The 72089-nt window shown below is 42.7% G+C and overlaps 1 protein-coding gene across 2 annotated transcripts; it reads left to right on the plus strand.

The window, feature by feature from the left end:
• The first annotated feature begins 2480 nt into the window (after positions 1 to 2480).
• Positions 2481 to 36104, plus strand: mettl14 (methyltransferase 14, N6-adenosine-methyltransferase subunit). 2 transcript variants are annotated; one of them, XM_061830441.1, is made up of 11 exons: positions 2481 to 2685; positions 3003 to 3091; positions 8129 to 8216; positions 15894 to 15971; positions 20377 to 20464; positions 20540 to 20630; positions 23742 to 23883; positions 29008 to 29100; positions 32916 to 33032; positions 35006 to 35216; positions 35312 to 36101. In XM_061830441.1, exons 1-11 carry the CDS (start codon positions 2620 to 2622, stop codon positions 35617 to 35619), a joined length of 1371 nt encoding a protein of 456 aa, XP_061686425.1. In that variant the 5' UTR covers positions 2481 to 2619; the 3' UTR covers positions 35620 to 36101. The 2 variants fall into 2 exon arrangements, with proteins under 2 accessions (XP_061686425.1, XP_061686426.1); XM_061830442.1 differs by lacking the exon at positions 29008 to 29100 and having other exon boundaries at positions 35312 to 36104.
• Positions 36105 to 72089: the final 35985 nt, after the last annotated feature.

Raw genomic sequence — 72089 nt, forward strand, 5'->3', positions numbered from 1 at the left:
AGGTAGTTCTCAAGCTTCTACCACAAGTGGTGGAGAATTCTTACCTCTGCATCCTCAAACAGTTGTCTCTCAATTTCCAGTTCAAATGAGGTAGGGAACCTCCACTCACACTTTTAGACATGCACATGTTTCACGGAGCTCACGTACAGGACACACCTTGCCCTTTTCTCAGTTTTATAGACTAATTAGTCTACTCGATAGTGACTAGTATTCTCGAGGTTTGGTTCTGCCGCAGTCACCCAGACGCGCATTCACTCATTCCTCATGATGATGTATGAACGTTGTCCTGCGCTTAACGTCACCTGAAGCAGGGACCACGTTGGGCTGTCCGCAGTGTAATTCAGACTCACCGTCGTGGATACCTTGAGTGTGGGTCATACGGGTTTGACTGGGCAGCGAGGCATGAGGTGGCCCAGCTGCCCAGAATAATAACACCAACCCTCTCGGCGGCGTCGTTGTCATTCCTCCGTGGAGCCGTGAACCCCCTCAACTTGCATGAGCTCCGTCTCAAAAGCCTGAACCGGTTAACGCATGGTCTGTTATACGAAGCTCCGTTGGACGTCCCCCCGTAGAGCGCCAACCCTCCCCTGTAATGCAAGCCTCTGGTCGAGGAAAAAGGCGATGAGCGAGTCCAGGTCTGTGGGCAGTTCCACTGCGATGAGGTAATCTTGAATCCCGGGCGAGACCCCCTGAAAGAACACGTCGAGGTGCGCTCCCTCGTTCCACCAGCTCTCCGTCACTCGGATGAAGAACTTAATGGCGTAATCCGCAATGCTGCGGTGCCCTGCCAGAGTGAAATCAAAGTAGCCGCTGCCTCCCGTTCCACGGACGCGTATTGAAACACCTGCATCAATGGACACACAAAGGAGGTCCAGGTGCAGCAAGTATCGGAACCGTGGCTCCATTCGGCTGTGGCCCAAGCCTCTGCTCTCCCCGTCAGGTGGGATATCACGGCTATCCGGGAGCAGTCAGTGGGGAAGGTGGAGGGCTGCAATTCAAAATGGAGATCACATTGGATGAGGAAGCGTTTAATATTACCCGTGTCTCCGGAAAACCGCTCGGGTCGGGACCGTGGCGGGCACATGGTCCGCTGGGCGTCCGTGACCGGCAGGGGAACGGGGGCAGACAGACTTGGGCTTGGAGCGGTGGTGGCTGTCAGTGGGCTGGCGTTGGCAACACTGGACATGGACGTGAACCAAGAGTCCAGCTGAGCACACATTTCCTGTAACCGGTGATAAGTTACCTGGAGAGCGGCTTCCTGCTCGGCGATAGGTCTGCCCTGGATCTGTAAGGACTGGCAGATCGCAGCTGAGTCGGCTGGGTCCATGTTATGGCCAGATCATTCTGTCATGAGCAGAACACAAGGTTGGACCCAAATACATAACTCGGGAGACGTACAGGCAGTTTGGGAAATGTATTTATTCAGTCCAGTGTCGGGGATCAGGCCGGCAGTCAACGGGAGCAGCAGTAACAAGAACGTCAGGTGTAGGAGGCAGGTCAGTGGTCGGTACACGGGAGATCAAGAACGGGATTACGAGAGTGCGGGAACGAGGCATGAAGCAACTATATGGCAAAGGCCAGACCGTATGTGTGGTTCTATATAACTGGGACGTAATTACTAGAGAGGAGGCGCAGGTGTGTACCTCCGCCAGCAGGTACGTGCGCATCGGGGACCGGTACGGGTAGGACAGGGACCGGCAGGGCCATGACACGCAGGTACGGGGAAAACATGCAAATTCCCCACAGGCGGTCCGGGATTGGACCTCAGAACTGTGAGGCCAACGCTTCCCAGCTGATCCACCTTGCCGCTCATTTACTTAAAATACTAATATATATATATATATATATATATATATATATATATATATTTGACAATATTATTGTTATTACATTCATGTTAAATGTTCATCACAAACTATTTGAGCGCTGGTTTCCTTGAAAAAAAAATTGGTGAAATTGTTCTGTTCTCTGTTGGATCTAAATAATATGTGTAGAACATGTTTAAATTCGCTCAAGTATTTACTTCACAGTGTGCGTCGGCAGGATCATGACAGTGTTTGGTATTATATTGTTTCTATGGACACTTATTGAGGCGCAGTGAAAATCGCCATACCACTTTCAGTCCATGGGCTATCAAACTAATAGAAGATCTCTGCACGTGCCGGCTGCGTCACAGTGGGGTATTTCCTCATTGGAGGAGAAAAGCGGGCAGCGAACTATGACAGCCAGATCCGTAAAAGGTTTGCTTATTTTAATGTACGCAAATGCTGAAACGCATTCGGTTGGGCGGTGCCATCAATTGAGACTTTGATGCCAATTCGGCTTCATTGGCACAAATGCGACATGTATTACATTATGAAATTCATAATAATATTTTTAAAATATCACTAAAATACCCCACCCCCACTCAATACTGAATTAAAAAAACAAACCACCGCCCCTCTATTCCTCATCAAACGTCCTGGTGAATACAACGAGCGCTCCCCCAGTTTAACTCAAGCCTGAAGCAAACGTTAGCTAGTTGTTTGCCCAATAGGTAGCAAAACTCATATCCTAAAACATTCCGATGAATTAATTGTTACTTGACTTGTCGTAGGAGAAAAGAACGAAATTGATGAAATGAACAGTAGACTGCAGGAAATCCGCGAGCGTCAAAAACTCAGGCGGCAGCTTTTAGCCCAACAGGCGAGTATTTAAGCACCATTGTTAGCACAGTACCCAACCCAACAATATAACAATAAGTGCTCATATAATTTACAGTATTCTGACAGTACATTGTTACGTGGGGAAATCGTAATATATTGGCGTGCATGGCAGTATGGGAGCTAGAATGGCTATAAATACCAGCGAGTGCAATCCGTGTCATTTTAAATACTAAATTTTAGCTAGAGAAGTTTGACACATTTCCGCTAGTGTTTTAATACGCATAGAGGGATTAGGCGTTATCATGAAGTTATTGAAATTGAGCAGAATTATTCTTAACCCTTTTATTTTGTTGACAGTTGGGAGCTGAAAGTGCAGAGAGCATTGGGGCTGTGCTTAACAGTAAAGATGAACTAAAAGAAATAGAAGAGACAAGAGAAACATGCAGGTAAGAAATCTCCATGGGTGAGGCATGTTTGGAATCCCTCCTCATGATTTGTAAAGCATCTGTTTATGTAACATGTCTTTTGGGTCAATTAAAAAAATGCTGTCTCAAAAGGCAGTGGTTGTACTGTACTATTCTGATAACTTGCTCACTTCTATGCAGTGCCCCACTTATGATGCAAAGTTTTCATTTTATATAATATAGTCCTTATTTACTCAGGTAAGACAATGAACCTGTGTTCTTTGGCAATGCTTACCTGGTTGCTGACACCAAAATAGAACTAGTAAAAAGTAATTATAAATAAAAATACAGTCTATACATGAAACTATAATGTACACAAACAGTCTTCAACCAAACATACAGAACTCATAAATAACCAGATAAAATTTTCTCCAATAAAATACACCATTATTTCCTTCACCCAAACCTTAACTGTTAGTAGGTGAGAGACAGGTGAGAGTGTTCTTTGACAAGAATAAAGGTCATGTGCTGACCCGTTACAGAAACTGGAATGCCATGCAAAAGTTTATTTTCACGATTCCATTAAAAAGGTTTATGTCCCTTCACAGATGAGATAGGATATTCTTAGGGTAGTTCGTGGGGGGGTTTGCTCCTGGGTTATAGTGAAGAGAAATACTTCAGAATACCAAAAGGTTTTGAACTTCCATGCGTCTTTTAACTTTGTGGCAATCTTTGTGCAGCAACGTACAACGCAAGGTAAAGATATGGATGGGAGTGGATAAAGGTGACTGGCTTGCACTCTATAGAATACCTTTGGGATGAATTTAAGCAAAGACAGGAAGCCAGACTGTAATCAGTACAGTGAAGAAAATAAGTATTTGAACACCCTGCTGTATTACAAGTTCTCCCACTTAGAAGTCATGGAGGGGTCTGGAATTTTCATCGTAGGTGCATGTCCACTTTAAGAGAGATAATCTAAAAAGAAAACTCCAGAAATCACAATATATGATTTTTTTAACAATTTATTTGTTTGATACCGCTGCAAATAAGTATTTGAACACCTGAAAAAAAAAACAATGTTAATATTTGGTCCGGTAGCCTTTGTTTGCAAGTACAGAGGTCAAATGTTTCCTGTAGTTGTTTACCAAGTTTGCACATATTGCAGGAGGGATTTTGGCCCACTCCTCCACACAGATCTTCTCTTGATCAGACAGGTTTCTGGGTTGTAGCTGAGAAACAGGGAGTTTCAGCTCCCTCCAAAGATTTTCTATTGTGTTTAGGTCTGGAGACTGGCTAGGGCACGCCAGAACCTTGATATGCTTCTTACGGAGCCACTCCTTGGTTTTCCTGGCTATGTGCTTCGGCACATTGTCATGTTGAAAAACCCAGCCATGACCCATCTTCAATGCTCTGACTGAGGGAAAGAGGTTGTTCCCCAAAATCTCACAATACATACCCGCGGTCATCCTATCCTTAATACAGTGCAGTCGTCCTGTCCCATGTGCAAAAAAACACCCCCAAAGCACGATGCTACCACCTCCATGCTTCAAAGTAGGGATGGTGTTCTTGGGATGGAACTCATCATCCATGTTCCTCCAAACACGGTAGTGGAATTATGACCAAAAAGTTCAATTTTGGTCACATCTGACCACAAAACATTCTCCCACAACTCCTCTGTATCATAAATGGTCATTGACAAACTTAAGACGCGCCTTGACGTGCTGATTTAAGCAGGGGAAACTTCCGTGCCATGCATGATTTCAAACCATGACGTCTTAGTGTGTTACCAACAGTCACCATGGAAACGGTGGTCCCAGCTCTGATCAATTCATTGACCAAGTCCTGTTGCGTAGTCCTGGGCTGATTCCTCACCTTTCTAAGGATCATTGAGACCAAACGAGGTGATATCTTGCATGGGGCTCCACTCCGATTAAGATTGACCGTCATGTTTAGCTTCTTCCATTTTCTAATGATTGCTCCAACAGTGGAACTTTTTTCACCAAGCTGCTTGGCAATTTCTTCGTAGCACTTTCCAGCCGTGTGGAGCTTTACAATTTCCTCTGTGGTATCTTTGGAGAGCTCTTTGGTCTTGGCCATGTTACAAGTTTGAGTCATACTGATTGTATGGGGTGGACAGGTGTCTTTATTCAGCTAACAACCTCACAAAGGTGCATCTGATTCAGGATAATACATGGAGTTGAGGTGGACCTTTAAAGGTGGACTAACAGGTCTTTGAGGATCAGAATTCTAGCTGATAAACGGGTGTTCAAATACGTATTTGCAGCTGTATCACATATTGTTAAAAAAATCATACATTGTGATTTCTGGATTTTTCTCTTTAGATTATCTCTCTCACAGTGGACATGCACCTACGATGAAAATTTCAGACCATTCCATGATTTCTAAGTGGAAAAACTTGCAATATAGCTGGATGTTCAAATACCTGTTTTCTTCACTGTAAATGATCTCATCAATGCACTTCTGAAAGAATGGCTACAATGGTCACACGCTCCCAAACCTTGTGGACAACCTTTTCAGAAGAGTTTGAGCTGTTCTAGCTGTACAGAGTGCACCAACTTGATATTCCCAACTTCCTAACCATATGGAATCGGAATGGGACGTTACTTAAGTTCACATGTAAGTCAAGGCAGGTGAGGAATTACCGTATGTTTTTTTTAACCGCGTGGCTGAGAAAGTAAGAATGCTGTGCGGCCTCCCGCGAAGTGGTGAGACCGGCTCTCGATGGACAGGAGGAGCTCCTGGAAAACAGGACTACTACAGCCAAGGTGATCAGAGACTCAGGCAGGAGAGTACTTGGTGTGTTGTCTGGTAAGAAAAGGAGACCTGGTGGTGGAACCCCAAATTACTGGATGTCATACAAGGAAAGAGGTTAGCGAAGAAGTGGGACAGTGAGAGGACTGAGGAGAGGCGAAAGGAATACATTGAAATGCGGTGTGGGGCAAAGGTAGAGGTGGCGAAGGCTAAACAAGAGGCATGACAACATGTACACCAGGTTGGACACGAAAGAAGGAGAAAAGGATCTCTACAGGTGGGCCAAACTGAGGGATAGAAATGGGGAGGATGTGCAGCAGGTAAGGGTGATTAAGGATAGAGATGGAAATGTGTTGACTGGTGCCAGGAGTGTGCTGAATAGATGGAAAGAATTCTTTGAGAATTTGATGAATGAAGAAAATGAGAGAGAAGGAAGAGTAGAAGAGGCAAGTGTGAAGGACCAGGAAGTGACAATGATTAGCAAGGGGGAAGTTCGAAAGGCACTACAAAAGATGAAAAATAGAAAGGCAGTTGCTGCTGATGACATACCGGTGGAGGTATGGAAGCAATTTGAATAGGTGGCTGTTGAGTTTTTGACCAATTTATTCAACAGAATACTAGCGGGCGAGAAGATGGCTGAAGAATGGAGGAGAAGTGTGCTAGTTCCCATTTTTAAGAACAAAGAGGATTTGCATAGCTGTGGCAACTATAGAGGAATAAAGTAAATGAGCCACACAATGAAGTTATGGGAAAGAGTTGTGGAAGGTAGACTCAGATCAGAAGTCATTATCTGCGAGCAACAGTCAGGTTTCATGCCTAGAAAGAGTACCACAGATGTATTATTTGCCTTGCGGATCCTCATTGAAAAGTACAGAGAAGGTCAGAAGGAGCTACATTGTGTCTTTGTGGATCTCCAGAAAGCCCATGACAGAGTACCAAGAGAGGCACTGTGGTACTGCATGCGTAAGTCTGGTGTGGCTGAGAAATATGTTAGAATAGTACAGGACATGTATGAGGGCAGCAAAACAGTAGTGACGTGTGCCGTAGGTATGACAGAAGAATTTAAGGTGGAGGTGGGACTGCATCAGGCCTCAGCTCTGAGCCCCTTCCTGTTTGCAGTGGTAAGGGATAGGCTGACAGATGAGGTTAGACTGGAATCCCCTGGGACCATGATGTTTGCAGATGATATTGTGATATGCAGTGAAAGCAGGGAGCTGGTGAAGGAACAATTAGAAAGATGGAGGCATGCACTGGAAATGGGAGGAATGAAGATTTGGTGAAGTAAAACAGAATATATGTGTGTGAATGAGAGGGCTGGAGGAGGAAGTGTGAGGCTACAGGGAGAAGAGATAGCGTGGGTGGATGATTTCAAATACTTGGGGTCAACAATCCAGAGTAAGTGGTGAGTGTTGTAAAGAAGTGAAGAAACGGGTCCAAGCAGGTTGGAACAGCTGGCGGAAGGTCTCTGGTGTGTTATATGAAAGAAGAGTCTCTGCTCGGATGAAGGGCAAAGTTTATAAAACAGTGGTGAGGCCGGCCATGTTGTACGGATTAGAGACTGTGGCACTGAAGAAACAACAGGAAGCAGAACTGGAGGTGGCAGAAATGAAGATGTTGAGGTTCTCCCCTGGAGTGAGCAGGTTGGATAGGATTAGAAATGAGCTAATTTGAGGGACAGCCAAAGTTGGATGTTTTGGAGACAAAGTTCGAGAGAGCAGACTTCAATGGTTTGGACATGTACAGAGGCGAGAGAGTGAGTATATTAGTAGAAAGGTGCTGAGGATGGAGCTTCAAGGGAAAAGAGTGAGAGGAAGACCAAAGAATAAGTTAATGGATGCTGTGAGGGAGGACCTAAGGACAGTGGGTGTTAGAGAGGAAGATGCATAAGATTGGCTTAGATGGAGAAAGAGGACACGCTGTGGCAACCCCTAACGGGACAAGCCGAAAGGAAAAGAAGAAAAAGATTGGTAAATGTAAAAATACAATAACTCTCTTAAATAAAAACAAATAATTATTCATTCTCATTATTTGGGTCTCTTCTTCGATGATTTTACAAATGATTTGCATCTTTCTTGTACCGCGTCACAATAACAGTGGAAAGTTATGCCCAACTACGTCAAGGCTGATCAGATAATTTTCCTGATCTAAGCAGTGACAAAAGAGAGCCAGTGGTGGCCCAGATTAAGAACAGGCGACCACATACAAAAATCAGAAACAGACAACGACGGAACAAACAACAGAAAAAACAGGATTCTGACATTTGAGCCAGGTTTTTGTTAGTCAATTAATGTTGTTTGTGTGTTGCAGGGCGTCGTTGGATAATTCTGCTCCTCCCTCCAAGAGAAAGACTCTGACAGAAAGCGATGACACTGAGGAAGATGTGGAGGAACAAAAAGTGAGTGTTTGTGATAGTATTTCCTTGAAATATTTGATCATTAGGATTACAAGTAATATACTGTTTTTTCACGACTATAAGGAGGAGCACTTAAAATTCCAGCATGCTTTGTGTCGCTAAACGTATATAAATAGCTTTGAAGTGCATCTATTGTTAATTATTTATTTGCTAATCGTTATGGTTTTATTGTTTGCTGGTTGTGCTGTTTTGTTTGCTGTGGCGTAATGATTTTGGTTTGGTACGACACAGTGGGTGAGGATGGCCTGTTGACTAGTGACTTGCTTGCACCAGTCAGAGTGGTGAAAAAAGTATAAGCTTGTTCTTCTGCTTATAAAAATAAAGGTACAATTGTGCCTCTCTCGCATGTAAGTGCCACCATGCCTGCGCCCAATAATACAGTCCATCTAAATACGTGTGTTAAATGCTAAAATTGCACCCGCAACTGAGACTGTGCCCTTTAATACGATGCTTATGTTCACAAAAATACGGTAGAATTATTCAACTGAAGTATGCAATTGTAACCAGCAGACAAAGGAAAAGACTTAAGCAGGGATGTCAAGACTTCCCTTTCCCCAGTCACTTCCTCCAGCACTTCCGGGGGGATTCCGAGGTGTTCCCAGGTCAGCCGAGAGACGAAGTCTCTCAGGCGTATCCTGGGTTGTCCCCGGGGGGTGCCCGGAACACCTCATCAGGGAGGCATCTGGCACCTCATCTGGCTCTTGTCAATGCAGAAAAGGTAGCGGCTTGACACTGAGCCCCTTCCAGATGACCAAGCTTCTCACCCTATCTCTAAGGGAGAGCCTGGACACCCAGCAGAGGAAACTCATTTAGGCCGCTTGTATCCGGGATCTTGACCTGACCCATAACTTGTGACTATAGGAGAGAGTAGGAACGTAGATCGACTGGTAAATTGAGAGCACCTCCTTTTGACTTAGTTCTCTCTTTTTCCACAATGGACCGATACAAAGTCTGCATCACTGCAGATGCTGCACCGATCCTCCTGTCACTCTCCCCTTTCATTCTTCCCTCTCTTGTGAACAAGACTCCAAGATACTTGAACTCCTCCACTTGGGGCAGTATCTCATTCTCGACCTGGAAAGGGCAAGCCACACGTTTCCGACTGAGGACCGTGGTCTCAGCTTTGGAGGTGGTGATTCTTATATCAGCCTCGAACCGCGCCAGTGAGCATTAGAGATCACAGCTTGATGTAGCCAACAGAACCACATCATCTGCATATAGTGTAGCTGCAATACTGAGACCTTCAAACCAGACCCCCCTCCACAACACGGCTGAGCCTGGAGATTCTGTCCATAAAAGTTATGAACAAAATTTGTGACGAAGGGGAGCCATGGCGGAATCCAACTCCTACTGGAAACGAGTATGACTTACTTCGTAACGTGTGTGTGACGACCAAACTCTGACTCCGCTCATACGGGGACCTAACAGCCCGTATCAGGTGGTTCGGTACCCCATATTTCTGAAGGACTACCCGCTATGGGAGCGCTTGTGGGAAGGTGGAATTAAAGAGGTCTTCAAAGTATTGTCCCTACCGACTCACAACGTCCCGAGTCAAGGTCAGCAGCGCCCCATCCTCACTATACACAGTGTTGTTGGTGGACCGCTTCCCCCACCTGAGACGCCGGACAGTGAACCATATTTTCTTTAAAGCCGTCTTAAAGTTGTTCTCCATGGTCTCACCGAACCCCTTACAGGCCCGGGTTTTTGCCTCAGCGACCACCAAAGCTGTATTATGCCTGCCCAGCCGGTACCTATCAGCTGTCTCGGGAGTCCCACAGGCCAAAAAGGCGCGATAGAATGCCTTCTTCAGCCTGATGGCATCCCTCACTGTTGGTGTCCACCAACGTGTTGGCGGGTTGCTGCCACTACGGGCACCGACCACATAATGGCCACATTTCGTGTCGGCTGCCTCAGCAATGGATGCTCGGAACATTATCCATTCCTCAAAACATGGGCAAAGTTCTTTCGGAGGTGGGACTTGAAACTCTTTCTGACACAGGAATCTGCCAGCCATTCCCAGCAGACCTTCACAATATGTTTAAGCATGCCACGTCAGACCGGGATCTTCCCCCACCATCGCTGTCAACTCACCACCAGGTGGACATCAGTTGAGAGCTCCACACCAATCTTCACCCAAGTGTGGCTGCAAGTCCCATCACACAACTACAAAAGTTGATCAACGAACTGCGACCTAGGGTGTCTTAGTGCCAAGTACACATGTGGACACCCATGGTGTTCTTTATGGACAATCCCTGTAGAGCACATAAGCCCAGTAACAGAACACCACTCTGGTTCTGATTGAGGGGGATCCTCCATATCACACCCTTTCAGGTCTCCCTGTCATTGCTCACATATGTGAGCATTGAAGTCCGCCAGAAGAACATTGGAGTCCCGCAGAGGGAGTGGTCTTTAGCACTTCCTCTGAGGCACAGGTGATAAAGTCAAAGCCCGGGGGCCAGATCCTGCACGCCACATGACTTTATGTGGGCCACAAATGCAAATAGTGTTTATCAACTTCCATGATTTTTGTTCAAATCTTTACCAAAATTTCAAATTTTCACTTCAAAAATAACATTGATGTATTGCAAGTAGCAATAACCCTAACCCTAAGCAAGTTACCAAATGACAACAATAGTTGAAAATGTCATTACTCTTGATTTCTGATTCCAAAACTAGTTCATAAATTTCATGTGTCACTATAATGAGGCGATTAAAAATTTCTATGGTTTCACGATCATAACGGCCCTCTGGGGGAAAGCAAAAGTACAATGTGGCCCACGACGACAATTAGTTTGTCACCCCCTGCTGTAAGGACTCCAAAAAAGGTGTGTACTATTAACTGATATCTAGTGCATAGCACAAACAACATTCAGGACCCGTCTACCCTGGAGGGAGGCTACCCACTTATCTACTGATGCCTTTCACCGTGGGTAAGTTCAACCTGTCTTAAGAGGACTGGCACCAGAACCCATGCAGTGTGTTGAGGCAAATCCGTCTATGTCTAGTTGAAACTTCTCAACCTCACACACCAGCTCGTTCTCCTTACCTGCCAGATAGGTGACAATCCATGTCCCTAGAGCCACTTTCCGTACTGGAGATCAGATCGCCAGGGTCCCCGCCTTCGGCTATCGCCCCGCTTAAATTCCACCCAACCCCTATGGCCCCTCTCACAGGTGGTGTGCCCATGGGAAATAGGACCCATGTTCCCCTTTTGGGCTGTGCATGGCCGAGCCCCATTGGTGCAGACCCGGTCACCAGGCACTCTTCTTCGAGCCCCACCTCCAGGCCTGCCTCCAGAGGGAAGCCTCAGTGACCCACATCCAGGCAAGGGAAACCTGAATCCATTTTTGTTTACCATCATGGGGGTCTTTTGGCCATGCTGTGTCTGGTCCCTCACCAAGAACCTGTTTGCCATGGGTGACCCTAGCAGGGGCGTGAAGACTCAGAGAACTTAGCTCTTAAGCTCATCTGGACACACAAACCCCTCCACCACGGTATGGTGATGCTCAAGTAGGGGAATAGAAAGACCCCTCATATATAGCCAAGCTTAACTAACGTTTGACCTCATTTAATGCTATAGAATTTCAATTACTCAGTGAAGAAAGTTCTCTGGATTTTCCCGGAATTCCGGATTTTTTAATTTTCATGAAAATAGCTCTGGAAAATTGAGGAAAAATTACCTAAAATTAATCCGGATATTAGTTGACAACAATGGACGAACATGCGTTTGAGTTCATTGTTTAGCTTTCACGAGCGTAGCCATGTTGAGGCACTAACACTAGTAAGAGTAACGCCCTTCCCCTCACATTCTCTCAAGACGTTGCTTATTTTGTATGGTCTTGACATTAATTAACGTGTTTATTTCATAAACGTTGTTAACCATACAAGCCTGCTCCAACCGGTATTCATCTGGAAACAGGAAATGCAAGTTAACCGTATTGAGCATATACGAAGCATGTACAAAAGCGCATGTTCAGAACTGCTTCACCTAATCCGAGCGCATTTACGTCGAAAGTCATCAACATCATGAGCCATGTAAAAGGAAATTCAGTTACACCAGGGGTGCTCATTGCGTCGATCGCGAGGCAGTCTGATGGCGTAAAAAAACAAAACAAACAAACAGACTATCATCCACCTCGTCGCTTGATTCAGGTGTGGCCAATACCTCGAGCCGGCCTCCTATTTATGGCAGTCCTCTGGTGCGTGCCCCCCCCCCCTCCCCACAACAATACATCACGATTGCCGACAGGAATGTTTGTTGACAATGTATCGCTCGCTTGTTGCCACGAACGCCGATTATGTTGAACTAAACTTTCAGCATTTTCGAAACATTGTGGGGATAGACAGTTCATGTTTATTCCTTGACAGGCCAATGCATTTAACTTTTCTTCAGATAAAGTTTGTCAGATCAAGAATTTTTATTGATGGAAAATTTTAAATAGCGTTTTATATCATGTTCTACTAATATCAGTTGAAATTGTAAATTATCATTTCTGCGTTTGAAGTTTTTGTTTTCTATTTTAGTTATATATTTGCTTATTTTATTTTTAATTTACAGTTATATTAATCTAGCAAGTTATTTTAAGGCCATCCCTAATCACACACGCAACTTTATCTGCGAGCTTGACTGACCACACCTGTACATTTTTCAAATGTGAGTGACTGTGTGTAATATATATAATGTATGTATATATTAAAGGGAACTGATTATACTATTAGTATTACTAGATCTTTTTACTGAATAGTTCACTTAATTAATTTGTCTTGTGATAAGATGGCATATTTTAAGCATATTTTAATGACAAATGTGATTTTGTGCTATCCAGTGATAGGGGGTAAAAAAATTTGGGCTTGGCACTTGGGGAACTACTGCCCAATTTTTTTTTTTTTTGGTCAGGACTTAGAAATTTTACTTTCAATTTTTGTCAGAATTTTTTTCACAGATATCGCCAGAATGCACCACAGCCATCCATTTTTTTTCAAAAATTTCCTGGGGGGGCATGCCCCCATACCATCCTAGTACTCACATTTGTATTTTCAGGAATTTTCACGAAAGTCCACTTTCATCTCTAATTACTGTAATTTCTCTTGTATAAAGCACACCCATGTAACACCCACCCAAAAAGTTGACTTCCAAATTCTGGAAAACCCAACAGTGTGTGTATAATGTATTTTTACAATGAATGATTTTGCTTCTACCCATTTAATCAAAACATGAAGGATTAAATGTATTTTATATTTTTTCAAAGAATTATTCTGAAGTTAAGCACTTTATTTAAGCACAACACTTAATTTACTTGCTTTTATTCTGAAATTCACAGTCCTACTTTTATTGAGTAAATCAGAAAACACAGTCCAGGTCAAATATTTAATTGCCCATGCAGAATTTGGAAGATGTGTACAATTCTTTCAAGAAAACATGAAGGACCAGGTGAAACATTTTATTTTAATGGGATTCAAATTAAACTGTCAAGCATTTTGGAAAGTAATTTATCTTTAAACAAAACATAACTGTAAAGATATTAATGATGGCTGTTGTTCAGTCATCAGTTGTATTTAAAAAAAGCAAAACTATTTCTAGTTCACAAAATAACTAGTTTCTGTAGGTCAGGCCTCAATGTTATAATAAATTAAGACTAACAAATGTATTTTACTGTTTAATTGTAAAACTATAATTACATTGCAATATTGACAATTTAACATGACAACCAACCATCCACCGTAGTGGAATGCAGAAAAGTCACACCGGCTGGCGACGCTGTAAGTAAGGGGATGGGGAAGGATAGTCTGTGGCTGAGCTCGCTGCACGCATGTTCACAGCACACAACCGAACCCGGTGTCTTGAGGGTTTTCTGTGCGGGTAGAGGTAGATGATGATTTAGCCAAATTATTATTATTTTTTTTAATCTCCCCACCTTTCCTAGTTCACAGGACACGACAACAACAACACATACAGTTGAAGCCAGACGTGCAAAAACACATTTCATTTTTTGTGTCACTGTCTGAAGTCAAATCAGACTAAACCTCTCCTGTTTCAGGTCAGTCTTTATCACGCCGGCACTATATACAATGAAGAAAATAATTATTTGAACACCCCTCTATGATTTCAAGTTCTCCAACTTAGAAATCATAGAGGGGTCTGAAATTTTCATCAAAGGTTCATGTCCACTGTGAGAAAGATGATCTAAAAAGAAAAATCCAGAAATCACAATGTGTGATTTATTTTTTTTTTTTATTTTTTTTTTTACGATTTGTGATACGGCTGCAAATAAGTATTTGAACACCTATCAGCTAGAATTCTGACCCTCAAAGACGTGTTACTCCGCCTTTAAAAGTCCACCTCCACTCCATGTATTATCCTGAATCAGAAGCACCTGTGTGAGTTTGTTAGCTGTATAAAGACACTTGTCCACCTCATACAATCAGCAAGACTCAAACTTGTAACAGCCAAGACCAAAGAGCTGTCCAAAGACACCAGACACAATATTGCACAACTCTACACAGCCCGTATCAGGTGGTTCTGGAGCTGGAAAGTGCTACGGAGAAATTGCCAAGCAGCTTGGTGACAAAAGTGCCACTATTGGAGCAATCATTGGAAAATGAAAGACGAATGATGAGGTCTATCCCAAGAACATATCCCTACTGTGAAGCATGTGGGTGGTAGCATCATGCTCTGGGGGTGTTTTTCTGCACATGGGACTGGACGACTGTACTGTATTAAGGAGAGGATGACCGCGACCATGTATTGTGAGATTTTGGGGAACAACCTCTTTCCCTCAGTCAGAGCATTGAAGATGGGTCGTGGCTGGTTCTTTCAACATGACAATGACCCGAAGCACACAGCCAGGAAAACCAAGGAGTGGCTCCGTAAGAAGCATATCAAGGTTCTGGCGTGGCCTAGCCAGTCTCCAGACCTAAACCCAATCGAAAATCTTGGGAGTGCGCCGAAACTCCGTGTTTCTCAGCGACAGCCCAGAAACCTGTCTGATCTACAGAAGATCTGTGTGGAAGAGTGGGCCAAAATCCCTCCTCAGTGTGTGCAGACCTGGTGAACAGCTACAGGAAACGTTTGACCTCTCTAATTGCAAACAAAGGCATCTGTACCAAATATTAACATTGTTTTTTTCTCAGGTGTTCAAATATTGTATGCAGCTAATGACCTCACACAGGTGCATCTGATTCAGGAAAATACATGGAGTGGAGGTGGACTTTTAAAGCCAGACTAACGGGTCCTTGAGGGTCAGATTGCTTGCTGATAGACAGGTGTTCAAATACTTCTTTGCAGCTGTATCACACAAATAAATCGTGAAAAAAATCATACATTGTGATTTCTGGATTTTTCTTTTTAGATTATCTCTCTCACAGTGGACATGGACCTACGATGAAAATTTCAGACCCCTCCATGATTTCTAAGTGGGAGAACTTGAAATATACCAAGGTGTTCAAATACTTATTTTCTTCACTGTACCTATTGCGGGGCATGACTTTAGCGTCCTCTTTGACGTACACACTAAAAACCTTTGTGTTTAACGTTTCCTCAGTCACGCACGCCTTTCCTCTTTATAAGCAGCGGTCCACATTTTCTATATGAATTGTTGCACTGTTGTTCTATTACATATAACTGAATACCAATACATCTTTCTGTCGTTATTGTATCAGGAGGAGGTGGAAGTCCTGCCAACTGAGGAGAGCAACCCTTATGAGGAAGTTTACAAGGACTCAAGTACTTTCCTTAAGGTTGGAACATAATTCTCTTGGCCATAAACTTCAAGTAGTACTTTGGCTTTAATTATTTTCTTGTTGAATGTGTTTCCCGTTTGATGTGTCGCTTAAAGTGGGACTGTCATCCCTATAAACATTCTAAAATAGAAATTGTAATGAAAAATACATATAACAGTATTCACTTCAATGTTTATATGGGGAAAAAAAGTGAGCGGAGAACGCGTCATCCATGCACAAAGTTGCGCAATTGAGTGTCCCTCGACATCCAAGTGGTCGCCATATTAGTCACGTCCTCTGTCCTTGACATCGTCATCACTTCCACCATTGAAAACGCGCAGTGCCTGCTACTATGGAAGCCGAACAACAGAGCTATTCGGATTTTTCCGACACCCCTTCTGACACCGAAGCTCTTTTCGAAAAGGACAACACCACACAACCGAGTGAAGTTACCGGGGCAATATTACACGATTGTTTCGAGCCCTCAGGGCAATATTACTGTCAGATTTAAACAGCCTAGGACATTTAAAGTAAAATTATCAAGGAAGGAAGACAAGAGGAACTTCTGGCTCGCGAGGAGAACGTGGGATGTGTCTCTTTCACAATCTCCAACCTGTTCTAATCACATCTCCACGTCTCCACTTTTTTATTCCTTAGCGTGGTCTGCATCACACAAAGCAAATTGTGACAAAGCAACTGTGACAAAAATAGTCCATGTGAGTCTTTGCGATGTCTTCACCATCCTCTGGATATCGTCAGTCTTTCTTGTCTTCTGCATCACTGTCTGATGTTTCCACGGCACCCAATGAAAATTGATTGCATCACAATGTTAAAGCACATCATAGCAAAGTTTCCATGGCACCCAAACGGCCTCTCGATTGCACCACATTACACAAGCAATGAAGCAGTAAAAAACCAAGAAAGCAAATATGAGATAACTTTATATCCAATTAATCCAACAATTATACTATAGTTTCGAGCCATATTCAGATGATATCCGATCATGGCCAAACCGCATCCCGTCCGATCCACTTCCGCGGCGGAGATGAGCCATCGTGGCTCATCGCAGCCAGCCGGTGTGGCTTATGACAGAGCCGAGCGGTGCTGCTTTAGGGGGGTGTTCACAGTCGAGCCGGGGGTTTTATGCACGCATGCGACTGAGTAACGCATTCTCTGCTGGGTTCTTCAGAGCCGCCCCCGTCGCAAAGCCCAACACGCAGCCTTCGCAGAGGCTGTGACCGCCAATCGCGGCACCTCAGCGGCGAGAGAGTGTGTATGTTGGTAGAAGGGTGCTGAGGAGGGAGCTGCCAGGCAAAAGAGCGACAGGATGACTAAAGAAAAGGTTGATGGATATTGTAGGGGAGGACATGAGGATAGTGGGTGTTAGAGAGGAGGATGCACAAGATAGGCTTAAATGGAAAAATATGACACGCTGTGGCGACCCCTAACGGGACAAGCTGACAGAAAAAGAAGAAGCCTTTGTTTGCAATTACAGAGGTCAGACGTTTCCCGTCGGTGTTCACCAGGTTTGCACACACTGCAGGAGGGATTTTGGCCCTCTCCTCCACACAGATCTTCTCTTGATCAGACACGTTTCTGGGCTGTCGGTGAGAAACACGGAGTTTCAGCTCCCTCCAAAGATTTTCTATTGAGTTTAGGTCTGGAGACTGGCTCGGCCCCGCCAGAACCTTGATGTGCTTCTTACGGAGCCACTCCTTGGTTTTCCTGGCTGTGTGCTTCGGGTCATTGTCATGTTGAAGACGCAGCCACGACCCATCTTAAACGCTTGACTGAGGGAAACGGGTTGTTCCCCAAAATCTCACAATACATAACCACGGTCATCCTCCACTTAATCCAGTGCAGTCGTCCTGTCCGATGTGCAGAAAAACACCCCCAAAGCATGATGCGACCACCCCCATGATTCACAGTAGGGATGGTGTTCTTGGGATGGAACTCATCATTCATCTTCCTCCAAACACGTTTAGTGGAATTATGGCCAAAAAGTTCCATTTTGGTATCATCTGACCTTTCTCCCATGATTCTTCTGTATCATCCAGTTGGTCATTGGGAAACTTAAGACAGGCCTTGACATGTGCTGGTTTAAGTAGGGAAACCTTCTGTGCCATGCATGATTTCAAACCATAACGTCTTAGTGTATTACCAACAGTCACCATGGAAACGGTGGTCCAAGCGCTTTTCAGGTCATTGATGAAGTCCTGTCGTGTAGTCCTGGGCTGATTCCTCATCCTTTCTAAGGATGTTTGAGACCCCACGAGGTGATATCTTTCATGGGGCTCCTCTCCGATTGTCATTGACCGTCATGATTAGCTTCTTCTTCCATTTTCTAATGATTGCTCCAACAGTGGACCTTTTTTCACCAAGCTCTTTGGCAATTTCTCCATAGCCCTTTCCAGCTGTGTGGAGTTGTACAAACGAGCTCACACAGTTGCATCTGATTCAGGATAGGCAGATGGTCAAGAACTTATTTGCAGCTGTATCACACAAATTGTTGAAAAAAATCATACATTGTGATTTCTGGATTTTTCTTTTTAGATCGTCTCTCACAGTGGACATGCACCTACGATGAAAATCTCAGACCCCTTCATGATTTCTAAGTGGCAGAACTTGCAATATAGCAGGGTGATCAAATACGTATTTTCTTCACTGTATATGATGACATCATATTACACATACGCTACAAATTGATGGAAAACTTGCTTTGAAATCAGGAGCCAGAAAAAGCCGTTTTTTTTTTTTTTAATATTTTAAAACGGGAATTGGTAACAAAAAGTGTATACAATATTGTAATGTTACTAAAAATCAATTTCCAGTTTTGGTGTTTTAGCAAGAAACATGAAGTTGACACACGTGATTTGCTTTTGCTTCTTCATTTTTCTATCGGCTTGTCCCGTTAGGGGTCGCCACAGCGTATCATCTTTTTCCATCTAGCCCTATCTCGTGCTTCTTCCTCTCTAACACCCACTGCCCTCTTGTCTCCCCTCACAACATCCATCCACCTTCTCTTTGGTCTTCCTCTAGCTCTTTTGCCTGGCAGCTCCATCCTCAGCACCCTACCACCAATATACTCACTCTCTCGCCTCTGAACATGTCCAAACCATCGAAGTCTGCTCTCTCGAACCTTGTCAGCAAAACATCCAACTATGGCTGTCCCTCTAATGAGCTCATTTCTAATGCTATCCAACCTGTTCACACCAAGCGAGAACCTCAGTATCTTAATTTCTGCTACCTGAAGTTCTGCTTCCTGTTGTTTCTTCAGGCCACCGTCTCTGAACTGTTAACTGTACTGTTTTATAAATTTTGCCCTTCATCCTTGCGATACTCTTCTGTCACATAGAACACCAGATACCTTCTGCCAACTTTTCTACCTCGCTTTGACCCTTTTCTTAACTTCCTTACCACTGTATTTTTGACCCCAAGTATTTGAAGTAGTCCACCTTCGCTATCTCTTCTCCCTGGAGCTTCAATCTTCCTCCTCCGCCCCTCTCATTCACGCACATATATATTGTTTTACTATGGCTAATCTTCATTCCTCTCCTTTCCAGTGCATACCTCCATCTTTCCAACTGTTCCTTCGCCTGTTCCCTGCACACTGTGGATGACAATATCATCTGCGAACATCATGGTCCAAGGGAAATCCAGTCTAACCTGTCAGCCTATTCATTACTACCGCAAACAGGCAGGGGCTCAGCGCGGAACCCTGATGCAGTCCCACCTCTCCCCTAAATTCTTCTGGCACACCAATGGCACGTCACTGCTGTTCTGCTCCACCCATACATGTCCTGTACTATTCTAACATATTTCTCCGCCACACCAGACTTGTGCATGCAGTACCATAGTTCCTCTCTTGGTACTCTGTCATAGGCTTTCTCTAGGTCTACATAGATACAATGTGGCTCCTTCTGACCTTCTCTGTACTGTTCCACGAGCATCCACAAGGCAAATAGTGCATCTGTGGTACTCTTTCTAGGCATGAAACCATGATTTGCTTTTGGAGGCAACATTAAATGATAAGGAGGACAACATGTTGCCACAGGGCCTTGAGTTTGACACCAGTGCTCTAAGGTTTGTGTGTGTGATGTAATTTGATTATAGTAATTATAGTACCCATTTTCTCTGCCATGTTGTACTGTTGGTTTGACCTGACTGATTAGAATACATGACCTGAATAGAAAATACTTTGAAGACTACTCCATATCCAGTAAATGAACATGTCATTTATATATTGCGCCATCTTTTGATCGGATCGCTTATCCTTTTTTAAACCCACTGATTGGTCATCAGCCTAAAAAATCTAGGTCGTGTAAGCCCAGATATTTATCACAGTACTTCTGGTATACAGTATATTAAACAGAATGTATACATAATGTTCCGGACATTGTTTCCTCCATTTATTTTCTTTCAGGGTACACAGAGTTTGAACCCTCACAATGATTACTGTCAGCACTTTGTTGATACAGGCCATAGGCCGCAGAACTTCATTCGAGATGTTGGTGAGTGCGTTTGTGCGGGTGAGTGTTGGTGCATACACATGTCACATTTGTCTTTTTTTACGGGGTGGGTGTCAGGCTTGGCTGATCGATTTGAAGAGTACCCCAAACTGCGAGAGCTGATCCGACTGAAGGACGAACTCATCTCTACGACTAACACCCCTCCCATGTACGTTCAGCAAACAACTAAATTTACCTTTTTTTTTGTAACTCCAAAAGTCAAATCCCGCAAAAGTCGTCCAATTTGAAGTTCAAGCAAAATCTGGAAAAATTATGCCTCAAAAGTAAATTAAAACTTGAGCTATCAGCAAAATTGGTTTTTAAATCCCACCTCAATGTGCATCTGGGGTAGGATTTTTACTTCATGTCCACATATTTTACATCATTAACTATCTCCAACTGCTATTTCCACATATGTTCCAAGGGGCACATATTCGATATGAATGTTTGCATTCACACAACACATCACAGCCCCGTGTCTAAATGCCCAGAATGCTTGCAAGTAATGCCACAACTTCAAAACTGGACAGTGACAACACAAATGTAAACTGGAATATATATATAATGCAAATATTAAATGATACGTAGTCTTTAGGTAACCTTCGCTGACTGAGCAAAAACATTCCCCCCAAATGAAGTGAAATTGGATATTTTCCTAGGGTTTGGGAAAAACTTTGATGCTTTCACTGTAGTTTACTTTTAAAGCTGGTGTTTTTAAACATACATGTGTTGTATGGTTTTTGTATACTATATTACCAAAACTACACATTCATCTCCCTTCATTCACATATGATTTTAAATGACATCCCATTCTAAATCCATATGATTTGATATGATGTTGATCTACCGTTTTCCGGTGCAACATCTTCAACTCTTGTGGGAAGGCTTTCAACAAGGTGTGTGTTAATGGGAGGTTTTTGCACAATCTTTCCCTAGCATATTTGAAAGGTCACACACTGATGTGTGTGATGAGAAGGCCTGGCTCACTGTCCTCTCGAAATCAACCCAAAGGTGTTCTATCAGGTTTAGGACAGGGAGTGAAGTTCATCCAAACCAAATACTCTTATCCATATCTTTATGGATATTACTTTGTACACTGGTGTACAGATGTGTCGGAACAGGGGGGGGGGTAATCCCCAAACTGTTTGGCTGCCCAAAGTCTCTTTGTATGTAAAAGCATCCAGAGTTCCTTTCACTGGTGCTCAGAGAGCAAATGTTTTGGACCTTTCCAACTTTGTAGGAAAGTATGGAGCTGCCTCCTCCCTGTTCCAAGATGACTGTGCATGGGTGCACAAATCAAGGTTCATAAAGACACAGATGAGCAAGTTTGATGTGGATGAACTTGACTGGCCTCTACAATTCTGTCCTCAAATCTGTATAACACTTTTGATACTTTTGAAATAATTAGAATGGAGATTGAGAGTCAGGGCTTCTCATCCAATGTCATTGTGTAACCTGACAAATAAGCTTCTATAAAAATGGCCATCACTTCCCATAAACACACTTAAAAATGTTGCAGAAAGCCTTTCCAGAAAATTCAAGATGTTATAATTGGGGTGGACTCCTGTCATATTAAACCCTATGGATAAAAAATGTTATCTTACTTCAGTTCATATCTGAGTCAAGGCAGGTGAGAAAATACTATTGGCATTCTAGTGTATGTCACCAATTGTCAGGTAACATGTTTGAATTAGGTGGTGAATGTAAACCTTAACATAAGGTGGAACAAATAAGTAATTAGTCAGCAATCAATTGTGCAAGTTTTCCCACTTAAACGGGTATGTAAACCTCACCAATAAGGGACAAAACGAGAAAAACAAATCCAGAAAAGCACATTGTCTTTTTTTTTTTTTTAAAGAATTTTTCAGCTAATTATGGTATAAAATACCACCAAAAAACAGACAAGATTTGCAGCTCTCACAATGTGGATCTTCGTCTTTGAGAGGCTCCTCTGTCCTCCAATCGTTACCAGTATAAATGGAGCCTGTTTCAACTCATAAGTATAAAAGACACCTCTCCAGAACGTGAAACGGTCACACTCCTAACTCCACTATGGCTAAGACCAAAGAGTTATTAAAGGTCACCAGAAAAAAAAATATTGACCCACACCAGGCTGGGAAGACTGAATATGCAATAGTTAAGCATCTTGGTGTGAAATCAACTCTTGGGGGCATTTATTAGAAAATGAAAGACATACAAGACCACTGATAATCTCCCTTGATCTTCGACGCCACGCAAGGTCTCACCCCTTGGGTCAAAATGTTCATAAGAACAGTGAGCAAAAATCCAAGAACAGTGAGCAAAAATCCAAGAACCACACAGGGCGATCTTATGAATGACCTACTGAGCTTGGACGAAAGTAACAAAGGCTACCATCAGTCCCATACTACGCTGGCAGGGACTTAAATTCTGCGGTCCCAGATGTGTACTCCTGCTTCAGTCAGTACATGTCCAGGCCCATCTGAAGTTTGCTTGAGAGCATTTTATTGATCCATAAGAGGAAGGGAGAATGTCATATGGTCAAATGAAACCAAAATACAACTTTTTGGTTAAAACTCAACCTGTTGTGTTTGTCGGAGAAAGAATGCTAATTTGCATCCCAAGAACACCATACCTACTGTGAAGCATGGGGGTGGAAACATGATTCGGGGCTTTCTTTTCGGCAAAGGACCAGGTCAACTAATCTGCGGAAAGAAAAGAATTAATGGGGCCATGTATCTTGAGATTTTGTGTGGAAAACCTCCTTCTATCAGTAACTGCATAGAAGATAAAACATGGCTGGGTTTTTCATCATGACAATGATTCTTAACACAGTGTCCAGGTAATGAAGGAGTGGCTTCATAAAAAGCATGTCAAGGTCCTGGTGTGGAGTAGCACCCATGCACAGTCATCTCAAACCTATAGAAAATCTTGGGAGGGAGTTGAAAGTCTGTACTGCCTTCAAACATCACTGCTCTAGAGAAGATCTGCATGGAGGTATGGGCAAAAATACCAGCATCTGTTAAAACCTTATGAAAACTTACAGAAAACGTTTGACCTCGGTCATTGCCTAAAAGGGGTAAAAACAAAAGTATTGACATTAAATATTATTGAGCAATTATTTATTTTCTACCATAACTTGATTTTCTGGATTTGTTTTTTCACATTTTCTCTCTCATATACCTATGATGAAAATTACAGGCCTTTTTCATGATTTTAAGTGAGAGATCTTGCGCAGTTGGTGGCTGTCTAAATATTTTTTTTGCCCCAATGTACAAGTGCAATTGTGTGTCATCATTAGGTACCTCCAGGCCGACCCAGAGCACTTTGACCTGCAGGATTTAAAAAGTGAGTTTGATGTCATTCTACTTGAGCCTCCTTTAGAGGAATATTACAGAGAGTCAGGCATCAGCCACACAGAGCGCTTCTGGACCTGGGATGATGTAAGTTTGCATGCTAACTTGTTCTTAATTTCTCTTCTTTTTATTCTTAGGCATAATTGTAAGAATGTATACATTCATACATTTTTTGCACCATTAATGAAAAGCCTGGAAAAATTATGCACAGTGAAAGTGTATTTTCCAGTTTTGGAAAAGTCATCAAAATATTGCATGGGTAATGTTGGGAATGCATGACTAATTTAAATGGTGTCACAATCGATTAAAATTTGACTTGACATACAAATGAGATGTCACATTTGAACTTAGATGCCTACTCCAAATGTTTGTATGTGCACACATATGAGCAAGCAGAAGTGTAGCTTAACTTAAAAAAACATTGATTCCGTGCAACACCTCCAATAATATTGTATCATGCAAAGGACGTTGTGCCACGAGCATACTTAAACTCCTATGGACACATCGTATAGGAGTAACGGAATTCCGTTTCCCCCCTACTTGCCTCTAAATTAATTTTTTTTTTCTTTTGTGGGGCAGGTCGCAGATTTTGTCACAATGACCGCTCTGCAGCTTTGACCCTCAGCCAAACATCACACCTGAGTCAGAATTGTAGTTAAAGCAATAAAATACATATTTTTCCAACATTGTCGCAGTTAATAAATTAAACTAGAACAAAAACGCCGGGGCAACTCGAATAATACGAATTACCATCTCTAACATTAGCACGTATTTTACACTGCAGGTGACTTCCTCTGTCAAGAACTCTCAAGTACACTGCATTAAAAGCAGATATGTCAACTATGGGCCTGTGAAGCCCTTTGAGACTTCTGATTAAGGGTAAATTAACTTGAGTTGAGGTGATCATTTTCCTTTAATACTGTCAACGCAATGTTGCCACGTTTTTTTTTTTTTTTTAAATAAACTACACACCACGTTTGCCGTCAATGGAAGCTCAGTAACATGTCCCTTTGGAACTGTAAACTTCCCTGTGTGAAATAAAATATTCACAACTTTTAAATTGAGTTTCAGAAAATTATTAATACTGGGTAAAAATGAGCCCTGTGAGACTGTAAAAAGGGGACACCAAACTTCACAGTGACTTCTTTCTTATAGCCTTCGGAATGATGTATGATTACTTGAAAACAAGCATGTCAGAATTAACAACAAACTTCTATTATAATTCTTTTCCACCCAGTTTAGAAAGTAAGTACACTAGTACAAAGCAGCGAAACAACAAGGTTTCTTCAGATCTTTATTTTGGCCGGTGCCGCGGGCTATTAAAAAAATGGACTGTAGTATGGATAGCCATGATTTAAACCATGAAAACTTTTTCACCTGGCCCGCCCCATTAAAAAAATCAGGAATTGTTTCAATTCAGAATGGAAAGTAAGAACCACAGTCAGTTAAAGTCCAAGAAGGCCCAACTAGACTCTCTTGCGTTTCCTCTTAATATGGATTCTGAAATATTTGCAAACAAAATGGCATGAACACTTAATTATTTCAGTCTTGAAAATAAAATGAAAAGTTTCGGAAAAGCAACAGAAAAGTAATTGAAAACTATTGCTAAGAAAGTGAATGAGCCCAGAGATAAGTACATGTGAGCAGCTAAACCGGACTGTAATATTCAAAAATACTGTAGAGAGTATGTATGCCCTTCCCAACTGCTGTCTTTATCCAGCAGATGCAACGTGCACGTATCTGAACATTCATTTGGCTTAACTGTCCAGTCCACTTATGTAACATGTCTTTGATTCAACTTCCGGACTACTTATCATCGCTAGGGTCACGGGTGTGCTGGAGCCAACCTATTGCAGGGCACATCTAAACAACCATTCACGCTGACAGTCACCCTTAAGGACAATTTAGAATCTTTAATTAACCTACCTTGCATGTTTTTGGGATGTGGGAGGAAACCGGAGTACCCAGAGAAAACCCAGGCTGGTACGAGGAGAAGATACAAACTCCACACATGCAAGGCTGGATTTGAACCCGCATCTTCAGAACTGTGAAACAGATGTGGGAAACAGTCGTCCAATGTGCCTTTTTATATAACATTTATTTGAGTTAATTATATGACAGGTAAAGCTCAGGAGTTGGTTGACATGATGATTAGGAGAAAGGTTGATATTCTGTGCATCCAAGAGAGCAGGTGCCAAGGTAGTAAGTCTAGAAGTTTAGGAGCAGGGTTTAAATTATTCTACCACGGAGTATATGGGAAGAGAAATGGAGTAGGGGTTATTTTAAAGGAAGAGCTGTTTAAGAATGTCTTGGAGGTGAAAAGAGTATCAGATCGAGTGATGAGACGATGTTATGTATAATGTGGTTAGCGGCTATGCCCCACAGGTAGGATGTGACCTAGAGTTGAAAGAGAAATTCTGGAAGGAACTAGATGAAGTAGTTCTGACCATCCCAGACAGCGAGAGAGTTGTGATAGGTGCAGATTGTAATGGACATATTGGTAAAGGAAACAGGGGCGATAAAGAAGTGATGGGTAAGTACAGCATCCAGGAAAGGAACTTTGAGGGACAGATGGTGGTGGACTTTGCAAAAAGGATGGAGATGGCTGTAATGAACACTTATTTCCAGAAGAGGGAGAAACATATAGTGACCTACAAGAACGGTGGTAGAAGCACGCAGGTGGATTATATTTTGTGCAGACGATGTAATCTGAAGGAGATTACTGACTGTAAAGTAGTGGTAGGGGAGAATGTAGCTCAACAGCATAGGATGGTGGTGTGTAGGATGACTCTGTGGTGGCTAGGAAGGTTAAGAAGACAAAGGTAAAGCAAAGAACCATGTGGTGGAAGCTGAGAAAGGAAGAATGTTGTGCGGCCTTTCGGAAAGAGGTGAGACAGGCTCTTGATGGACAGCAGAAGCTCTTGGAAGACTGGACTATGACAGCCAAGGTAATCGGAGAGACAGGCAAGAGAGTACTTGGTGTGTCTGTTGGTAGGAAAGGGGAGAAGGAGAGTTGGTGGTGGAACCCCAAAATACAGGGAGTCATACAAGGAAAGAGATTAGCGAAGAAGAAGTGGGACACTGAGAGGACTGAGGAGAGGTAAAAGGAGGACATCGAGATGCGACGTAGGGCAAAGGTAGAGGTGGCAAAGGCTAAACAAGAGGCTTATGAAGACATGTACACCAGGTTGGACACGAAAGAAGGAGAAAAGGATCTCTACAGGTTGGCCAGACAGAGGGATAGAGATGGGAAGGATGTGTAGCAGGTAAGGGTGATTAAGGATATAGATGGAAATGTGTTGACTGGTGCCAGTAGTGTGCTAAATAGATGGAAAGAATCATTTGAGAAGTTGAAGAAGGAAGAAAATGAGTGAGAAAAAAAGAGTTGAAGAGGCAAGTGTGAAGGACCAGGAATTGGCAATGATTAGTAAGGCAGAAAGGCACTACAAAGGATGAAAAATGGAAAGGCATTTGGCGTTTTTGACCAACTTATTCAACAGAATACTTGCGGGCGAAAAGATGCCTGAAGAATGAAGGAAAAGTGTTCTAGTTCCCATTTTTAAGAACAAAGGCGATGTTCAGAGCTGTGGGAATTATAGAGGAATAAAGTTGATGAGCCACACAATGAAGTTATGGGAAAGAGTAGTGGAGGCTAGACTCAGGACAGAAGTAAGTACCTGCAAGCAACAGTATGGTTTCATGCCCAGAAAGAGTACCACAGATGCATTGTTTGCCTTGAGGATGCTCGTGGAAAAGTACAGAGAAGGTCAGAAGAGCTACATTGTGTCTTTGTGGATCTAGATTTAGGCCTATGACAGAGTACCAAGAGAGGAACTATGGTACTGCATGCGTAAGTCTGGTGAGGCAGAGAAGTATGTTAAAATAGTACAGGACATGTATAATGGCAGCAGAAGAATGGTGAGGTGTGCCTTAGGTGTGACAGAAGAATTTAAGGTGGAGGTGGGACTGCATCAGGGATCAGCTCTGAGCCCCTTCTTGTTTGCAGTGGTAATAGATATGCTGACAGATAAGGTTAGACTGGTATGCCCTTGGACCATGATGTTCGCAGATGATATTGTGATATGCAGTGAAAGCAGGATAGACAGAGGAACAATTAGAAAGATGGAGACATGCACTGGAAAGGAGAGGAATGAAGATTAGCCAAAGTAAAACAGAATATATGTGCGTGAATAAGAAAGGTGAAGGGGGAAGAGTGAGGCTACAGGGAGAAGAGATAGCGAGGTTGGAGGACTTCATATATTTATAGTCAACAATCCAGAGCAACGGTGAGTGTGGTATGGAAGTGAAGAAACGGGTCCAAGCAGGTTGGAACAGCTGGCGGAAGGTGTCTGGTGTGTTATGTGACAGAAGAGTCTCTGCTAGGATGAAGGGTAAAGTTTACAAAACAGTGGTGAGGCCGGCCATGATGTAGGGATTAGAGACGGTGGCGCTGAAGAAACAACAGGAAGCAGAACTGGAGGTGGCAGAAATGAAGATGTTGAGGTTCTCGCTCGGAGTGAGCAGGTTGGATAGGATTAGAAATGAATGTTTTGGAGACAAGATTCGAGAGAGCAGACTTCGATGGTTTGGACATGTTCAGAGGCGAGAGAGTGAGTATATTAGTAGAAAGGTGCTGAGGATGGAGCTTCAAGGCAAAAGAGCGAGAGGAAGACCAAAGAAAAGGTTTATAGATGGGGTGAGGGAAGACATGAGGCCAGTTGGGGTTAGAGAGGAAGATGCAGAAGATAGGCTAAGATGGAAAAAGATGACACGCTGTGGCGAACCCTAATGGGACAAGCCGAAAGGAAAAAGAAGAATAAGATTTGACTTAATTATATTTTCGGACTCTTAACCTTGGTGGCAGTTTTTTCATGTCTGCGTCACACGGCTCAGCCCTCCGATGTGGCGTGGGCATCTTCGTCGGTGTTTGTGTGGGTTTACCTCAATTTCCTCCCACATCCCAAAAAACGTGCGTTTATTGGAGACTCCAATTTACCCCTAGGTATGATTGTGTGTCTGTTTTCTGTCTCTATGTGCGCTTCAATTGGCTGGCAACGAAGTCTTCTCTGCCTCCTGCCCGAAGACAGCTGGGATTGGCTCCAGCACTACCGCGGCGCTCATGAGGATTAGGGGCTCAGAAAATGGAATGATGGACAATGGGAAATGGATTGAAGGAAGGACTATTCATGTTTCCTCTGCTGCGGTTGGTAGATCATGAAGCTGGAGATTGAAGAGATATCCGCCCTGCGGTCATTCGTCTTTCTCTGGTGCGGCTCAGGTGAAGGCCTGGACTTGGGAAGAATGGTAACTCCTTCCCTCACTCTCACATCTACATTGGTCTCATGAGTTCACAGCGTCCTTGGGGCTCGAGGAATTCTTAGTCTATTTTTTTTCTTTCCATTTCTTTTATTTTTTTTACTTTTTCAGATAACATGAGAGCATTGTTGTGAGTCAGATGGACACAATTGTATGTTGAAAAATTACGTCTGGTGGGGCAAAAAAAGAAAGTATTTAATCAGCAAACACCTATTGTGCAAGTTCACCCACTTAAAAAGACAAAAACTGTCATGTTCGTCATAGGTCATTTCATCATAGGTGTAGGGCTCGTGCGCGTGACATCACCATTGTCACAGCGCCATATTGCCGGTCGAAAAGAGCTGCTCGACATTGATATTGGGGGACATTGAACCAGAGCAGAATATTCACAATGCCGAAGACTTGTTGTGCTGTTGGTTTTTACAACAGACAAGACAGATATTCAAAGAGGTCATTCCATGGAATACCAGCTGAAAAGATGAGAAAACATCGATGGATTTCGGCAATTAAACGTGTTAGATAATGCCTGACAAAATTTCAAATAGGAATTATTCTTCTCAACCTCAAATTCCAAACTCTTATTTATAATGCCAAGTTGGCTCATTTGAGAACAATACATTTAAAAAAAAAAAAAAAAAGACGGAGTCGTCTCCAATGTATACAGATGAGTGTTGCGGCCACACATTAAACTTCGGTAAATCTCTCCCCGACAGACTTATTTTTTTTTTTTGTAAATATGCATAGTTCTCAAATTAGTCCAGTGCGTATTTAAAAAAAGAAAAGTGAACTGTCGGTCACACAGAGGTTTACCGAAGTTCGTCTGGCCGCAACGCACTTCCATGTATGGGGCCTGAAGCTATCCCAACGGTTTATTTTCTTTTTTTAAATACGCATTGGACTCATTTGAGAACAATGCATATGTGACAAAAATGTAATGTAACGGAGAAATTTACTGAAGTTTGTGTGGCCGCAACACGCTTCGTGTACGGAGGAGCCAACTCGCTGTCTTTTTTTTTTTTCCAGTCAATGAATTCGAGTTTGTGTAAAAGCAAAGGTAATTTATTTAAATATTGGTATTTGTATTGAAAAAATCTGAGTGACTCCATCACAACGTGGGATTTATTCTTGATTGAGAACAGATCGAGCAACGAAGTATTTGTATGCATCCAGACTTTTCTACGCTTTCAAACACTTCCGTGTAAATCTCGACACCTTACTCACCAGATACATGTGTAGATCCAGTTGTCCAAGACAAGCAAAAGCGGATTAACAGTACAATTTCTTATCGGAGAAAACATTGACTTTGGCATTAAGTATGGGTCCTCTATGCCGAGTGTCTGTCATTTTTACACGTGCCTTCGTTTATTATGACCTTCTAAATGCTTAACGTTATCGTACAAAACTCTGAGCGTCGTGCTATAAGACATATTTTCGTGTCGTCTCCAACCGACTTAGAATTGAGCAGTGCTTTGCTTGACTGGCAGTATGGCCCGTCACGTGACTTCGGTGACGTAGGTGTACAAGCTCTCTACTTATGAGAGACAAAATGAGGGCATCAGTATAAAAGACACCTGCCCTCAACCTCAAACACTCACACTCCAAATTCTAACAGTGGCCAAGACCAAAGAGCTGCCAAAAGACACCAGAAACAAAATTGTAGACTTGCATCAGGCTGACCAAACTAAATCTACAGAAGCTAATCAGGTTGGTGTGAAATCAACTGTGGCAGCAATTATTAGAAAATGGAATACATACAGTTGTATGCTAGAAGTTTGCATACACTGTGAAAAAATACACATTTAATTTTTTGTCTCAGTGTCTGAAGTCAAATCAGACTAAACCTCTCCTGTTTCAGGTCAGTCAGGCTTACTAACATTATTTAATTTTGCTAAATGCCACAATATTGAGTGATCCTTTCTTACAGAATTTTATATTTTTTTTAGGTCAAAAGTTTCATTAATTTCCTTAGCATTGAGTAGCATTTCCTCTCAACTGCAGTGCCAGACATGTCCTCCTGTTTAAGTCAGTCCATGTCCACGCCCGTCGGAAGTTTGCTAGAGAGCATTTGGGTAATCCAGAAGATGATTTGGAGACTGTCATTTAGTCACATGAAACTTAAATAGAACATTTTGGTCAAAACGCTTTTTGAAGAAGAAAGAATGTTGAGTTGCAGCCAAAGAAGACCATACCTATGGAGAAGCATGGGGTGGAAAGAATGAATGGGGGCTAATATTGTAAGATTTTGAATAAAAACCTACTTCCATCAGTCAGGCCATTGGAGATGAAACGTGACTGATAATAATGTCACTTTCTGCTTCTTCTCCGAAACAAATCCCTCGAGAGGATTGTCATGGAGGGAGTTACAAAAAGCTATATACGTCAAAATCATGTTGTGTGGTGAAAAAATGGATGAGTCCATTCCGGCTGCCTTTTTTCGTTTTTATTATCATTAAAAACATACTAAAAATCATGCTTTTTGTGTCAGTGGGACTTGTAGGTCCTGAAGTCGCCTATCCAGTCTCCAGATCTCAACTCCCTCCGATATCTTTGGAGGGAGTTGAAAGTCTCTGTTGCACAGCAACAGCCCTAAAGCCTTATTGCTCTAAATATATGCACCAGTGAAGGCTTACAGAAAATGTTTGATCTCTGTCTTTGCCAACAAAGTGTATAACCACGTATTGAGATGTACTTTCATAATTGACCAAATACTTATGTTCCACCATCATTTGATGATACTGAAAGCTCTTTGAAAATTAGGATTTTTCTATATATACTTTAATTTTGTCTCTCATAAGTGAGGTATACCTATGGTGCAAATTACAGGTCTCTCATGTTTATGAGGGGGAGAACTTTCAAAATTTGTGCTGACTACTTAATCTTAATTGCTCTTTTCTTTCTCACATTTGAGCAACTCATCTTGTCATTTTTTTTATTGTGGTGGAACACTTGTAAGATTCATTACACAACCACTAAACAAACATTTGCTCCTCAATTTGTATCTGGAAATAGCACACATTTCATATCGCTTCCAAATTGGCTTTCATACCTTTTCACATTAAAATCTCAAGAGTATGTGCCTCTGCTGGCCTTGGTGTTGACCACGAAAGTTGGACATTGAGAGTTGTCAGCCAGACAGGTTGGAGGCAGTTAGTCAGAAGCCAATTACCCATGGGGGGGTAGACGGAGTGTCTTGACAAGACACTAATCATTGACTGGCTGGGGGTGTGTGCCAGGCAGTAGAAGTGTGTGTATGCGTGTGTGTGGAGGGGAGTGGGCGTGGACACATCCAGATACCAAATAGCCCAAGAGGATGACTTAGGGAAAAATCACTCTTAACACACCTCACACTACAAGATAGTAACTCAGGGTAATGCTGTCACTCCCGATTATATTTTTGACATCCGACAATCAGACCTTTGCTAAATTGATCGGAAAAGTGGGGGAAATGTTAAAATTATGCTCAGTGGTTTGGGATTTCTTACCCTGCTTAATGGATTGTAATATCTTCTAAAAGGTGGGGTCTGCAGATATAAAATAGGAGAAAAGAAATTGGGCACATAAGGTGTTCCAGTCGCAGTATTTGAACATTTTTTTCATTTTCATCGAATAAGGTCACCCTCATCCTTTTATAGCTACTGTACGATGAGAAATCAGTCAACTGGTATGCCTCAGCGATGCTATTACAAGATCATGTCTTTTTGCCTCTTTTGAGCTTCATAAACCAAACATTTCTGTTAAACTCGTATTCTGTTATGAATCTTGACCTTGGCCCATCATGTTCGCACTCAACACCATGTTTGCAGTGTTTAAGGAAGTGGGGCTTCAGGCGTTGCGAAGACATCTGCTGGATCAAGACCAACAAGAATAACCCAGGCAAGACAAAGGCACTGGACCCAAAAGCAGTGTTTCAGAGGACAAAGGTACAACAAATCAATATGAGCGTGTCCTTTTAATTTCCAAGGCTGATGTATTTACACCCAATTACATTGAACTTTTGAACTTGTCTTATTATCACAAGATGCAAGCTTTTAATTGTGAAATAGCACATTCTTTGTTCCTTGAAGAGACAATTGTCTGTCCACTGATCGATGGGATATACAGTGAAGGAAATAAGTATTTGAACAGCCTGCTATATTGCAAGTTCTCCCACTTAGAAATCATGGAGGGGTCTAAAATTTTCATCGTAGGTGCATGTCCACTGTGAGAGAGATAATCTAAAAAGAAAAATCCAGAAATCACAATGTATGATTTTTTTTTTTAACGATTTATTTGTGTGATACAGCTGCAAATAAGTATTTGAACACCTGTCTATCAGCTAGAATTCTGACCCTCCAAAGACCTGTTAGTGTGCCTTTAAAAGTCCACCTCCACTCCATGTATTTTCCTTAATCAGATGCACCTGTGTGAGGTCGTTAGCTGCATAAAGACACCTGTCCACCCCATGCAATCAGTATGACTCAAACTTGTCACATGGCCAAGACCAAAGAGCTGTCGAAAGACACCATAGACAAAATTGTACAACTCCACACGGCTTGAAAGGTCTACAGAGAAATTGCCAAGCAGCTTGGTGGAAAATGGTCCACTGTTGGAGCAATCATTAGAAAATGGAAGAAGCTAAACATGACAGTCAGTCTCAATCAGAGTGGAGCCCCATGCAAGATATCACCTCGTGGAGTCTCAGTGATCCTTAGAAAGGTGAGGAATCAGCCAGGACTGCACGACAGGACTTGGTCAATGACCTAAAAAGAGCTGGAACCACCATTTCCAGGGTGACTGTTGGTAATACACTAAGATGTCATGGTTTGAAATCATGCACGGCATGGAAGGTTCCCCTGCTTAAACTAGCACATGTCAAGGCCCATCTTAAGTTTGCCAATGATCATTTGGATGATACAGAGGAGTCATGGAAGAAGGTTTTGTGGTCATATGAGACCAAAATTGAACTTTTTGTTATAATTCCACCAACTGTGTTTGGAGGAAGACAAATGGCGAGTTCCATCCCAAGAACACCATCCCTACTGTCACACATGGGGGGTGGTAGCATCATGCTTTGGGGGTGTTTTTCTGCACAAGGGACAGGACGACTGCACTGTATTATGGAGAGGATGACTGCGGCCATCTATTGAGAGATTTTGGGGAACAACATCTTTCCCTCAGTCAGAGCATTGAAGATGGGTCGTGGCTCGGTCTGTCAATATGACAATGACCCAAAGCACACAGCCAGGAAAATCAAGGAGTGACTCCGTAAGAAGTGTATCAAGGCTCTGGCGTGGCCTTCACAGTCCTCCAGATTGCTTAATTTATGTTAAAAACAAAAACATTCTCTGCGAGGGCCTGATGGAGACCCCCAGAGCCTCCTTACGATGTTCCAATTTTTTGGTGGCCTTTTTCATGCCTTTGGTGTTTGCTTTTCTGTAATCACATCAGTTTGAATTAGAAATTTTGTGAAATACAAATTTTGTTTGATGTTTCTAAAAAAATGTTTTTCATCTCTACCAGCTATTTTCCTGGCCATGACCCAGTATTTTCTTCAATATATTTAATTCATGACTTCCTTACAGTATATTTATACATTTAAATCGTGAAGTTTCGATAATGTTTTTTGTCCTCCCACCAATTTAGCTGGCCTCTTCAAATTATACAAATAATTTTCTCAGCTGTTATAATGTGAAGATTTTTCTGAACACAAACTTAGATTTTGACTTGATAAATCATATTTTATTGACTTAGATTTACACATTGTGACATCACAGGGCAAATTGTATTCTACGCAGCATTGTCTTGCCGAGAATGCAAGCAAATTGTTGGTATCCTGCTGTGCCGAGTTGCTGTCGACATTACAGTCAGAGAGATAAGCTCTGAAAGCAAAATATGTCTCATGGCTTCTTTCCAGGAACATTGCCTGATGGGTATCAAAGGAACGGTGCGGAGAAGCACAGATGGTGACTTCATCCATTCCAACGTGGACATCGACTTAATCATCACGGAGGAGCCCGAGATGGGAAACGTGGAGAAGCCCGTTGAGATTTTTCACATCATTGAGCACTTCTGTTTGGGACGCAGGAGGTTGCACCTTTTTGGACGAGACTCAACCATCAGACCGGGTGCGACAGAAGTTTGTTTGCGTGTCGCTCTCATTTCGATTCTTGTTCTGCTGGGTCTTTCTACATCTCTAACTGGCTAATGTCTCCCCCTACAGGCTGGCTGACAGTGGGCCCCACTCTCACCAACAGTAACTTCAACCCAGAGAGCTACGCGGCACATTTCGCTTTGCCAGATTCCCACCTCTCCGGTTGCACTGAGGAAATTGAGCGACTGCGGCCCAAATCGCCGCCTTCTAAGATGAAGTCGGACCGTGGTGGCGGAGCACCCAGAGGAGGGCGCAGTGGTCCGAATGCTGGGAGAGGTGGAGAGAGAGGGCGGGAAAGAAATAGACCAAACTTCCGTGGAGACAGGGGTGGATTCCGGGGCCGGGGAGGACCACATAGGGGCTTTCCCCCACGCTAGCGCTATAATACTCACTCAACTGGTGCTCGTTAGATTTGTGCTTTGATTTGACTGGAAACAAGTTTGGCCCGTTTGATCTCCACCCATCGACCACATTTTGGTACAACAGCACAATCTAATGTGCTCTCAGATGCAAGCTATACATCTGACTTCTCGACTGTAATCTCCTTGTGTTTGGCCTTCAGTGATGTTGTTTCACAAATGTATTTTTACAAAAATTCACTCAGTCTGAATACACTGATTATCCAGCATTGTTGTGTCAGATACTCATTTGTCTCAATATACTATGTCAGTGGCCTAATAGCATAAATTCCCCTTTTTCTTAATTCATCTTTTGCGGATTACCATGACTTGGATATTTAATATGCAAAGGTGGGAGGGGGGATCTATAGCAACCATATTGGTATTTACTGTTTAAAAAAAAGAGATTGCAACAGTACAGTTGTAGGAAGAAGTGTTAATCTTACATTTCAGCGTCAATTGGTTATGAAGCTTTTAATCGGATCTTCAACTAAATCAAGTAATAAACAGTCTGCTTTAACTAATACTACTCAGTTATGTTTTCATATTTTTATAGAAAATATTTCCAGGACAAAGGGGGGGAGGGGGGGTAAGTATCCATTGATTTAATTGGTTGAGCCACTTTGGCAGCAATAAGCCCAACCAAACATTTCCTGGAGTTTTTAGGCCAGACGTGCACAACGACCGGGATGAATATTTGACCATTTCTCTTTACAAAACTGTTTCAGTATCGGAAGGTTCCTGGGATTTCTATAATGAATAGCGTTCTTATATCATGCCACGTTCTTCTTCTGAAGCCATTATTTTGTTGATTAGCTTCAGCAAGTTGGATCATTGTTATGCTACAACTACAGGAAGTGTTCGGTTGAGCTTTTTGCTACCAAAAGAGGCTCACCAGTTATTAAATCCAGGGGTTCATTTACTTTTTCCTCTGTCCTGTGAAATAAAATGTTAAATGGAACTATTAACATATTTACTGTAATTGATTGTCCAGGATTAATTTCAGCAGGCTATTTATTCTTTTGATTGAGATTAAGATCAGACTGCATTGATTAATGCATAAATTTAAGAAATTAAAAAGCATTCACTTAATTTTAACTGGCAACATGGTGTTGAAATCCAAAAATCAGTTAAAATCTGAAATCGAAATTATAGTGGAAAACAGCACAAAAGGACGTAAGATGGACTATAATTTTTTTAATACTTTAATTCTCGAATACTTCTTTTTTTCTGAGTTAGATTGATGGGATCGTGTCCGAACATTTCCACAATTTCACCTACAGCATCCTTTCATAACTGAATGCTTTTGTCACAAGGAAAAAAAAAAAAAAAAAAGTCCAAACACCAGTGTCTGGTGTTTTGTGTAGTACTTCTAAATTTAATTCAATTGTTTCGGACATGAAGCGACAGGACGTGAACGTCGTTTGTCAAACCTGTCAAGGCATTACAGCATTCCACAGTGATGTTGCTCCACCTGTTACTATACTCTTTTTAGTATTAAAAATAATGCCTGTATTCAAAGAATCTCGCATTTCAAGATTAATACATTCATTTCTGACCTCAAACCAGGAAAAACCTTTGTAATGATTCTTAAAATTCCCGGACAATTTCCAATGACTTTACCAAGATGAAGTCTGACGTTAGACACAATAAAAGATCGACGACAAGATAATATAAGGTGCAAATCACGGTCCTGCCAAATTTTGTATGCAAATCCTCTGGGACTGAAGCTCATTAATCTTTTAGTGTATATATTGTATTTCTTTTTTCCTGGAAAACCTAAATTATAAATCCTTAAGAAATGCACATTCTCCCAAGGTTGAAATAGATTCCGACAATCCCATCATGTCAAACGATGTCATTTTAAAACATGAACACACGAATATCAGAAATGGCTGAAAATATGAACTGAATGGTCCCCATGTGTGAGTAATTTTTTTAAAACCTCATTTGTAGGGATCTCTGGCCACAATTTAAAGCATTTTACATTAGTGGATTTCCTTATGAAGTCATGTTATGTACAATTCCAGCAACAAAAACATAAGCACTAACAATAGCAATACTTTTTGGGGGAAACACAATTACTATCATTATCACCATGATTATACCAAATAGCAGTTGAAATAGCTTGCTGAGCGCAGATTATCCATGTTGTCCAATTCATCATAGTTGGGATTTTGTACAAAAAAATGTTAATGCTACTTCACCAGGTATTTTGTGCCATATTGGAGGGCTGAGTGCTTGTGATCCAACGTGATGTTCGTTGGACCTAAAAGTAGTTGAGACATTAAATCCCCACTGCCTTTGTAATACACTCAATTATGGGTGTATATTTTAAAGAAATGATTGTTCTCCATTAAGTCCACCCATTTGACCATATTCTCAACTATTGATGCATTGACTGCAATGCCTATCTCACCAACAAAGGGTCATTATGATGCAGGGCAGTACTGCAATCTACAACAAAGCATGATGGAAAATATTCTGAAGAAACAGTGCTGTACATTTTTCAAGTAGTTAAGACGCCGTCATCACTCAACATCACAGAAACGTGGCTGCAGCACAATGAAACCACGGGTTTGCCTGATTCCTAATGAGTCAGTCTGCATCATTTTTAAATAGAATCAATGGCACATGGGTAGAACAAGTTCTGCAAGTTTTGGTCAAACCCCTAAAAACACATCCCTTTAAATAAAAGAAAATTATTCAATAAAAACCACCCATCATATGAAGTACCACAAAATCACAACAGAGATCCATTCACTTCACAGCAGTGAAGTCAACATCATCGGACTCAACTGTCAGGTAAGAACATGCTGAAATTGTTATACTGAGCATAGACTTTTAAGAAATTACTATGTACAAAAAAATATACTTTTTTTTTTGCATTCATGTTTATTTTTCTGAATCTTTTCTGCAATACTGAATGTGAAAGAGGTTTTTCAGGATTCTAATTCATTGGGTGTAATATGGCAATTGAGAAGTACAGGGACAAGGAAGAGTCAAAATATTGGATTGCTACTTTACAACCAAGTGTTTCAGGTTATTACTGTGTTTAAGCCAATGGCAGTTGTAATAACAATATGTGACACGAGTTGTCATACATCTATGCAGACTATATGAGGTGAAAAGGCAAAGGCCTTCAATATCAGGAACAAAATAAAGTCAAGTAATTCAGGGCAGTGGAGTCCTTTGCTCTACTTGCAAAAGAAAAAGGAAAAAGCTCTTTCATGGAATTGAATTCTGCCGTTAATAATTTCAGTAAATGTTGCCATATTTTGATTTGTTTTTATTCTGAGACATACTTCAATTTTAATCCCATCTGTCCATCCATCCATCTTCTTCGCCACTTATTTTCACAAGGGTCGCAGGAGTGCTGGAGCCTAGCCTGCATGGATTTTCTCCAGGCACTCCAATTTCCTCCCACATCCCAAAAACATGCAACATTAATTGGACACTCTAAACTGCCCTTGGGCGTGATTGTGAGTGCGGTTGTTATCTATCTCCATGTGCACTGCAAATGGCTGGCAACCAGTTAAGGGTGTACCCTGCCTCCTGTCCGTTGACAGTTGGGATAGGGTCCAGCACTCGCCGCGACCCTCGTGAGGTCAAGCGGCAAAGAAAATGGATAGATGGGTGTTTACAAAAAGAGGTAAGACAAAAACAAACAAAACAAAAATTGAATATGTTAACACCAATATACTCAAAAAGGATTGGGAACAAGACATTTTATTTTATCCCACCCTGTGTCTCTGATAGTATCCGTAAATGATGTAACGTTTGCCTTTCTCATCAGTTCATCAAACCAGAGCCCATTACAATCAATATTATATTCTATCATAATATTGTAACTGTTAAATGATAATAATGCAGGATACCAACAATTGTAACAGTTCTTCAGACCCCAATTGTAGTAATGGATCTAGTATATCAGCAATGATTACAGACAGCACATACCAACAATGTTAGGGGGAAAAAAAGCAAAAACAAAGAAGTACTGCAAAAAAAAAAATGCTATATACAGTGAGACAAAAAAGTATTGAGCAAACCGCCAATTGTGCAAGCTCCCCTACTTAAAAAAATGAGACATTCCTGTAATTTTTATCATACGTATGCTTCACTTATGAGAGACAAGAGAAGAAAATCACATTGACCAGATTTTTAAAGAATTCATTAGCAAATTATAGTGGAACATAAATTATTAGTCACCCACAAATAAATAAGATTTCTACCTCTCACAAACATATAACTTCTTTTTTAAGAGGCTCCTTCATTCTCCATTTCTTTGCCTGTATTAATGACACCCGTTTGAACTCTTTGTCTGTATAAAACATCCCTGTGCACAATTTCAAACAGCCATAATCCAAATTCCTCTATGGCCAAGATCAAAGGTTTTCAAAGGACATGTCCATTCATCCATTTTCCAAGTCGCTTATCCCCACAAGCATTATGGAAATCCTGGAATCCCAGTTATCTTCCAGAAACAAAATTATAGACCTGCATCACACAGGAAAGAAGAGTGGTTGGAAAGTGAAGCCTCATGAATCACAGGTTTTTGTAACAATTGTGCCGAAAAAGATTCAAGGCTTCAGTGACTGTGACATCTGGTGGAGAACTGAAGCCATAGCAACCTCTAAAGAACATGACTGAAGCACTGGGACTGATTCCCATGACCGCAACAAAAGTTCAGAAAAGTCTCTCTTCTCAAGTGCTTTATTAATTAATACCAAATAATGATTGTGGCATTATCCAAACATCCATCCATCCATCGATTTTCTACCGCTTTTCTGGGTCAGGTCGCAGGGGAAGGGGACCCTTTCCCCAGCCAGTTTTTCACGCTCTTCCGGAGGATCCCAAGGCTTTCCCAGGCCAGGGGTTTCTAGCATACCCTAGCTCGCCCCCGGGGTCTCTTTCCGATGGGACATATCCGGAACACCTCACCAGGGAGGTGTCCAGGAGGTATCCGGATCAGATGCCACAACTACCTCATCTGTCTCTTTCGCAATGCATAGGAGCAGTGTCTCAACACTGAGCCCGTCCCGGATGACCGTGCTTCTCACCCTATCTCTAAGGGAGACCCCGGACACCCTTTGGAAGAAACTGTTCTTTCAGTTACGACCCACATCTCATGCCCATAGGTGAGGGTGGAAACGTAGATCAACTGGTAAATTGAGAGATTCGTCTTTCTCCCATGACTCATCTGTATCATGCAAATGGTCATTGGCAAACTTAAGATGGGCCTTGACATGTGCTGGTTTAAGCAGGGGAACCTTCCGTGCCATGCACGATTTCAAACCATGACGTTTTAATGTATTAGTGACAGTCACCATGGAAACGGTGGGCCCAGCTCTTTTCAGGTCATTGGCCAAGTCCTATCGTGTAGTCCTGGGCTGATTCCTCACCTTTCTAAGGATCATTTAGACCCCACGAGGTGATATCTTGCATGGGGCTCCACTCCAAATGAGATTGACCGTCATGTTTAGCTTCTTCTATTTTCTAATGATTGTTCCAACAGTGGACCATTTCTCACCAAGCTGCTTGATCATTTCTCCATCGCCCTTTCCAACCATGTGGAGTTGTACAATTTTGTCTCTGGTGCCTTTGGACAGTAATTTTGGTCTTGGCCATGTTGCAAGTTTGAGTGTTACTGATTGTATGGGGTGGACAGGTGTCTTTAAGCAGCTAATGACCTCACACAGGTACATCTGATTCAGGATAATACATGGAGTGGAGGTGGACTTTTAAAGGTGGACTAACAGGTCTTTGAGAGTCAGAATTCTAGCTGATAGACAGGTGTTCAAATACTTATTTGCAGCTGTATCACACAAATAAATTACAAAAATTATACATTGTGATTTCTGGATTTTTCTTTTTAGACTATGTCTCTCACAGTGGACATGCACCTACGATGAACATTTCACACCCCTCCATGATTTCTAAGTGGGAGAACCTGCAATATAGCAGGGTTTTGAAATCCTTATTTTCTTCACTGTAAGCTCTAAAGTCTTGGTATCTTTTGTCTATCGCTAAGGAAGATTTGGTGGGGTGTTGGACAACTGGTTATAGCGTCTGCCTCACAGTTCTGAAGACTGGTAACCAGTTTAGGGTGCCTCCTGCCCCAAGATAGCTGGGATAGGCTCCATCAACCCTCGTGAGGATAACAGGCTCAGACAATCGATGGATGGATAGGGAAGATTTGGGGTGAAGAAATATACTGTCACGGCATTTATTAGAAAATGGAAGGCATACAAGAAGAACGATTCTCAATCTGAGGCGGCATTGAAGATCTCACCAAAAATGGAAAAAGTGCTGGAAGCTAGTGAATGACCTTCAGTGAGCTGAAACAAAAGTAACAAAGGCTACCATCAGAGACACACAACACTGCCAGGGACTCAAATCCTGGCTTAAGCACGTGTCTTCGTGGTTTAGCCAGTACATGTCTGGGCCCATCTGAAGTTTGCTAGAGAGCATTCCAATGATCCAGAAGAAGATGGGAGAATGCCATATTGTCAGATGAAACCAAAATAGACCCTTTTGGTTAAAACTGAATTTGTCATGTTTGGAGGAGAAAGAATGCTGAGTTCCATCCAAAGAATGAAATAAATATTGTGAACCATGGAGTGGAATCAGAATCAGAATGAGCTTGAATGGCTAAGTATGTAACAACACACAAGGAATTTGTCTCGTGCAGTCGGTCCCGCCTTGGTACGACATTCAGAACAAAGAACAAACTAACAAGAACAAAAAACAAGAGACATTCAGTTAATAGGAACTACAGTGCCTTGTGAAAGTATTCGGCCCCCTTGAACTTGTCAACCTTTGGCCACATTTCAGGCTTCAAACATAAAAATATAAAAGCGATCATATTGAAATGGAAGGAGTATCAAACAACTGTAAATCTACCAAGACCCGGCTGTCCCTCTAACCTTTCCCCTCGAACAGGGAGAAGACTGATCAGAGATGTAGCCAAGAGGCCTATGATCATTCTGGATGAACTCCAGAGATCTACAGCTGAGGTGGGAGAATCTGTCCATAGGACAACAATCAGTCGTACACCGCACAAATCTGGCCTTTATAGAAGAGTGGCAAGAAGAAAGCCATTTCTCAGATATCCATAAAAAGTCTCGTTTAAAGTTTGCCACAAGCCATCTGGGAGACACACCAAACATGTGGAAGAAGGTGCTCTTGTCAGATGGAACCAAAATCAAACGTTTTGACCACATTGCAAAACGATATGTTTGGCGTAAAAGCAACACAGCTCATCACCCTGAACACACCTTCCCCACTGTCACCATAGTGCTGGTAGCCTCATGGTTTGGGCCTGCGTTTCTTCAGCAGGGACAGGGCAGATGGTTAAGATTGATGGGAAGATGAATGGAGCCAAATACAGGACCATTCTGGAAGAAAACCTGTTCGAGTCTGCAAAAGACCTGAGACTGGGACGGAGATTTATCTTCCAACAGGACAATGATCCAAAACAAATACCCAAATCTACAATGGAATGGTTCACAAATAAACGTATCCAGGTAATAGAATGGCCAAGTCAAAGTCCATACCTGAATCCAATCAAGAATCTGTGGGCAGACCTGAAGACTACTGTTCACCAAGGCTCTCCCTCCAACCTCACTGAGCTCAAGCTGTTTTGCAAGGATGAATGGGCAAGAATTTCAGTCTCTCGATGTGCAAAACTGATAGAGACCTACCCAAAGCGACTTGCAGCTGTAATTTCAGCAAAAGGTGGCACTACAAAGTATTAATGCAAGGGGGCCGAATAATATTGCCCCACTTTTCCGGTTTTTATTTGTTAAAAAACTATAAAATATCTAATAAATTTCGTTCCACATCACAATTGTGTCCCACTTGTTGTTGATTCTTGACAAAAAAATGCAGTTTTATATCTTTATGTTTGAAGCCTGAAATGTGGCGAAAGGTTGAAAAGTTCAAGGGGGCCCAATACTTTCAAAAGGCACTGTATTCCCAAGGACTGGCTTTGTCAGAAGCATTTTAAGGTCCTGGAGTTGCCTGGCCAATCTCCAGATCTCCCGATCTCAACCCCATAGAAAATGGTTGGAGGGAGTTAAAAGTTGGTGATTCCCATTTGAACACCAGTCCTCAGAACGATGAAGCCAACAGTCTACCGCTGTCCACCGTGCCACCCTCTTACAAACATTCATAACAAACAACATTCATAGAAAACAACAGGGCCAGTTGGGTGTGTAGATGTTCTATTTAGACTGTAGATGGACAGGCAGACAGACAGGCAGGGAGAAATACTAATAGGGAAAGAAACAGATAAGAAATAGAATTTTGTGGTCATATGTAGTCATACACAAACTTCTGAGAAGTGGATTTTTTTTTTTTTATCATGAATCTCACCTCATTTTATTTGTTCTTCACAGGAAGAAGACATGGGAAAGATCAAAGCTGTTGTATTCCTTCTAGTCTTTGCAGGTACTTTAGGTGTGCATGTTTTTGTCATTAATTTTAAATGAGGGAAATGTAAACAGATCAAAATTGTTGGGGTGTCAGTCGATAAACTATAAATTGTAAAACAAAAAAAGAAAGAAAAAAGAAAACGAAAACATGATGGTGGTGGGGACGAAGAATAATTTTGAGAACCATTATCCTCGTAAACAAATTCAGTTGTAATAATTCCTCTTACTTCATAAGTTCAAACTTTTCAAAAGTACAACACCACTTTTCAGTTCCGAATACACGTGACTGTTATTAGTTAAGCACACATGTAGATGAAAAACTTGAAGCAATACATTTTCAAGAAATCTAAGGTTTTATAAAAAATTGTGTAGCACAAAGGTCCCTGCCTTCAGATGCCACCCAGCTCTGCATGCACCCAAACCTCCCACAGGTGGTGACCCCAAAGGAAATGCATTGTTATTATGATATTGAGTATGATATGACTTAAGTGATGCAGCCGCTTTGTCATCAAATTAGGCTGTATGTGGCCCCTGAATGACAATGTGTTTAACACCACCAATCTACACCTTACGGGGGCCCAAAGAGCTTGACAAAGCCTCACATTAACCAAGGACACTTTGACTACAGACAGACGGAGCCACAGCTACCTAAATTACTCAATAAGATCAGTGATTTGTGCATAGTACATGTGGAGGATACAGTACAGAGGATCCCAAACACAGTCGAATGCTGCATGTGTTGATGAGCAAAACACTTTACACAATAGTGTCTACTGGTTCTGAAAATAACATTATTCTGTACTCTCCAGGGATCACGAGAACAGCATTTGCAGGTATTGTCTCTGAAAGCGCAAAGTTGTTTGCAATATTTGTCTGATTAGCCAAATAATGCCTAATGTTCATTAATATTTGATGTGAATTAAAACCACATGTATTGCAGATATTAATTTATTTGTCAATGTTACCACTTTAGTCAATGAAACTACTGCAGCCAACGTGACAATGCCTCCAGCAAATACCATCATACCGCCTCAAGCTACAGCACATGCACAGGAGGCACCAAGTCTCCACTTAGGGTTTAGTTTGGAACAGACGGGACCAGAATCCTCAAACAATTTTTCTTCTGCATTTCAAGCTTTAGCAACCCACATAGAAATTCAGGTTTGTTTTTATACTGTAATGCATACCGTATATGCAGTGTACATAAATTATACAATGTGCCCCATAGGTTTCCATAAATAATAAAAATAAAATGAACAGCAACAACATTGAAAAGTTGAGGGACTACATAAATACGCTCAAGAGCTTTATGATGGTGACTTTAAAAATGAATTTTAAAAATTTTGCTTCTATTACAAAGAACTGTACAGAACAGTATGTTTAAGGAAACATCAATAGAGTGTTAGAGAGCAGTCGCAATGTAAACAAGAAAATTTGGTTCATTAAATCCTAACATTAAACTGTAAACTAAAGATGATAAATTACAGAAACATGCGAGGGATAAAACTGAGAAATGATATATATAAAAAAAAACTAACAAGACTTTTTTAAATTCATTTATTCAGATAGCATAAGATATAAACACAATCACCAAGGGGTGTAATACAATGAGTACCAAAAAGGCTCATTAATGTTACAGTGTATTATCATTAATATATAAAATACCTCAAACTTCTGAGGACTGGGGTTCAATCCAAGATCCTCCCTGTGAGGAGTTTGCCTGTTCTCCCTCTCGGTGTGGGTTTTCTCCGGGTACTCCTGTGTCTTCCCACCCACACCCCCCACCCCAAAATCCATTAAGTGAAGACTTTAAATTACCCATATATGTGAATGTGAGTAAAAATTATTCTTTGTTTAAACGTGCGCTCCGAATGGCTGGCAACCGGTGTAACCCTGCCTCTTGAGCAGAGCTGGGATTGGCTCCAGCATGTGCTTGGCCCTTGTGAGGATAAGCGATTTGGATTGAGAATGAAATAAAAATACATTAAAAAGAGCACATAATATCAACATTGGAATGCAGGTTTTCAGACTCTTGAATGGTCCTAACACGATATATCTTTATTCTTTTCATTTTTGTAGAAACATTTTACAAGTGTAGAATCTGGGAATTATTTCAAAACAGACTTTGGTTTTATTATCAAGGAAATATATTTCAGGTCCAGACCACAATATTGAGACAATATTCAATGGTCCCCAATGACATCAGTTAGAAAAAGTGGTTGCTAATTGAATTGAGTCCATGCTGTCCCTTCAAAAGTCCGAAAGAACGGACATATTCGTCTCTCCTGGACCTGACGATGTATTACAAAAAGGGTGAAGGAAGTGTGGCATAAAGCCTTCAGACACTTTCCGAGTAGTTGCAGTGTAAGATATTGCTTCCTGAACCAGCTCTCAGTTTGATTTCAATTCATCCTTTTTTATTTAAATTTTTTTTTCAAAAATTTTAGGAATTGGAAATATTAAAAAATAAAATGTTATAAACCCTATGTATAGAAACGTTTGGGGCACATTTATATGTATTGAACTGTATTGGATTAATTTTTGGATCCAATGTCTCACACCTCGTTATACATTGAAAATACTGAGGGGAAAGCCTCAACACATTAAAATTAAACACAAAAAATAACTGCCAGTTTTACCTATGATATTTCCTCTCCACAGCTTAACGCCTTATGTATGGAACAGTTTGGAAGCAGCTTCATTCGGTCTCAAGTCCTTTCTTTTCGGTATGTTCAAATATTTGTGAAGAATATTCCAATTTTTACTTTTGCTTTTGTCATCACTTTTGTTTATGCAGTTGTTGGTGTTTTGGCTAAACCAAAACAATTACACACAATTTGTTATTGATTATATATCACAGAATTAAATATGTCAAGTGAATAACAATATTATTATATGATGTGTTTTCAGTAAAGGTTCAATTGTGGTCGAATCTCAGCTGATATTCAAGAAGTCCGCCATGCTGCCAAACACGACGTCTGTGGAAACCAAACTGGCAGAGGCAGAAGGCAGCAATTCCAACTTTTCCCTACCTGTGAATTTGTCAACCATTGCCGTATCAGGTAAGATTTTATTCCAAGATAAAGTGCTTTCATTAGACAATGTTGTATTTTGACCATCAACCCATGCAAGTGTACATGACTAACATCTGCAAACAAATTTTCAAAGTTTTCCATAATGTCATCTCAAATTACTGAATAAACAGTGAGAGATACAACCATACAGTGGGAATCGAATTCCACAAAATTAAGGTCTACAATCCTTATGGAAGAAGGACTCCAGAACTATTATATCCACCACCCAAAATAGTTTAGGAATAAATGGAGCCCTGCACTGAAATGTGTACTTTACCAATATCCTTCAGCTAAGGATCCAATCAAAGTAACAGTGACCACGACCAAAGCAACCTCGCCTCCAGTCAGCCTTACTACAACCATGGCCAACGCCACCATGCTACCAGCCAACATGACCTCACCTCTGGTCAGCGTGACAGCAACCACGTCCAACACCACTTCGCCTTCAGTCACCATGGCAGCAACCACGGCCAACGCCACCGCCCTACCAACCAACACGACTTTGGCTCCCGTCAGTATGACAGTGACCATGACCAATGCCACCATCCTACCAGCCAACAGAACTTCTCCTCCGGTCAGCATGAAAACAACCACAGCCAACACGACCATGAAACCATCCAACACAACTTCGCCTCCAGTAAATACAATAACCCCAGGAGCACCACTTACCACAGCAGAAGGTACTATTTCTTCATAAATAGGCTGCAGCACTCCGGTGACCCTTGTGAGGATAAGCGACTTGGAAACTCCATGTATATTTCTATGGATGGAAAAAAACAACCACTGCCATTTTTTTCCCTTTTTCCAGGACCAGATCCTCAAGTTACATTTGCACCTCAGGGAATAAGGGTCAACCTGGGATTTAGTTTGAACCAGACGTTCACCCCTCAACTTTTAGATCCATCTTCAACTGAGTTTCAAGATTTAGCCACCCAAATAGAAAATCAGGTATTTTTTCCAATAGTGTTTGTTTTCCAAAATCAAAAGCATATACTGTCTCCACTATGCATATAAATTTTGTCCCATAAGATTTCAGATACGGTGTAAGATTGTTTTTTCAATGAAATCCATTTTTATTTCAAGCCTATATACAAAAAAACATTGTTTGAAACTGCACATCATTTACTGAAGAACATATTACCACAGATAAAATTTTGCTTGGAAAGGCGTTGATGTTAAGATGATTTTGATTTTGTATCTTTCTGAAACACCGTGGCTTTGTAATGTCCCCAGAGATTAAATCCAGTGTGGTTAAATTAAGGGATCTAGGAAGCCTCTCAATGCCAAGTAATTAAATCAGTTATTAAACTAGTCATCTAAACATTGACACATGGAAATTCCAAAATGAGATGGAACACAATCTTTCTGGAAAAATAAGTGCCTCTTGCAACTTGCAACAAACTATGCGATAAATGTATAATAATTGATTATGAAGGTGAAGATGAAACACACTTATCGGTGAAAAGGTACTTCTTTGCAACTGCCCGCACGGTTTTGACAGTCAACAGTGCAACAAAAAAGCGAAAGCTAACATATTCCAATTAAATTTGATGTTATTTGAGTCTCCAATTAAAGCATGGTTTTGGGATGGGGAGAAAGACAGGGAGAACATGCAACACTATACAAGCATGGCCAGGATTTGAACCCCAGACCTCAGAGGACAACACTCTAACCAGTTGTTCCACCGTGCCCCAAAGATAATAAAATATTAAAAATCTTTATCTGTGTAAATGTATGGAACACCCTCTAAGGCGATGCATTCAAATACATTCAGACGAATTCCTTTGTGGCACAAATGTGTCACGCACATCTATTCAATGGACACTTCCTAATGCTATTGAGGGAGAAATCCTTTACATTTTAAATTGACACAAGAAAAATATTTGCTAATATATTCCATGATGTTTCCTTCCACAGTTGAATACCATTTATTCAGCACGTTTTGGAAGGAGATTCCTTCGATCTCAAGTCCTTTCTTTTCGGTATGTTACAATACCTACAGAGCGAGACAAAGCAACACTGATAGACTCTCAGTTGTAAATCAGTTTTCAACTCTTGCTTTAGACATAAAAAATATCCAAGGATATTTGTTTGGTGTTTTGGCAAAGCAAAAAATATTTACACTCAATTTAATGGGGGTTTCACAGAATTAACATTGTAACGAGAGTAATGCCTTTTTTTTTTTCCAGTCAAGGTTCAGTTGTGGTTGAATCTCAGCTGATATTCAATGAGTCTATGAGGGTGGAAAACATTACTTCTGTGGAAAGCATCCTGGAAGAGGCAGCAAGCAGACCCAACTTTCCCATCCGTCTGAATGTGTCAACTATCACTGCATCATGTAATATTTATTCATAATTCGAAAATGACATTTATGCAGACTGTATTCAACAATTTTTTTATTCAAATGACAGGGCATTATTCTGTACATTTTTTTTGCTTACTTCTGAGAAGAAGTTTTCAAAATTTTTCCACGCATGATCTCAAATGGTACATTTCTGAAGGAACTATAAGGCGTAACGTTAAAATGGGTATCCATTTAGGTACAAGGGATTGAATATACCATGTTTCTACAACAAGGGAGATCATTTTGATGACTAATAAAGAGATCACGGGTTAAAGTAAATACTTTAGAAGAGTCATTTTACAAACACTAAAGCCTTTTTTCATTACAGTTGTGGTTGCGACCACGACCAACACCCCCTCGCCTCCATTGAGCATGACAGTGACCACGGCGAATGCAACCATGCGACCAGCCAACATGACTTCACCTCCAGTGAGCATGACAGCAACCACGACACTCTTCACCTCGCCACCGTTCAACATGACAGCAACAACGACCAATGCCACCTCGACTCCGGTCAGCATGACGATGACTACTGCCAATGCAACCTCACCTCCAGTTAGCATAACAGTGACCACGGTCAATGCCACCACCCAATCAGCCAACATAAGCATGCTACCAAACAACATGACGTCACCTGTGGTCAGCATGACAGCAACTACGACCAACTTCACCTCACCAACGTTCAACATGACAGTAACCATGACCAATGCCACTTCCCCTCCAGTTGGCATGACAGTGACCACGGCTAATGTCACGACGCTACCAGGCAACACAACCATGGTACCAGCCAATATGACGTCACCTGCAGTCAGCATGACAGCAACCACGACCAACTTCGCCACGTCTCTGTTCAACATGACAGCGGGCACGACAAATGCCACCTTGCCTCATGTCAGTATGCCAGTGACAATGACCAATGCCACCTCACCTCCAGTTAGCAAGACAGTGACCACAGCTAATGCCACGCTACCAGCGAACACCACGATGCTACCCACCAACATGACGTCACCTCCAGTCACCATGACCAGCTTCACCTCGCCTCTGTTCAACATGACAGTGAGCACGACCAATGCCACCTCGACTCCGGTCAGCATGACAATGACCATGACTAACGCCACCTTGCCTCAAGTCATCATGACAGTGACCACAACCAATGCCAGCACGCTTCAAGCCAACATGACCTCACCTCCAGTCAGCATGACAGCGACCACGACCAACGCCATCATGGAACCAGATAACACAATCTCGCCTCCAGTCAATACAACACCCCAGGAACACCAATTCCAACAACACAAGGTAGTCTTTCCTCATAAATACCGCCAGCACTCCCACACCCTTGTGCCCATTAGCGGCTTGGAAAATTTATGTATTGAAAAAATTAACAAGCACAATTTCTTTATGATACGAACTCACAACCCCTGGTTTACCAAACCAATGCTCTACTCACTGAGCCATGGGGAGATTACCTAATGAATAAATAATTTAAAAGAGTCATTGTACAAACACTATTTGTTGCCCCCTCTATATTGTATCATTACAGTTGTAGGTGCAACAACAACAGTGGCAGCTACAAGGACTACAAGTTCTTCCTCTGTTGCGTCTACAAACCCTGCGTTGCCAAGTGAGGGAACCTTCAATATTGAGTTTAGACTTGACCAAAGATTTACATCAGATCTCACCAACGTGCAGTCAACTTCGTTTCAATCTTTGGCTACAACAGTAATCTCAGAGGTAAAGTATTTATACATTCTATTGTGTCCTTTTTTATTTCATCCATCCATTCATTCTTTTTCTGAGCCGCTTAACCTCACGAGGGCCATGGGAGTCCTGCAGCCTATCCCAGCTGTTATTTGGCAGAAGGCAGGGTACAACATGAACTGGTTGTTAGCCAATTACAGGGCACATAAAGACAGAGAAGAGGCGCACTCATAATCACACCTCGGGGCAATTGAGATTGTCTAATTAATGCATGTTTTTGGGATGTGTGAGGAAACCGGAGTGTCAGGTGAAAACCTGCACAGGCACGAAGAGAACATGCAAACTCCACAGAGGTGGGCTGTGATTTGAACCCCAGTCCTTATAACTGTGAGGCCAATGCTCTCGAGCTGCGGCACTGCCCCACTATACTAAAACATTTGGTTTATTTTTACGGAGGTATATAATTAGTTTGGGATTCCATTCATAGTGAACAGGCTGTTCTTCCATCCATCCATCCATTTTCTTAGCCACTTATCCTCACAAGGGTCGTGGGAGCGCTGGAGCCTGACCCAGCTGTCAACGGGCAGGAAGCGGGTTACACCCTGAACTGGTTGCCAACCAATAGCAGGGCACATCAAGACAAATAGCCACACTCACAATCACACCTCGGGGGAATCAATGTTGCATGCTTTTGGGATGTGGGAGGAAACCGGAGTGCCCGGAGAAAACCCGCGCAGGCACTTGTAGAACATGCAAATTCCGCACAGACGAATTGAACCTGGGACCTCAGAACTGTGAGGACAAAGCTTTCCAGCTGGTCCACCGTGCCACCTCAAGCTGTTCTACGAATTATATTTTTAATTGCACAATTTTTGTTGTTGTTTCAGGTTAACAGAGCCAGTAGAACACTTTTTGGTTCATCTTTCAATCGATCTGTTCTTAACTTTTTCAGGTAGGATGAATTTTTTTCCATTTGTTTAGTGATGTAGGATCAGAATCATTTGCTTATTTTTAAAAATCATACTCTTTGTGTCCTTTTTGCTCAAGGAATGGATCAGTAATTACAAACATGACGCTCGTTTTTCAAAATCAAGCCGCGGTTCCTTCGGCTAACAGTGCATAGCTGGACTAGCCAATGAACTCGCCAACTCAAACCTCAACTTGTGCTCAGAAGTCTTTCTGCAACCACAGCCAACACTACCATGAAACCAGCCAACACAACCTCGCCTCTCGTCACCATGGCAGCGACCACGGCAAACGCCACAATGGTACTAACAAATACAACCTTGCCACCAGTCAGTGTGACAGGAACCACAGCCAACGCCACCCAGCCCTACCAACCAACACGACTTTGGCTCCCGTCAGTATGAAAGCAACCACGACCAATGCCATCTCACCACCGTTCAACATGACAACAACCACGACCAACGCCACCTCCCCTCCAGTTAGCATGACAATGACCATGGCTAATGCCACCATGCTCCCAGCCAACACAACTTCTCCTCCGGTCAGCATGACAACAACCACAGCCAACTCTACCATGAAACCAGCCAACACAACCTCGCCTCCCGTCACCATGTAGTGACCACGCCCAACGCCACAATGGTACTAACCAACACAACCTTGCCACCAGTCAGTGTGACAGGAGCCACAGCCAACGCCACCGTCCTACCGACCAACACGACTTTGGGTCCCGTCAGTATGACAGCAACCACGACCAATGCCACCTCACCACCATTCAACTTGACAGCAACCACGACCAACACCACCTCCCCTCCAGTTAGCATGACAATGACCATAGCAAATGCCACCATGCTACCAGCCAACACAACTTCTCCTCCGGTCAGCATGACAACAACCACAGCCAACACTACCATGAAACCAGTCAACACAACCCCTCGCCTCCCGTCACCATGGTAGTGACCACGCCCAATGCCACAATGGTACTAACCAACACAACCTTGCCACCAGTCAGTGTGACAGGAGCCACAGCCAACGCCACCGTCCTACCGACCAACACGACTTTGGGTCCCGTCAGTATGACAGCAACACGACCAATGCCACCTCACCACCGTTCAACTTGACAGCAACACGACCAACACCACCTCCCCTCCAGTTAGCATGACAATGACCATAGCAAATGCCACCATGCTAGCAGCCAACACAACTTCTCCTCCGGTCAGCATGACAACAACCACAGCCAACACTACCATGAAACCAGCCAACACAACCTCGCCTCCCGTCACCATGGTAGTGACCACGCCCAACTCCACAATGGTACTAACCAACACAACCTTGCCACCAGTCAGTGTGACAGGAGCCACAGCCAACGCCACCGTCCTAACCGACCAACACGACTTTGGGTCCCGTCAGTATGACAGCAACCACGACCAATGCCACCTCACCACCATTCAACTTGACAGCAACCACGACCAACACCACCTCCCCTCCAGTTAGCATGACAATGACCATAGCAAATGCCACCATGCTACCAGCCAACACAACTTCTCCTCCGGTCAGCATGACAACAACCACAGCCAACACTACCATGAAACCAGCCAACACAACCTCGCCTCCCGTCACCATGGTAGTGACCACGCCCACGCCACAATGGTACTAACCAACACAACCTTGCCACCAGTCAGTGTGACAGGAGCCACAGCCAACGCCACCGTCCTACCGACCAACACGACTTTGGGTCCCGTCAGTATGACAGCAACCACGACCAATGCCACCTCACCACCGTTCAACTTGACAGCAACCACGACCAACACCACCTCCCCTCCAGTTAGCATGACAATGACCATAGCAAATGCCACCATGCTACCAGCCAACACAACTTCTCCTCCGGTCAGCATGACAACAACCACAGCCAACACTACCATGAAACCAGCCAACACAACCTCGCCTCCCGTCACCATGGTAGTGACCACGCCCAACTCCACAATGGTACTAACCAACACAACCTTGCCACCAGTCAGTGTGACAGGAGCCACAGCCAACGCCACCGCCCTACCGACCAACAACCACTTTGGGTCCCGTCAGTATGACAGCAACCACGACCAATGCCACCTCACCACCGTTCAACTTGACAGCAACCACGACCAACACCACCTCCCCTCCAGTTAGCATGACAATGACCATAGCAAATACCACCATGCTACCAGCCAACACAACTTCTCCTCCTGTCAGCATGACAACAACCACAGCCAACACGACCATGAAACCATCCAACACAACTTCGCCTCCAGTAAATACAATAACCCCAGGAGCACCACTTACCACAACAGAAGGTACTATTTCTTCATAAATAGGCTGCAGCACTCCGGTGACCCTTGTGAGGATAAGCGGCTTGGAAAATCTATGTATATTTCTATGTATGGAAAAAAATAACCACTGCCATTTTTTTCCCTTTTTCCAGGACCAGATCCTCAAGTTACAACATTTGCACCTCAGGGAACAAGGGTCAACCTGGGATTTAGTTTGAACCAGACGTTCACCCCTCAATTTTTAAATCCATCTTCAACTGAGTTTCAAGATTTAGCCACCCAAATAGAAAATCAGGTATTTTTTTCCAAGAGTGTTTGTTTTTCAAAATCAAAAGCATATACTGTCTCCACTATGCATATAAATTTTGACCCATAAGATTTCAGATACAGTGTAAGATTGTTTTTTCAATGAAATCCATTTTTATTTCAAGCCTATCTACAAAACAAGCATTGTTTGAAAGTGCATATCACCCACTGAAGAACATATTAGCACAGATAAAATTATGCTTCTAAAGGCGTTGATGTTAAGATGATTTTGATTTTGTATCTTTCTGAAACACCGTGGCTTTGTAATGTCCCCAGATATTAAATCCAGTGTGGTTAAATTAAGGGATCTAGGGAGCCACTCCATGCCAAGCAATCAAATCAATATTAAACTAGTCATCTAAACATTGACACATGTAAATTCCAAAATGAGATGGAACACAATCTTTCTGGAAAAATAAGTGCCTCTTGCAACATGTCAAGATACCACTGCAAACATGCAACTGCTTCATGAGACGTCCATCAGCATGATTAAAATATACTGCTCAGTGTTCATACACATTTTATAGAGGATCTCAAATAAAAAAAAAATCCATCCATCCATCCATTTTCTTAGCCGCCTATCCTCATGAGGGTCGCGGGAGTGGAGGAGGCAATCCCAGCTGTCATCGGGCAGGAGGAGCGGTACACTCTAAACTGGTTGTCAGCCAATTGCAGGGCACATAGAGACCAACAACAATTACACCAATGATGTAGAATAAAAACTGGACAGCGCACTCATCATCCATCATTGGTTCCGCCATGGTCAACAAGCTCTGACTTCTGGTCAGGGCAAAAAGTATGGTAAACATACAAACATTGTTATGGAAAACGATGCAATAAATGTATAATAATTAATTATGAAGGTTAAGATGAAACACACTTATCGGTGAAAAGGTACTTCTTTGCAACTGCCCGCACGGTTTTGACAGTCAACAGTGCAACAAAAAAGCGAAAGCTAACATATTCCAATTAAATTTGATGTTATTTGAGTCTCCAATTAAAGCATGGTTTTGGGAGGGAGAAAGACAGGGAGAACATGCAACACTATACAAGCATGGCCAGGATTTGAACCCCAGACCTCAGAGGACAACACTCTAACCAGTTGTTCCACCGTGCCCCAAAGATAATAAAATATTAAAAATCTTTATCTGTGTAAATGCATGGAACACCCTCTAAAGCGATGCATTCAAATACATTCAGACGAATTCCTTTGTGGCACATCTATTCAATGGACACTTCCTAATGCTATTGAGGGAGAAATCCTTTACATTTTAAATTGACACAAGAAAAATATTTGCTAATATATTCCATGATGTTTCCTTCCACAGTTGAATACCATTTATTCAGCACGTTTTGGAAGGAGATTCCTTCGATCTCAAGTCCTTTCTTTTCGGTATGTTACAATACCTACAGAGCGAGACAAAGCAACACTGATAGACTCTCAGTTGTAAATCAGTTTTCACTCTTGCTTTAGACATAAAAAATATCCAAGGATATTTGTTTGGTGTTTTGGCAAAGCAAAAAATATTTACACTCAATTTAATGGGGGTTTCACAGAATTAACATTGTAACGAGAGTAATGCCTTTTTTTTTTCCAGTCAAGGTTCAGTTGTGGTTGAATCTCAGCTGATATTCAATGAGTCTATGAGGGTGGAAAACATTACTTCTGTGGAAAGCATCCTGGAAGAGGCAGCAAGCAGACCCAACTTTCCCATCCGTCTGAATGTGTCAACTATTACTGCATCATGTAATATTTATTCATAATTCGAAAATGACATTTATGCAGACTGTATTCAACAATTTTTTTATTCAAATGACAGGGCATTATTCTGTACATTTTTTTTGCTTACTTCTGAGAAGAAGTTTTCAAAATTTTTCCACGCATGATCTCAAATGGTACATTTCTGAAGGAACTATAAGGCGTAACGTTAAAATGGGTATCCATTTAGGTACAAGGGATTGAATATACCATGTTTCTACAACAAGGGAGATCATTTTGATGACTAATAAAGAGATCACGGGTTAAAGTAAATACTTTAGAAGAGTCATTTTACAAACACTAAAGCCTTTTTTCATTACAGTTGTGGTTGCGACCACGACCAACACCCCCTCGCCTCCATTGAGCATGACAGTGACCACGGCGAATGCAACCATGCGACCAGCCAACATGACTTCACCTCCAGTGAGCATGACAGCAACCACGACACTCTTCACCTCGCCACCGTTCAACATGACAGCAACAACGACCAATGCCACCTCGACTCCGGTCAGCATGACGATGACTACCGCCAATGCAACCTCACCTCCAGTTAGCATAACAGTGACCACGGTCAATGCCACCACCCAATCAGCCAACATAAGCATGCTACCAAACAACATGACGTCACCTGTGGTCAGCATGACAGCAACTACGACCAACTTCACCTCACCAACGTTCAACATGACAGTAACCATGACCAATGCCACTTCCCCTCCAGTTGGCATGACAGTGACCACGGCTAATGTCACGACGCTACCAGGCAACACAACCATGGCACCAGCCAATATGACGTCACCTGCAGTCAGCATGACAGCAACCACGACCAACTTCGCCACGTCTCTGTTCAACATGACAGCGGGCACGACAAATGCCACCTTGCCTCATGTCAGTATGCCAGTGACAATGACCAATGCCACCTCACCTCCAGTTAGCAAGACAGTGACCACAGCTAATGCCACGCTACCAGCGAACACCACGATGCTACCCACCAACATGACGTCACCTCCAGTCACCATGACCAGCTTCACCTCGCCTCTGTTCAACATGACAGTGAGCACGACCAATGCCACCTCGACTCCGGTCAGCATGACAATGACCATGACTAACGCCACCTTGCCTCAAGTCATCATGACAGTGACCACAACCAATGCCAGCACGCTTCAAGCCAACATGACCTCACCTCCAGTCAGCATGACAGCGACCACGACCAACGCCATCATGGAACCAGATAACACAATCTCGCCTCCAGTCAATACAACAACCCCAGGAACACCAATTCCAACAACACAAGGTAGTCTTTCCTCATAAATACCGCCAGCACTCCCACACCCTTGTGCCGATTAGCGGCTTGGAAAATTTATGTATTGAAAAAATTAACAAGCACAATTTCTTTATGATACGAACTCACAACCCCTGGTTTACCAAACCAATGCTCTACTCACTGAGCCATGGGGAGATTACCTAATGAATAAATAATTTAAAAGAGTCATTGTACAAACACTATTTGTTGCCCCCTCTATATTGTATCATTACAGTTGTAGGTGCAACAACAACAGTGGCAGCTACAAGGACTACAAGTTCTTCCTCTGTTGCGTCTACAAACTCTGCGTTGCCAAGTGAGGGAACCTTCAATATTGAGTTTAGTCTTGACCAAAGATTTACATCAGATCTCACCAACGTGCAATCAACTTCGTTTCAATCTTTGGCTACAACAGTAATCTCAGAGGTAAAGTATTTATACATTCTATTGAGTCCTTTTTTATTTCATCCATCCATTCATTCTTTTTCTGAGCCGCTTAACCTCACGAGGGCCATGGGAGTCCTGCAGCCTATCCCAGCTGTTATTTGGCAGAAGGCAGGGTACAACATGAACTGGTTGTTAGCCAATTACAGGGCACATAAAGACAGAGAAGAGGGGCATTCATAATCACACCTCGGGGCAATTGAGATTGTCTAATTAATGCATGTTTTTGGGATGTGTGAGGAAACCGGAGTGTCAGGTGAAAACCTGCACAGGCACGAAGAGAACATGCAAACTCCACACAGGTGGGCTGTGATTTGAACCCCAGTCCTTATAACTGTGAGGCCAATGCTCTCGAGCTGCGGCACTGCCCCACTATACTAAAACATTTGGTTTATTTTTACGGAGGTATATAATTAGTTTGGGATTCCATTCATAGTGAACAGGCTGTTCTTCCATCCATCCATCCATTTTCTTAGCCACTTATCCTCACAAGGGTCGTGGGAGCGCTGGAGCCTGACTCAGCTGTCAACGGGCAGGAAGCGGGTTACACCCTGAACTGGTTGCCAACCAATAGCAGGGCACATCAAGACAAATAGCCACACTCACAATCACACCTCGGGGGAATCAATGTTGCATGCTTTTGGGATGTGGGAGGAAACCGGAGTGCCCGGAGAAAACCCACGCAGGCACGGGTAGAACATGCAAATTCCGCACAGACGGATTGAACCCGGGACTTCAGAACTGTGAGGACAAACCTTTCCAGCTGGTCCACCGTGCCACCTCAAGCTGTTCTACGAATTATATTTTTAATTGCACAATTTTTGTTGTTGTTTCAGGTTAACAGAGCCAGTAGAACAGTTTTTGGTTCATTTCAATCGATCTGTTCTTAACTTTTTCAGGTAGGATGAATTTTTTTCCATTTGTTTAGTGATGTAGGATCAGAATCATTTGCTTATTTTTAAAAATCATACTCTTTGTGTCCTTTTTGCTCAAGGAATGGATCAGTAATTACAAACATGACGCTCGTTTTTCAAAATCAAGCCGCGGTTCCTTCGGCTAACAGTGCATTAGCTGGACTAGCCAATGAACTCGCCAACTCAAACCTCAACTTTGTGCTCAGAAGTCTTTCTGCAACCACAGCCAACACTACCATGAAACCAGCCAACACAACCTCGCCTCTCGTCACCATGGCAGCGACCACGGCAAACGCCACAATGGTACTAACAAATACAACCTTGCCACCAGTCAGTGTGACAGGAACCACAGCCAACGCCACCGCCCTACCAACCAACACGACTTTGGCTCCCGTCAGTATGAAAGCAACCACGACCAATGCCATCTCACCACCGTTCAACATGACAACAACCACGACCAACGCCACCTCCCCTCCAGTTAGCATGACAATGACCATGGCTAATGCCACCATGCTCCCAGCCAACACAACTTCTCCTCCGGTCAGCATGACAACAACCACAGCCAACTCTACCATGAAACCAGCCAACACAACCTCGCCTCCCGTCACCATGGTAGTGACCACGCCCAACGCCACAATGGTACTAACCAACACAACCTTGCCACCAGTCAGTGTGACAGGAGCCACAGCCAACGCCACCGTCCTACCGACCAACACGACTTTGGGTCCCGTCAGTATGACAGCAACCACGACCAATGCCACCTCACCACCATTCAACTTGACAGCAACCACGACCAACACCACCTCCCCTCCAGTTAGCATGACAATGACCATAGCAAATGCCACCATGCTACCAGCCAACACAACTTCTCCTCCGGTCAGCATGACAACAACCACAGCCAACACTACCATGAAACAGGCCACAACACACCTCGCCTCCCGTCACCATGGTAGTGACCACGCCCAACTCCACAATGGTACAACCAACACAACCTTGCCACCAGTCAGTGTGACAGGAGCCACAGCCAACGCCACCGTCCTACCGACCAACACGACTTTGGGTCCCGTCAGTATGACAGCAACCACGACCAATGCCACCTCACCACCATTCAACTTGACAGCAACCACGACCAACACCACCTCCCCTCCAGTTAGCATGACAATGACCATAGGAAATGCCACCATGCTACCAGCCAACACAACTTCTCCTCCGGTCAGCATGACAACAACCACAGCCAACACTACCATGAAACCAGTCAACACAACCTCGCCTCCCGTCACCATGGTAGTGACCACGCCCAACGCCACAATGGTACTAACCAACACAACCTTGCCACCAGTCAGTGTGACAGGAGCCACAGCCAACGCCACCGTCCTACCGACCAACACGACTTTGGGTCCCGTCAGTATGACAGCAACCACGACCAATGCCACCTCACCACCGTTCAACTTGACAGCAACCACGACCAACACCACCTCCCCTCCAGTTAGCATGACAATGACCATAGCAAATGCCACCATGCTACCAGCCAACACAACTTCTCCTCCGGTCAGCATGACAACAACCACAGCCAACACTACCATGAAACCAGCCAACACAACCTCGCCTCCCGTCACCATGGTAGTGACCACGCCCAACTCCACAATGGTACTAACCAACACAACCTTGCCACCAGTCAGTGTGACAGGAGCCACAGCCAACGCCACCGCCCTACCGACCAACACAACTTTGGGTCCCGTCAGTATGACAGCAACCACGACCAATGCCACCTCACCACCGTTCAACTTGACAGCAACCACGACCAACACCACCTCCCCTCCAGTTAGCATGACAATGACCATAGCAAATACCACCATGCTACCAGCCAACACAACTTCTCCTCCTGTCAGCATGACAACAACCACAGCCAACACGACCATGAAACCATCCAACACAACTTCGCCTCCAGTAAATACAATAACCCCAGGAGCACCACTTACCACAACAGAAGGTACTATTTCTTCATAAATAGGCTGCAGCACTCCGGTGACCCTTGTGAGGATAAGCGGCTTGGAAAATCTATGTATATTTCTATGTATGGAAAAAAATAACCACTGCCATTTTTTTCCCTTTTTCCAGGACCAGATCCTCAAGTTACAACATTTGCACCTCAGGGAACAAGGGTCAACCTGGGATTTAGTTTGAACCAGACGTTCACCCCTCAATTTTTAAATCCATCTTCAACTGAGTTTCAAGATTTAGCCACCCAAATAGAAAATCAGGTATTTTTTTCCAAGAGTGTTTGTTTTTCAAAATCAAAAGCATATACTGTCTCCACTATGCATATAAATTTTGACCCATAAGATTTCAGATACAGTGTAAGATTGTTTTTTCAATGAAATCCATTTTTATTTCAAGCCTATCTACAAAACAAGCATTGTTTGAAAGTGCATATCACCCACTGAAGAACATATTAGCACAGATAAAATTATGCTTCTAAAGGCGTTGATGTTAAGATGATTTTGATTTTGTATCTTTCTGAAACACCGTGGCTTTGTAATGTCCCCAGATATTAAATCCAGTGTGGTTAAATTAAGGGATCTAGGGAGCCACTCCATGCCAAGCAATCAAATCAATATTAAACTAGTCATCTAAACATTGACACATGTAAATTCCAAAATGAGATGGAACACAATCTTTCTGGAAAAATAAGTGCCTCTTGCAACATGTCAAGATACCACTGCAAACATGCAACTGCTTCATGAGACGTCCATCAGCATGATTAAAATATACTGCTCAGTGTTCATACACATTTTATAGAGGATCTCAAATAAAAAAAAAAATCCATCCATCCATCCATTTTCTTAGCCGCCTATCCTCATGAGGGTCGCGGGAGTGGAGGAGGCAATCCCAGCTGTCATCGGGCAGGAGGAGCGGTACACTCTAAACTGGTTGTCAGCCAATTGCAGGGCACATAGAGACCAACAACAATTACACCAATGATGTAGAATAAAAACTGGACAGCGCACTCATCATCCATCATTGGTTCCGCCATGGTCAACAAGCTCTGACTTCTGGTCAGGGCAAAAAGTATGGTAAACATACAAACATTGTTATGGAAAACGATGCAATAAATGTATAATAATTAATTATGAAGGTTAAGATGAAACACACTTATCGGTGAAAAGGTACTTCTTTGCAACTGCCCGCACGGTTTTGACAGTCAACAGTGCAACAAAAAAGCGAAAGCTAACATATTCCAATTAAATTTGATGTTATTTGAGTCTCCAATTAAAGCATGGTTTTGGGATAGGGAGAAAGACAGGGAGAACATGCAACACTATACAAGCATGGCCAGGATTTGAACCCCAGACCTCAGAGGACAACACTCTAACCAGTTGTTCCACCGTGCCCCAAAGATAATAAAATATTAAAAATCTTTATCTGTGTAAATGCATGGAACACCCTCTAAAGCGATGCATTCAAATACATTCAGACGAATTCCTTTGTGGCACATCTATTCAATGGACACTTCCTAATGCTATTGAGGGAGAAATCCTTTACATTTTAAATTGACACAAGAAAAATATTTGCTAATATATTCCATGATGTTTCCTTCCACAGTTGAATACCATTTATTCAGCACGTTTTGGAAGGAGATTCCTTCGATCTCAAGTCCTTTCTTTTCGGTATGTTACAATACCTACAGAGCGAGACAAAGCAACACTGATAGACTCTCAGTTGTAAATCAGTTTTCACTCTTGCTTTAGACATAAAAAATATCCAAGGATATTTGTTTGGTGTTTTGGCAAAGCAAAAAATATTTACACTCAATTTAATGGGGGTTTCACAGAATTAACATTGTAACGAGAGTAATGCCTTTTTTTTTTCCAGTCAAGGTTCAGTTGTGGTTGAATCTCAGCTGATATTCAATGAGTCTATGAGGGTGGAAACACATTCTTCTGTGGAAAGCATCCTGGAAGAGGCAGCAAGCAGACCCAACTTTCCCATCCGTCTGAATGTGTCAACTATTACTGCATCATGTAATATTTATTCATAATTCGAAAATGACATTTATGCAGACTGTATTCAACAATTTTTTTATTCAAATGACAGGGCATTATTCTGTACATTTTTTTTGCTTACTTCTGAGAAGAAGTTTTCAAAATTTTTCCACGCATGATCTCAAATGGTACATTTCTGAAGGAACTATAAGGCGTAACGTTAAAATGGGTATCCATTTAGGTACAAGGGATTGAATATACCATGTTTCTACAACAAGGGAGATCATTTTGATGACTAATAAAGAGATCACGGGTTAAAGTAAATACTTTAGAAGAGTCATTTTACAAACACTAAAGCCTTTTTTCATTACAGTTGTGGTTGCGACCACGACCAACACCCCCTCGCCTCCATTGAGCATGACAGTGACCACGGCGAATGCAACATGCGACCAGCCCCCAACATGACTTCACCTCCAGTGAGCATGACAGCAACCACGACACTCTTCACCTCGCCACCGTTCAACATGACAGCAACAACGACCAATGCCACCTCGACTCCGGTCAGCATGACGATGACTACCGCCAATGCAACCTCACCTCCAGTTAGCATAACAGTGACCACGGTCAATGCCACCACCCAATCAGCCAACATAAGCATGCTACCAAACAACATGACGTCACCTGTGGTCAGCATGACAGCAACTACGACCAACTTCACCTCACCAACGTTCAACATGACAGTAACCATGACCAATGCCACTTCCCCTCCAGTTGGCATGACAGTGACCACGGCTAATGTCACGACGCTACCAGGCAACACAACCATGGTACCAGCCAATATGACGTCACCTGCAGTCAGCATGACAGCAACCACGACCAACTTCGCCACGTCTCTGTTCAACATGACAGCGGGCACGACAAATGCCACCTTGCCTCATGTCAGTATGCCAGTGACAATGACCAATGCCACCTCACCTCCAGTTAGCAAGACAGTGACCACAGCTAATGCCACGCTACCAGCGAACACCACGATGCTACCCACCAACATGACGTCACCTCCAGTCACCATGACCAGCTTCACCTCGCCTCTGTTCAACATGACAGTGAGCACGACCAATGCCACCTCGACTCCGGTCAGCATGACAATGACCATGACTAACGCCACCTTGCCTCAAGTCATCATGACAGTGACCACAACCAATGCCAGCACGCTTCAAGCCAACATGACCTCACCTCCAGTCAGCATGACAGCGACCACGACCAACGCCATCATGGAACCAGATAACACAATCTCGCCTCCAGTCAATACAACAACCCCAGGAACACCAATTCCAACAACACAAGGTAGTCTTTCCTCATAAATACCGCCAGCACTCCCACACCCTTGTGCCGATTAGCGGCTTGGAAAATTTATGTATTGAAAAAATTAACAAGCACAATTTCTTTATGATACGAACTCACAACCCCTGGTTTACCAAACCAATGCTCTACTCACTGAGCCATGGGGAGATTACCTAATGAATAAATAATTTAAAAGAGTCATTGTACAAACACTATTTGTTGCCCCCTCTATATTGTATCATTACAGTTGTAGGTGCAACAACAACAGTGGCAGCTACAAGGACTACAAGTTCTTCCTCTGTTGCGTCTACAAACTCTGCGTTGCCAAGTGAGGGAACCTTCAATATTGAGTTTAGTCTTGACCAAAGATTTACATCAGATCTCACCAACGTGCAATCAACTTCGTTTCAATCTTTGGCTACAACAGTAATCTCAGAGGTAAAGTATTTATACATTCTATTGAGTCCTTTTTTTATTTCATCCATCCATTCATTCTTTTTCTGAGCCGCTTAACCTCATGAGGGCCATGGGAGTCCTGCAGCTTATCCCAGCTGTTATTGGGCAGAAGGCAGGGTACAACATGAACTGGTTGTTAGCCAATCACAGGGCACATAAAGACAGAGAAGAGGGGCATTCATAATCACACCTCGGGCCAATTGAGAGTGTCTAATTAATGCATGTTTTTGGGATGTGTGAGGAAACCGCAGTGTCCAGAGAAAACCTGCACAGGCACGGAGAGAACATGCAAATTCCACACAGGTGGGCTGTGATTTGAACCCCAGTCCTTATAACTGTGAGGCCAATGCTCTCGAGCTGCGGCACTGCCCCACTATACTAAAACATTTGGTTTATTTTTACGGAGGTATATAATTAGTTTGGGATTCCATTCATCGTGCACAGGCTGTTCTTCCATCCATCCATCCATCCATCCATCCATCCATCCATCCATCCATCCATCCATCCATCCATCCATCCATCCATCCATCCATCCATTTTCTTAGCCACTTATCCTCACGACGGTCATGGGAGCGCTTGTGCCTATCCCAGCTGTCAACGGGCAGGAAGCGGGTTACACCCTGAACTGGTTGCCAGCCAATAGCAGGGCACATCAAGACAAATAGCCACACTCACAATCACACCTCGGGGCAATCAATGTTGCATGCTTTTGGGATGTGGGAGGAAACCGGAGTGCCCGGAGAAAACCCGCGCAGGCACTTGTAGAACATGCAAATTCCGCACAGACGAATTGAACCTGGGACCTCAGAACTGTGAGGACAAAGCTTTCCAGCTGGTCCACTGTGCCGCTTCAAGCTGTTCTACGAATTATATTTTTAATTGCACAATTTTTGTTGTTGTTTCAGGTTAACACAGCAAGTAGAACACTTTTTGGTTCATCTTTCAATCGATCTGTTCTTAACTTTTTCAGGTAGGATGAATTTTTTTCCATTTGTTTCGTGATGTAGGATCAGAATCATTTGTTTTTTTAAAAAAAAAAATCATACTCTTTGTGTCCTTTTTGCTGTAGAAATGGATCAGTCATTGCGAACATGACTCTCGTTTTTCAAAATCAAGCCGCGGTTCCTTCGGCAAACAGTGCAATAGCTGGACTAGCCAATGAACTCGCCAACTCAGACCTCAACTTTGTGCTCGGAAGTCTTTCTGCAGGTATGGTTTTAAAAATGTGATTAAAAATAAAATTATTTTTCTTTAACAGAATGTCTTTTAGCCGTTAGGGTTCATATTTGTCAGGTTGCTTTCATGTCATCTCTTTTGCACTGACCCAATCTATCCTGATACTTACAGATGCTTCTCAGCCCGTGGTGCTCTCACTGGCAGTCATGTTCCTGGCACTTGTGACTTCGGCACTGATGCTCAAAGACTTATAGTTTATGTCCACGAACAAGACCGACATAGACATTACGCAGGTGTCAGATTTAGATGGGTTAATTGGTCTTCATTTATCTCAAACATCCATCCATCCATTTTATGAGCTCCTTTTCCTCACGAGGATTGTGGGATTGCTGGAGCCAATCCCAGGTGTCATCAGATAGAGGTAGGGTACACCCTGAACTGGTTGCCAGCCAATTGCATTTATCTTAAACAATCAAAGAATATCATGTAAAACATTAATACATTTACAGAAAGATATACTTGTCCATATAAAAGTACAAATGAGTGAGTTTCAGATGGGACAAAATTGAGAAATCTTATGTGATGTTTCTCATGGAGTTTATGGTGTAAGACACTCAGAAACATGCCGGTAATTTCATTAAGTATTTCAACTTCAATATTTTCCATTCCCAGTTTGTCTTATATCTTTTTTTTACAATTTGGAAATTGTTTGATGTTTGATTGCTTGATCGTTTTGATCAAGTTTAAAAATGTCAAACAACACTGCCTTCATAATAACTTAGTTCACAGTGAATATTGTCACCCACTTATCAAAGAGGCCACATATGTGCAATAGTCATGTTTATGTTGAGGTTCTGCATAGTTTCTTCTGACTTAGTTTAGTTTCATGTTCTGTGTTCTGGAGTTCCCTGTTCTCCTTTGTTTCGTTCATGCCTTCCCTGTCTGCTTATCAAGTCATTCCTTTCCCTTCAAAATATTGTAGGAGTTTAGGAGTTGTTCTCATGCTGCCATATCAAGGACTGCTCAATTGTTTTTAATGGGCATTGACGATCGAGCATCAAGGAGCCTCCACTGCCTCGCATTAATCAAGGGAGATCTTATGTATCCTCTGCAGAAGTCTTGCAGTTCCTCAATGGGGATGAATGAAAATGGGCACGCACCATCTGGATCATGACTGGAGCGGAACTTTAAATGAAATAGTTAATCTTCTGTTTTCATAATTTCTTGGTCATTTTAATTTGGATATTCATATTTTGCTGAGTGTCTGTTCTAGCTGGCGTAGTATTTACTCATAGTTGACACAATTAAGCTCATGGTTACATTCATTCTTTATTCAATGCATACGCCAAATATACACATTTTCTAATTTATTTATTCAGATATTTGCTTGGTACAGCGGGGATGGACTTGGGATAGAACCATCAAAAAAAACATCCTTGCATCTGCAGAGTTGAGAATTGTGGACTTCACTTTAAATGAAAAGCATAAAGTGCACATTTGTGGTAATAGTAATGATTTAATCACTCAACTAGTTTATTTGTGGTATGTCAATGATGTGAAATAATCTGCATTCCTCTTCTAAACATAATGTGGCATCACCTTTAGTCAATGTGTCCATCAAATGTTGTAATCGAGAAGTGATTGTCTCATTTCCCCCAAACAACCCTGCATGCTCCCACAAATGTCATTACTTCTGTCAATATTTTTCTTGCTCCTCGTTTGAATTTCTGGTGGGAGGAACTAGCATGTAAACAGAGGAACTAGGACCGATGAAAGTGCTTATATAAATGTGAAATGAGCCCATTGTCTCCATCCGGTGTCATCAGGCCAGTTACTTGTGTCAACCAATTAGGTCACTCCAGCAAAGTGTATCCCTCATCGTCTTGTCAGTCCATGTGTATTTAGCTGTGTATTTTTATCGACTCTGTCTTGGTTAATTGTTCAATGGTATCTGTCTTGTTGCCTGTGGTGGTGTGTCTGTGTTATTCATTCCAGCCAGCATTTTTGGACCTGTAATTATGATTTTGATCCTACTAAACTGAATCTTGGTTTGGATATATATATATTTGTAAATAAATAACTTTCAAGAATCCCTTACATTGCTTACTTCTCTGTGCTTTGGTCCTCCTCCCCTAGCCCCAACTACTAGTACTAAGGTTCTCTGTCAATACAATGATGACATCTGCCTATTTCAAGGCTCTATATGTGTGAATAGAGTAATAGTACAACAACTTATTTACACCTCCATTCACACGATTGACATGAGGAATTGAATGTCACTTAAGTCCATATGTGGGTCAAGGCAAGTGAACAAATGATTTTAGCAGTATGCTGTCTTTTCAGAGGTCGAAATAAGCATAAGTAGAGACAACCTGACTGACACGTCAATACAGAAAGCAGGAATCTTCTCCGGATGCATAGAACATGCCAGCATCATTAGGCATCAGATCCTGGTTGCCAAAAAAGGAGAGAAGAGACCTTCATGTGGTGTTCCTCTCTTAAGAACAAAGTGCAAGTACAGCAGCCAAGAAAGGAGGTGGCCAGTGGCCTGGAAAGCAAGAACAGAACCATGCTTCCAGGGAAATTGAAGCGCTGCTGCTTGCAGCATGGGTTACTTCCTCAACTCCTTGGCCACTAACCCTTTATGAGAACCCGCTCTCAAAGGTGCAAAAACTGGAGGGACAGGTCAACTCCTTTGTGAAGAAGTGAATTGGCATTCCCAGGTCCCTCAGCAGTATTGGTCTCTATGGCAAAGGGATGTTACACCTGCCCATTTCCAGCCTGGTAGAGGAGTACAAGTGAGCCAAAGCCAGACTGGAAATGATACTACTGGATTCCAGCGATCTGCTTGTAGCTCAGACTGCCCCCATCCTGGCCACTGGGAGGAAGGGGACTCCACTGGCTGCAACTGAACAGTCATATGCTGCACTCGAGCACAAGGACATCGCTGGCCTAATGGAGGAGGGCAGGAGTGGCCTTTGGTTTGGGGCCAGCAGACCAGTTTGGAGCAAATACACTACTGCTAAGAGGCACAAGCTGGTGGTCCAGGAGGTACATTGGGAAGAGGATGCAAAAAGGTGCGCCCAAGCTGTGTTGCAGGTCAAGCAAGGGCTGCAACACACCTGGAATGATATGTGGGAGATGGAGGATTTCTGGGCAAGCTTTACCATCAGAGCTGTATATGCCATCTTGCTTTCTCCCACAAACCTAAACCAGTGGTATGTTGAAGAACCCAAGTGCCTGCTATGCTCAAGTCCCACAACACTGAAGCAGATCCTGGTTGGATGCAAGACCATCGTTACTCAAGGTCGTTACACCTGCTGACACAACCTAGTGCTGAAGTGTCTCCCTGGGGTTCTGGAGAAGCAGCGGATGAGGGTGAACACCATTTTTCAAAATGAAAAAGAACAACAAGAAAAACAACAACATCAGCTAAGAAGATGTGCTCTTCTTCCAACAACAACAATGAAAATCACAGGTCACGGCCTAGTCAAACTTTCCCTCCCGTGGTGTCCATCTTCGAAACATAATTGATGAAAGGTGTCTGCATTTTCCAAGGTCTCTTGTTTGTCTTTTGTTATCAGAATCAGCTGTAATTGCCAAGTATGTAACAACACACAAGGAATTTTTATCTGGCAGTCGGTGCAACCCTGGTACGATATTTAGAACAAAAAACAAACAAACTAACAAGAACAAAGAACAATTGATATTCACTTAATAGGATCTATTCCTCATAAAAGTCGCAGTTATGCAAGATGCAGATTCTTCTTTATTGAGAGCTCTTGAGAGTGTGTCAACGCCCCACATTATATTGAGCTTATACAGAGTGCCGTTACCCGTTCATTGTTCACCGTTATAAACCAGTGCAATGATAATTCTGCAAAGGGAGGAGTTTAAAGCGATAAATCGTGCAGTAGTCTACAGTATACATAACTAATACTAATACTGAATGGACTACCAGGATGTAAGGGTGTGTCTCAACAACAGCGCAAGTCAGAAAATTGTAGGTTCACTGATCAAGAATTTAATGACTTAATTGTCAGAGGGAATAAACTGATTGAATGCCTGCTAGTTTTGATTTGCATTGATCGGTAGCGTCTAACCAACAGAACGAGCTGGAAGAGCTCATGGCCAGGATGCGGAGGGTCCGAAAGGATCCTGTCCATTCTGTTCGAGTGCCGTGCATGTCTTCAAGGGTGGGATTCAGGAGTATTCATTGTCCGTTACAGTTGGAGTGTGTCCTTTTTTGTGGCAACCCCAAACCAGACTGTCATGGAGGAACACAGTACTCTATAGATGACCGCTGGAAGAAGTAAATCCTTTGCTGGGCTTTTTTTGACAACGGAGTTCATGTTCATCTCCCACTTCAGGTCTCGTGAGACTGTAATTCACAAGAACCAGAAGGTCTCAACAGTTGACAGAAGACAGTTGGACAGTATGAGGGGCAGCTGTGGCGTAGGATGCTTCCTGAAGTCCACAATCATTTTTACAGTCTTTTGAGTGTTCAACACCAGGTTGTGTTGGCCACACAAAAGCTCCAGTCTCGTCACTTCCCGTCAATACAGAGACTCGTCGCTGTCTTTGATGAGGCCGATGACTGTGGTGTCATCTGCGAACTTTAGGAGTTTGCCAGCCAGGTCCCTCAAGTTAAAGCTGTTTGTGTAAAGCAAGAAGAACAGAAGGGAAACGACACAACCTTGGGGTGCCCCAGTGCTGATATTGAGTGTGGATGAGATGGTTTCCCCCAGCCTCACCTACTGTGTCCTGCTCGTCAGGAAGTTGTAGATCCATTGGGAGATGACAGGTGAGACGATGAGCTGGAGAAGATTGGAGGAGAGGAGTTCAGGGATGACGGTGTTAACCACAGAACTGAAGTCCATGAACAGGATCCTTGCATAGGTTTCCTCACTGTCGAGATGTACAAGGATGAAGTTCAGAGCCATGTTGACAGCCTCATCCGCAGACCCGTTATCTTGAAAGATAAACTGCAGCTGGGGACCTCTGATGCTTTTGAGATGATCCAGCACAAGGCGTTCAAAGGACTTCATGAAAGGGAAATGTGTGACCAGGGACGGAAAGGAATGGGTAGTGGCCGTAGCTCACCCATAGGTCAAGGTTTTGTCCTTTCCCCCGGACTCTTCACCAACTGTCTTCGTCAGTTGCTGTCTCCACTTGAATTGCCTAATGGAGTTCTCCTCGTGCAGAATGTGGATGACCTCTTGCTGGCAGCTCCATCTGAAACTTCTTATCTTGAAGCCACCAGGTCTTTGCTCTCTCATTTGGTCTCTGTTGGCCTGAAGTGTTCCGAGTCCAAAGTTCAGATTGCCCGACCACAGGTTTCCTTTCTCGGACGACTGATCTCATGCCACGGCACAGGGCTGTCTCCCTCTCACAAAGATGACATCCTCCAAAAACCATGCTGGCCTTTCTTGGTCTTTGCAACTACTCCAGAGATCATGTTCCAGACTTTGTTGAACTCACTCACCCACTCCGACAGATGGTAAATGACCCGGGGATGCGGAACCTTTCTAACACTCTTTGTTGGACCACGGAAGCAGATACTTCCTTCATTTCCTTGAAACAGCATCTTTCGACTGCTGCGGCTCTTGTGATCAAAGAGGGGTTGTAACCCGCGTCAGATTGATTTGGGGCGAAAATGTTATTTTTTTTTCCAGTTTATCTGCATAATCCCTCTTTGCAATGTTAATTTCTTTAATCATCTTATTTTCTAGTGCTATTGTAGAGGGCCGTATCCCCACGATGAAATGCAACCTCTTTAGCCTGGCAGAGTTGCCTAAATCTGGCTGTTAACCATGGTTTGTTGTTTATTGAATGTGCGAAAAGTTTTTGTTTATACACAGACCTTCTCACAGAAACTGACATACACAGTAGAAATATCTGTGAATTCATCTAGGCTGAATAAACCCACCCCTCTCAGAGAGAACGTAAT

The sequence above is a fragment of the Syngnathoides biaculeatus genome, chromosome 9 (genome assembly GCF_019802595.1).
Source record: "Syngnathoides biaculeatus isolate LvHL_M chromosome 9, ASM1980259v1, whole genome shotgun sequence".
Lineage (NCBI taxonomy): Eukaryota > Metazoa > Chordata > Actinopteri > Syngnathiformes > Syngnathidae > Syngnathoides > Syngnathoides biaculeatus.

What these genes read in the sequence shown, in the direction of transcription:
- mettl14 (XM_061830441.1), top strand. Translation starts at nt 2,620, where the DNA reads ATGAACAGTAGACTGCAGGAAATCCGCGAGCGTCAAAAACTCAGGCGG. An exon ending in GGCAGCTTTTAGCCCAACAG is followed by an intron (nt 2,686 to 3,002) that starts GCGAGTATTTAA and finishes TTTTGTTGACAG; the next exon opens with TTGGGAGCTGAAAGTGCAGA. An exon ending in ACGACTAACACCCCTCCCAT is followed by an intron (nt 20,631 to 23,741) that starts GTACGTTCAGCA and finishes TGTCATCATTAG; the next exon opens with GTACCTCCAGGCCGACCCAG.